The following is a 72,089-nucleotide window of genomic DNA, read 5'->3' as shown; positions in this document are numbered from 1 at the left end:
CTCACAGATGTTTGAAGCTGTAGATAACATTTTGCATGTTTGGTGCCATGACTAAAAAACAAGAGATCCTGGGTGTGAATCCCAGTGGTATCTATTCATAAACACCAGGCCAATCACTGCCAATATTTATGGAGCTCACTTAGTCCGGATCGCGGTCACCGAGGACCACTCCTGTCTCCCCAGATGACACTTTTTATTTTTAAGATAAACGCGAGATAAACAGCGTTTGTTTGAAACCGCTCCACAAATTTTCTCACATGCACGTATTCTCAAATATCACCACAACAAAACCATAAAGTTTGTTTCCACAGACATGACACTATTATGCAATAAACCAATAAATTAATGAACTAGCAGAATCCCAATAAAAACACACAGCAACCCGGCAAGCACAGCATGTCAATATCATACATTTTTACCAACAAAACCGCAAAAGCAAAAACGAGCAAATATATATATATATCCCTTGTTTTTACCTTATTCTGGAGCATGATATATATCCAAAATAACCCAGACTAGTTTATCTCAAGAGCTAGAGACTAGTAAACGTTACTGATTACGTAGTAAATGTTTGAAGAACGAGTGCCAGAAATAAGGCGATTTGATTGGTAAAATTGGTAAAGTCATTCATTGTATTTTCAGCCATTCAGAGCCCTTAAGGGGTGAGACTTCCTCTAGAAGCTTCAGGCTGCATTTTTAGCTGTCAATCATTGACTCAGAAGGGGTAATCAGTTTTTTATCAGTTTCTTATCAGTGGTCCTTTTTTTCACACCAGAAGGCAACTCTGAGGTTTTTTTTCATTGCATAACAGCAGATAAAGGCTCTCTAGCAGTGTCTTATGTTTTTTATAGCAAATGCAATGGTTTTTATTCTTATTATTTTCAATATTTTTATGATTTTTTAATATAGGCGTGAAATTTCATTCCAGGTCCAGTCTTCACAAAACATGATGTATAATTTTGATCAATTGATCAATTTGTCCCATATTTTTATCCAAGCTAGTAGCCACCTTGAAGAAGGTTTTAAAATCATTACCAAGCCCTTGACATGCATATAGTTGAAAAATCTGACCTCTGAAGACCAAAAAAAAAATGTTCGCCAGCTGTTTTTTTTCATTTTTTTTTTCTGCTGAGTGGACACATGAGTGGACACATTAAGAAATATAAGAAATTTGACAATTCACACTCAAAGCCAAGGGGGTTAGCTTCAATTTAAGACCTGAACCAGGCTCCTGCTATGTTCTGCTGCAGAGATATAACAAATGTTTAAGGGGGAGGAAATTCCAGGCGGACATTGGATAAATATGTCACTGATAGTAAAATTAAGGATGAAAGGATATGCATGTGTTACAGCTTTCTGCAGGTGTTTTATGTTTTAGCACAAGTGTTGGCTCTGTGGTGCAATGGAGGGCGTGTTGGACTTCTAGATGTTAATAAAATGAAGTCATTCAAAGGTTGTGGGTTGGAGTCCCCCCAGAGTCACATGTTATTTTGATTCAGCTTTTCGAAATCCTCTAGGGGTTGGTGTTGATCAAGTCAAATAGAGGACTTCTTATGAGTCGACAGTCGAAAATAAACCAGCGGCCACAAGGGAGAAATTAGCACTGGACCTGGTCGGTGATCACATTATTCTTATCCTGTAGTCCTTGCACTGGTTTCCTGTCAAGTTTCATGTCGACTTCAAAATCCTCATGCTCACCTATGAGCCTCTCCATGGCTTGGCACCTCAGTACCTGTCTGAGCTCTTATTGCCCTACTCCCCTAATCGCAACCTTGGCTCTTCTAATTCTGGTCTCCTATCTGTCCCCCAAGCCCGTCTACACTCTACGGGTGACAGGGCCTCCGGTTATTCCCCCAACCTCTGGATCTCTATCCCCAAGGATATCAGAGAGTCACCTTGTCTAAATTCCTTCAAATCCAGACTCAGAGCCTCCTTCTTTAGAAGAGCCTTTAATTAACTATTCTTTACCCCTTTGCTCCTACTGTATTTAGTACCACCATCTACTGTCTCCTTTAACTGTGTATTCTCATCCTGCTTATCTTGTGTATTTTTTCATTGTATTGTTGTCATTCTGCAAAGTGCTTTGAGAAGCCACCATTAAAGGCGTTATATAAAGTAAAGTTTATTATTATTATTAATAATGAACAGTGCATTTAACACTGAGCACACTTGGTCCTTCTTTGAGAAGGACTGCAGGGGTAGGGAACAACCTTTTCATGTGTGTTGTTGAAGACCATATCATGGCTTTGTTGCAGGAAATGTCTGAATGCCATCATCGGAGTAAGGAGAGGATCAGGGTTTTGGGGAAGTCTTTTTGATGCCTGAAACTCTGTGGTTCCTGGTTGTAATGGCTGGCACTCTACACCTAAACAACAGAGAACACCGTTGACATCGCTGAACTGCCTAGCGGACATTTTGTCGCCTTCTTCTGACCTGTATTTAAAGCGATTCTCTGATAACGAGGCACATTATATCTGTGGTACCTTTATAGAGGGTGAGCGCACTCATAAGGATCATAGATTCGATCACAAGCATCTTAAAATGAGCGTGTAGTGATTCATAGCCGTTTCAGGGACGCCAAATATGTAATCATAGTGGCTCTCTGAAGGCACCAGTTCTGTAGGGTTTGGGCATTTACTGAGACAATTTTTAATTGTAGCAGTAAATCACAAAGTTGATTCTTTTGGTGGCTTTAGAATCCAACCATGCGACATAACTCAAACAACGCACTCACACAGGTACTAATACACGAGGATACATTTATTAATACATAGAATATGCCTTAAACTAACAGATCTTATCGAGAGGGTTATCAGAATACAAAAGATATATATATTCAATCAGTTACGAAGTGTTACATATATCAAGAGGACATACGTTCAGTATATCATTCATTAAGACCGTTTCATAAATGAACTTGGTTATAACTTCTACATTAGATACTCGAAACAAGTACATAACTCTTAGGAATTAAATTTATATCAACTGGTTGGGATAACAATTGAATTCTCGAGCTGTAATGCATTGAAGTTGAATACTCATCCAATCTCTGGGGATTCAGATCTCCTGCGGGCACAAAGAAACAGTTGCAGGCTGTTGCTGTCCAATCCGCGCTCTCTGGCTCGGTGCCAGGCTGTGCTGTGCGGCTTGCGACGGTGCGCTGCTGATGCTCACTGACCGGCTAGTTAGTGTTGGCTTTAACTAGCAAAGTTTGTGCACAGGAGAAAAGATGACTGTGGGTCCCAGCAAGTCAGGAAGAGGACCAGTTCGTTTATGATGAAGAGCTAGTTCTGAATAGTGATTCAGCTGTCCACAGTTCCGACCTGTTCACGAGGCCTGCTGCTGGTTACTCTCTGGCAACCTCCACTCTAGACTCTTAGAACAAAGGAAAGTTCTGGCACTCGGACACACTGGCCGTTCCGTGGTTGTCCGGGCTGAGTCTCAGGATGGTCAGGAGGCGCGCTGCGAGAATGTCCTGCCCTTGGGAGCCTTCTTCTCCTGGGCCGTCCTGCCCTGGAATTCTCACAGAATCTTGTTGAATCTGAATCTGAATCTGAATCTCAATCTGAATCTATCAGGCTCTCTGTGTTGCCTGTTTTTACCTGGAGAAACTTCAGCTCATTGATTGGCTGAAAGTTCCATGGGCATCAGAGTCCCACGTGGGTTACTCGGCCCTACCAGTCCCTGATTGGTTGATCAAGGTGAGATATGAGTCACTTACTCCTGACACTTAGTAATGCAGTCCAGATGTCCAACTCGCACTCCCTAGACAGATAGGCGCCAATGGATGACCATTGATCATGAAAGCCAGGCTTAGCTAAGTGCATCCCCCTTTGGGAGCTGGTTTCTTATCACAAGAAAACATCTTAAATCAGCTTGCATGAATTCTTTCTCTGTGGCTGCACCACAGAGATGAACAGAGAAATGAGGCCTAATTTGGGAAAGCTCAGAAACACTTAATTCTGCCTTATTAATAAGCTTCACCGCTACATATCCCCCCTTTTTGAAGGTCACGAGGTCCTGAGGCGTTGTTGCCTTCAAAACAAAACAGAGTTAAGTGATGTCCCTTGTCATTAGAACATTAATCTTAAATGTCTACATTACTCCTCGAGAATTCATACCGGAACCAGCATTGGGAACAAACAGGATGAATAACATCTGGAGTATGTATAAACACGGTAGGAGACATTATCTAAGTCTAGGAATTACACATCAGGAAGCTCACTGTCAATATCTGATACCTCTGTGGTAGATATTTGGGGAGAAGTCACTTCCTTTCTTTTGACATGCTACCTTTGACTCATTCGTGCTACCCAGAGTACATCTTGATGTGAGAGTACAGCATTCAGAGTACACTGTCAGTCATGATCCAGCTTCCCGGCAGTAGTGTTACAATAACAACAGTTCCTGTTCCCAGCCCCCCGATAAACCACAACACCTGTGTTGGGTATCTGCTAGGGTGATTTGGAGGTTTGTTCCATTAAAGCAAACTAACTACCTGTACCTCTTCAGGGCTTACTGTTTCTTGGATTTCTATCCAATTCCTTAGTGTGGCACCTGAAGGCATCCATGACCTCAAGTTTGGTCTTATATTGTCTGGTTCCAGACCGTACAGTGTTAAGTTACCATGCTGTACTATGGCCTCCTCGGGAACTTACAGGAAAACTGTTTGATTAGGTAGCTGCATTGTGGTAGCTGTATCATGCCCGTCACAAGTCATAGTGTCAGTTAAATGTGGTGTGCTGACCAGCCATTTACTTCCCACCTGCTCTTCATGGGGTTCATTAACCTCCCTCTGCTCGTTAGTAGCTTTACACCCTTCATTGGTGAATCGTTTAGACACAGCCAATGGATAGCTTTGGTAGCCATACCCATCTCAAGATTTGGAACCGAATTCAATCTTGGATTGCCTTCTGGGTGAGCTATGAGCGATGGGGTTAATGTCACATACTCCTCTACTGAGAAGAGTGGAATCAAGTGGGTTGGGAATTGTGCCATGGCTAGACTGGCCACAGTGGCACTAAACTCCCTTAACAGGTCTTGTTTCAACATTCTGGCCTGTTGCACACAAGCATAAACCCACTGTATAACACCAACAATCATGTCCACTGTTTGGGGAATAAGATTTAACCCTGTTGCATAGGAAATTGCCTGTAGGGTATTCCCTAAGCTTTCCAACTTTTGCTGCTGTCGATACAGTCTGTCACTACCCTCTGGCATCTCTGACCCCTGCCTTCTTGGGGCAGTCAGGGTGAGAGTGCCAGTAGCACACAAACCTACCAGAAATAGCAAATGCACAACAGTGGTGGCAGCAATCAGTCCTCCCAAAAGTCTTTTCGGGTGGCTGATCCCAGTCATCTCCTTCTGAGTGACTGTTGCCTTTCTAAGCTGGCGCAGCGTGTACATGGTGTCTTTCTCAGTATGCCCTGTGGCATCTTGGGCACCAACATCCTGGAAATCTGTGGAGATCTGACGCAGCTGCTGATGCTGCTCCTCCTTTTCCAGGGCATTTGCTTTTTCGATTTGTTCATGCCTGTGCTCTAGGAACCCTGCAGGGGGCGGTGCAGCGGTGGAGCATGCCTGACCCTCGGCTGAGTGGTCATCTGGAGCACCTGAGTGATCTGGGATTGTTACCCTATTCTCACTGTTCAGGTTCACCCTGCACACCTCCTGATTGAGGAATCCCTCTATCGGCATGTTTACAATCGTTCGCTGGGGGTAGGTGTAGGACACCTGCTCGCTCCCCCCTTCCCTCGCTAGGGGTTCAGGGAGCTGCCCCAGCAGTGGGATAGCTAGTTCACTGTCTTTGAACTTACTATCACTCACCAGGCCCATGTCAGTGCAGGCGGGGATTCTGACATCCCTCTTTGCGATGTCCTGCACTGGCAGGCGGGTGACTTTACCATCCAGCTCCAGTCTGGCTGAACCACTGTTGGTCAGACTCAAACTGACAGACTGAGCTGGTGGCTGTAAGAAAACCGGCTCGGCTTTCATTCCCTGTCCCTTCTGGGGGACTGGGTGTGTTGGCAACCCTGCCGTTGAGGCAGGAACAATCAGGTGAGTCTCACTCACTACCTGGTAGTTGTGAGAAATAATGTTACCTGACTGCAGGTTCCCTGGGTCACAGCAGAGGGAATCGGCATCTGGGATCAGGTGTGTCCACAGCGCAGTAGTCTCAGCGTCCAGCTGGACCTCCTGTCTAACCTGTGAATGTTGCACTAGGGGCACCTGGCGGTGGCCCTGTGACAGCTGCTCAAGCAGATCCTCACTAATAGAGGACCTGTCAGGGCTAAGGGTGAGGGCTACATCACCAACCTGCTCTCCTGCCATCTGGATCCCTTCCACCACTGCAGGGTGGTGTTCCTGACCCCTCTTGGGTGCCAGGGTGCACAGGGAAAGCTCCTTTTCATCGCCAGGTGGGGAGATCTGCTCCTCTTTAGGGACGTAAAAGGTGTGTGCTTTACCTGGTGGATCAGGCGGCTGCTTGGAGCACCGCTCCTGTGGCAGGGAGGCTGTTGTGACCTCAGCCGGGACACGACTTCCCTGTATTTCCGGGGAACAAGGAAATATTTTTATTTCTTGTCCAGAGGGAACAGAAGGAATCTCCACATAGGCTTCTGTGTTCGGTGGGCACTGTGTGAGCACAGTCTGCCTCTTGGCCCCCCTTTCCTTCTGTACAGAAGGCTTAGGAGCCTTGACCTGTTTCCACACTTTGCCTTTCTGGCGATCCACCAAAGGTTCCTCTCTGAGTCGCATGCCCTTTTCTTTTTCAACCCTTTTGAGCTTGCCGTGTGACATCAAACACCGTTCAACCTCAGTGTCAATCAGTGTCTCACTGTGTAAGACATCTCCCATGGCAGCCTTGAGGTAAAAGCTTCCTGCTTTTCCTCTGTGTTTTACTGCCTGCTCTGTGACTTCAGGGGTGGAGTCAGCACTCACTTGGGAGTGGCTGAATTCATCCAGGCAGGAACCCTTCCGCTCAATCAGATAGACTGAGGGAGGGAGAGGGGGCGGGTCTCCGCCTCCTCCAGTGGAGAGTATCAGCTCATTCACGCTTCCGGCAGCCTTGGGGAGCGGTTGTCCCTGTCCTAATAAAGCTTGTTCAAGCCTGGCCAGGCGGGCGGCTACTGAATTCTTTTGTTCAGCCTTTTCTAGCCCTTTCCCTGCCCCGGTGTTCTCATGGCACTTAGGACGCTGGGTGCGGTCCTGTGTGCCTGCTTTGGAACGGGGCTTAGCCAGCTCAGGAGCCTGTGCTCCTTCGAGCAGGAGGGAGTTAACCCTGCTGGCTCTGACGGCGAACACAGTCGCTTTAACAGCTTTTTGCTCAGAGCGACTTTGGACATCATACTCCCAGGCTTTCTGCACGAATCTCTTAATATCAGTCATTTTCATGGTCTGTGCATCTGTATGCATTAAGATCATCTTTCTGACTGACGGGTGGAGATTCGCAATGAATAAACCCTTGAAATGTGTGTTCTCTTCGCAACCCTCATCATTTCGCCCTGCAAAATAAGTTCGTCTAAGTCTCTCGTAATATTTGCGAGGGGACTCTGCTCTCTCGTGCTTAATGTTAAGAGCGGCGGCTATCGCGGCAGTCGGGTCAATAAACGCACTGTATTCTTCGATAAGTGCTTGACACAGCTGCTCAAAATCATTACAGACTTCTTTCATCTGCCTAGCCATCCACTCATGTACAGCTCTGCTGGTAGTTTTTCTAACCAGAAACACTTTCTCCTGTTCTGTGGCGTTTGGCAGGTACTGCAGGTTATACCTGAGGTCCTGAATATAACTCTCGATATTATTCTCTGACACTGCGGGGTCAAATCTCTCTACGTCCTTCGCTAGCTCTCTCAGAGAATGGAGATTTATTCTCCTAGCTTCTCCGCTGACGGAGATATGGAAGAGATCGTGGTCAGACCTGTCGCTGCTAGAGAGAGTGCTTAATAGCGACTCGAATTCAGACCTTTTAGCAACCATCGTTAAACTTAAAGAGTATTACTTTTAAGTACGAAATCACAGTTTTACCACAGAAAACCACAAGATCAAGTATGCAATCAACCCGGTAGATTGCAAAAGATCACAAAACAATCAAGCACTGCTTAAAGAGCAAGGGGAACTTTTTTCCTTTCGGCTTTCAGCACACTGTATTGTCGTGTATGAAACCCGCGGCGTTTTATATTGAATTATTCCGCTTGGTTGACTCATTTCAGTCTTGCCACGCCCGTGCCAGGGACGCCAAATATGTAGTGATTCATAGCCGTTTCAGGGACGCCAAATATGTAATCATAGTGGCTCTCTGAAGGCACCAGTTCTGTAGGGTTTGGGCATTTACTGAGACAATTTTTAATTGTAGCAGTAAATCACAAAGTTGATTCTTTTGGTGGCTTTAGAATCCAACCATGCGACATAACTCAAACAACGCACTCACACAGGTACTAATACACGAGGATACATTTATTAATACATAGAATATGCCTTAAACTAACAGATCTTATCGAGAGGGTTATCAGAATACAAAAGATATATATATTCAATCAGTTACGAAGTGTTACATATATCAAGAGGACATACGTTCAGTATATCATTCATTAAGACCGTTTCATAAATGAACTTGGTTATAACTTCTACATTAGATACTCGAAACAAGTACATAACTCTTAGGAATTAAATTTATATCAACTGGTTGGGATAACAATTGAATTCTCGAGCTGTAATGCATTGAAGTTGAATACTCATCCAATCTCTGGGGATTCAGATCTCCTGCGGGCACAAAGAAACAGTTGCAGGCTGTTGCTGTCCAATCCGCGCTCTCTGGCTCGGTGCCAGGCTGTGCTGTGCGGCTTGCGACGGTGCGCTGCTGATGCTCACTGACCGGCTAGTTAGTGTTGGCTTTAACTAGCAAAGTTTGTGCACAGGAGAAAAGATGACTGTGGGTCCCAGCAAGTCAGGAAGAGGACCAGTTCGTTTATGATGAAGAGCTAGTTCTGAATAGTGATTCAGCTGTCCACAGTTCCGACCTGTTCACGAGGCCTGCTGCTGGTTACTCTCTGGCAACCTCCACTCTAGACTCTTAGAACAAAGGAAAGTTCTGGCACTCGGACACACTGGCCGTTCCGTGGTTGTCCGGGCTGAGTCTCAGGATGGTCAGGAGGCGCGCTGCGAGAATGTCCTGCCCTTGGGAGCCTTCTTCTCCTGGGCCGTCCTGCCCTGGAATTCTCACAGAATCTTGTTGAATCTGAATCTGAATCTGAATCTCAATCTGAATCTATCAGGCTCTCTGTGTTGCCTGTTTTTACCTGGAGAAACTTCAGCTCATTGATTGGCTGAAAGTTCCATGGGCATCAGAGTCCCACGTGGGTTACTCGGCCCTACCAGTCCCTGATTGGTTGATCAAGGTGAGATATGAGTCACTTACTCCTGACACTTAGTAATGCAGTCCAGATGTCCAACTCGCACTCCCTAGACAGATAGGCGCCAATGGATGACCATTGATCATGAAAGCCAGGCTTAGCTAAGTGCATCCCCCTTTGGGAGCTGGTTTCTTATCACAAGAAAACATCTTAAATCAGCTTGCATGAATTCTTTCTCTGTGGCTGCACCACAGAGATGAACAGAGAAATGAGGCCTAATTTGGGAAAGCTCAGAAACACTTAATTCTGCCTTATTAATAAGCTTCACCGCTACAAGCGTGAGAAAATGACATCACGCTATAAGGTTGAATGGCATAAGTTCTCCTTTTCCCTCCGCAGAAAATGTGTGTGTCATGTTATTTTTTTTGCCAGACAATGCCATGCCGTAAGAACAGTGTGGTTATTTAAATGTATTGGTCTGAAATTGGTTTAAATCAAAGGGATGTAACAACAAAAAATTAAGTGCTTCTTAACAGAGAGATAGTTGGAGATATTTGGCAGCAGTGGGATTCCAACTTACATCCCCAAAGAGCTCTTTAGAGTGCTCGGCTGTGTTAGCCTTGACTGCCTCATACCTCACACTGGCTCAGAGAAAACTGTGTGGCTTGCAAAGACTGGTAGGAGAGGAAAGGAATAAATACTTATTTTTTTATCTGCTAAAAGAAGGAAAGATATATTTGATAATTGTTTGTTTAGCAGTTGTTTTAATCAAATTATTGTAATGCAGTGGCAGGTACAATTAAGGTATAATATGTACATGAACTGAGTCTGAAGTCTGAGTCTGTGATGGCAGCTGACTATCACTGGAGGACAGTTCATCATGAGTGGGTAAGCCTGCATAATGAGGGAGAAGAGATCAGCCTCTCTGACGCAGTGTCCAGTGACACTAACTATCTGTCCTACTGTTCTCTGCTAAGGTTTAAGGTGAATGTAAGGTTTCTTTCTTGTAAAATATTTTCGAGCGCATTTTTGTTGCTGAAACTTTATCTTTCCGATATTAATTCCTATATTGTCACCTAATTCTATGCATTGTTTCATCAGACTAGAACATTTAGAGGAGCTCAATTGCATTAATGAATTGCATAGTGATAGTATTTCTTGTCGTTTAAATATTTCAGTCAAAAATATAGAGAAGGTGCTCCTGTTTTCACCATTATAAAAACTGTGTTTCACCAGTAATATTTACTCTCATAAAAGTATTATAATTGTATTGTTCTGTTCTGTGACAGTCTTGAGTGACACAAACCTTCTCCTTTACTGCACTACACTTCTTCAGAGGCCAGTTCAGCACACAAGGATCCTCAGTCAAACAAACACTGCAATAGCTTAATAAAAGACACCTCACCCTTTCTGTTAGTGTTGGTGCTACTATTCTATGCAAAGGAGGCACATTGACAATTAAAAGAGTCTTCATGAAGGTGTGCATGGCAAGCTCTCCACTGGCAATTGAGCGGGCTTTTGAAGAAACCAATCTCATTCAACAACCATACAAATTGCACAGCTTAAGGCACATGAAGCGAAATCCGTGAGCAGATAGACACAAAACAATGTCGCTTCACATTATTTGCAAAGCTGTTTTGCTTGTCTAACCACCTCTTCCTACTTTGCAGTGAGCACATATATTTCATTTTCTTCTCTTATATTTTCCTTGATATTTTACTATCCCTTTCCCCCATGTGGAGATGTATCCACATCCAAAACCCCATGTTTCACCCTGCATTTGTGCCAGTTTTACAACCTGTGTAAAAGCCTGCCTTGCACAGGTCTAATGGTACAATCAGTCAGTCTGTGTTACTTATATAGCTGTGCACAGTGGAGGCATGCTGAGGTTATAAGTTCAAGCCTCCCCTGGAGCCATTAAGTCTTCTGAATGTTTTCCACTCATAAAAAGTTCATTCGCCATAGCAGTTTCACTGTGACTTAGCAGGTATTATATTCTTAATAAGAATAATATTTTGTATGCGATAAATAACCGCACCAGAAAATATTGGAGAGAAATGGCTTGTCGCACTATTTGCAGCAGACACTCAGACACAGAAATGTCCTGTCATTAAAGAAAATTTATGAAGAAGAGGTGTGACATCATTGCAAAGGCGATATTTTCTGATGTCTGTCTTGGTTAATAATCATTTGCGTGGGAATTACTTCTGTCATTATTACTAATACTGATAAAAACAGAGAACTCACAGCTCTCTGGATGTTGGCCTGGACTCTAGAAAATGTTTTTATTTGCAAGCGGCTCTGGAACTCAACACCTGTTGATGGGTCACTTCTGTCAAACACATCAGTGGAACCCAAGCCCACCTACACACACATTCACACACACTGATAGATATACTGTACACCTACACTCTCACACACATTTACACTCACAGACACATCACACATTTATACACACAATCAGACACTTACACACTCACATATATACACTCACACATGCTATCATCATTAATACTCACGTAGATGCAGGCACTACACACACTAACAGACATACCAACACATACACTTACAAATATAAAACTACCCACTGACAGACACCACACACTCACAGACACACACCATACACACACATTCACAGGCATGCATTCACAGAAACAGACACTACGCATACTCACAGACACACACTTATAGACACCAAACACTCAGAGACCTCACACGCTCACACACTAACAGCCCACACACGCACAGACACCACACACTTCCAGACATGCACCCACACACGCACAGATACCACAAACACACTTATCCACAGATACACAATAACTAAAACAAATATAAATACTACTAATACTACAACAGTAACACTATCACTAAAACTGACACAAACTACTAATAATAACAGTAATGCTGTTACTAAAACTAACATTACTACTAGTGTTAATACTCTAACAGTAACACTAGAATTATTATTAATATTAACATGAATATGAACATTAAAACTAAAACAATCAGTAGTGCCACTGTGTTTAATACTCACATGAACACTAGCATTAAAACTACCAGTTGTAATCTCACTAATATTAACATGAAGACACTGATATTAGTATTAGTTGCTGCCTGTGACGTCACACCGCTCTCTGTGACAAATGCGAGACACTTAAATGCGTGCAGTGACGGAGCGCCTGTCGCCTTGGTTACCATTCTTATGATTTATGAACACTGGAAAAATGCATTTAAACTGTTACTTACGTACATTTATGAACTTGAAATATCATTTTCTAGCTCTAGGATACAGTTAACTAAATAATAATATGAATAATCATTGTTTAATTTCGGATTGAACATTATTAACCCTATCTATCTATGAATTGGCTTCAGTACTCTGCTCTCCTCCCCACTGATAGCTGATGTGTGGTGTGCCATCGCATCATCCAGGAGGGGCTGCACATTGGTGGTGGTGGAGGGGAGTCCCCATTACTGTAAAGCGCTTTGAGTGGAGTATCCAGAAAAGCACTATATAAGTGTAAGCAATTATTATTATTATTAACCCTAAACGCACTATGGTAATTGGTCAATACAGTCATTATCGTCCTGGCCAAATTTCCCATTGGCCCTTACCAATCATGGCCTCCTAATAATCCCCCCTCTATGAACTGGCTACATTACTCTGCTCTCCTCCCCACTGATAGCTGATGTGTGGTGAGTGTTCTAACGCACTATGGCTGCCATTGCATCATCCAGGTGGATGCTGCACATTGGTGGTGGTGGAGGGGAGTCCCCATTACCTGTAAAGCGCTTTGAGTGGACTGTCCAGAAAGTGCTATATAAGTGTAAGCAATTATTGTTATTATTATTATTATTATTATTATTATTATTATTAACTGTTTTTTATATATTTAAACAGGATCAAGAAAAGAATCAGTACTCACCAATCAGTGAAGTTAATCGATTTTTCTACGGTTCTAAAATTGAAATAATTGGTTGTCGATAGATAAGTGATCAATAACTCTTCTTTGTGCGCTCCGTGCGCCTCCGCGCTCTTTCTCTCTCTGATCCCAGCTCTCTGGCTGGAGTCTGTGACATCACAGCGCTTATTCTGACAGAACATAGCGCGTCTCTGCTGCTTTTGTGTGTCTTTTTCAGGAATGCCAGAGGTACTCGAAATGTTGCAAAAAGAAAAGCGTCTTTTTCGTTTTGTAAAAAAGTGAGTGCTGATTTTTATTTTATACAGGAAATGCATGCATGTTGAAACACTAAATTCTATAAATAATTGAGAAATAATAAAGCCAGGAAAACATATATGTAAAAATACAATTTGATCACATAATTTACTTCATTACCTCTGGTGGTTAAATGTTTTTTTTCTGTTGTGTTTTTTTCTCTTGTACCTGTTTCTGATCCTCTGGTTGTAGTTATATGTGTAAATTCTATATGTTTAATTAAAAAAAGAGCACGTCTCTGCTGGAGGAGACTCCTGTCCGGAGTCCGGAGGGCTTTTCATACAAATATAACATCTCCCACAAAAAAAAAAAACGGGCTGTGATTTATAACAGTTGGAGGAGGAGAGCGATAAACCGAGGAATGAAATTCATTAAACAGAAAAAAAAAGTTTACTTCACAGATTAATTGCGTTACAAAGCGTATCCATGTGGAGCAGTAGAGAACGAGCATGAGTCCCTGAAATAAGCGCTTTTAAGGGTTTTACATGAATCTTCAGAGTATAGAAGCCAGGAGGATCAAACTCATGTTCCTGGAGGTTAAAATGTGTATCCTGGTTTTATTTCCACCCAGCTCTCAGCTCTATAGGTAGTCTGATGATTTAAATTAACTGTATAACTGTTACAAGACTTCATCTAATTGTACATTTATAAGACTGTCTGTGAGACACTTGTGAGAGCAGCTGAATCCCAGGGCTGGTGTAGGATCACCAGAGCACTGCTCAGAGATACAGACTGGTCAACTGGTCACTATTGTAGTCACGGCCATCTGCCCATTGGCTACTAATAATCAATATACTGATCAGAGTGTCAATACTGGTGTTTATTACATAAATACTAATATAATTCCACACTCGCTTGTGTTATAAAACACTTAAAAAACATGTTTGGAGGCTGATATACAGTAAAGAAAGTTATACTGAAGGGCTGGAAGTCCTGGAAAAGGTTAATAGAAGCTTCTTGCTTCTGCCCTGGAACAGAGCCTACAGCTGCCAGATCAGTGACCCCTGAGCCCAGTTCACAGAGAGGAGAACCAGGAGCTCTTTTATGTCTCTAAGAGGACTGGGAGAAAGGAGAAAAGGGGGAGATGTGACTTGAGTCCAGGCTGTTCTGTCTGATATTGTTCATGTAGCAGCACTGATTGTCTGAATATCTTCTGGTTCTGGATTGTGAGGATAGAGAGCAGTACAGAGTTGAGCTTCTGTCTGAGTGTGAGTCTAAGCTGTGAATCTGACTGAGAAGAGAATAATGTTTTTTTTTATTCTGCCTCAGAATTTTTCTTCTTTGCCAAGTGGTGTTACATCCCCTTCAGATACTCTGCACAGACTGCCAGAGAGAAGAGGAGAGAGAGATGGACAGATAAGAGCACACGCAGCTAGAGAGACATACAGTATGTCTTGATTTACTTTGAAGCAAGTGTTCATTTCCCTTCTGGAACAAGTTGTTTCTGAACTTCAAGAAATTCAAACAACTTATGAAAGATAAAATACAAGTCTTGCTTATCAGGACAGAAGAAATACCGCAGGAAAATGCCAGTGATTTTTCTCCTTTTAACGAAAAGTGGAGAAAAACAACGGCAGTGCATTTCTGTCGGCTTGATTTAGCTTAATACAAGTATTCACTTCCTTTTCTGTAGATTACAGCCTGCGAAAGATGAAATAAAATTATTGGTTATTCATGGTCAGTGCAGGAGAAATACTGCTGGCTGGCAGGAAAATGTCAGTATTTTATTTTAACTACAAACGTGCGAATGGCAAAAAGCAAGGGGAGTGTGTTTCTGTGCAGTTGTTAAACAAAGGGTGGGTGGTTCAAACCCACTCAGGGATGTGCTTCAGATAGTTCTGCTGTAACCATAATCTCTGCTTAAACTTGATGGGATTTCTTTGCAAACCCTCTTGAAATTTGCATTTTACTCACGTGGAACTACAAGTAAACAATTAAGTACCTCAGTAAATGTCCAAGAGAACCATTTTCACGTGTGGAATTTTATCTTCAACTGGCTGTCAGGAGAATTATACACCTGTTGTATCCTTAGCAAAAATATTTTAAAATTAAAACACAGATTTGTTGGAGAACTTGACCATCATTATTAAATGAGCATTATACAAATGTGCGTTGATATTTTCTATATGTACCTTAATTGTAATAAATATAAACATAATTGGTTTGATGTGGATGTTCATTTGAAAGATTTGAGGAAACTATCAAGGATCTCAGAACAACCAAAGATACATTTGGGCATCTGCTATTGGTAAAGATTAACAAATACAGTCAGTGTGAAGCTTGCACACACACGAGAGAAAAAAAACAGTTCTAGTTTACTTCATTAAACTGACGGTGTGTATAGCAGAGGATGGTTTCGATCCATCAACCTCTGGGTTATGGGCCCAGCACGCTTCCGCTGCGCCACTCTGCTGACAGATATCACAGCGTGATTCAACACAACTGCTCTATCTTTGCTTTCTAAAAGTGCGCCCGAGATGAAAAGTCTAAACAGTAAACGCAGATGTCACTTTGAGCACTTGGTCTTTTATAGTTCAAATATCACACGCTGCACTACATGGGCGTGTCTTCAAGATCGTTGTGAACCAAAGCTTCTGCTTTCTGAGGCAACTGATTCTTTCGTCGTTAATTCTGAAATATTAAATGAGAATCAGTGAAACGAAAAACCAAACACATACACACTCGCGTCGTACCGTGAAAGAAAAATTATGGAAGCATTTGAGAAATAACAAGAGTAGTCTGAACAGCTCCAACCTATCAACTGTTCTACAGTGATCGCTCCCTCTACATCCACTTTATAACACTGAAAATGATGCAGGAAGCACAGCAAAGTTATAAAACCAGCGGGCCCACGGGTTCCAGTTCATGCGTAATTACGCATCGATGAAAAACCGGAGGTTTAAAAAAAGATAATTAGCTCACTGATAGTTTGATGTAAAGGCTGTGGAAATATCCGGAAGTCTTGGTCTTTAAAATGCTTTTGGTTTGAAGGCGTTCTGTGCTTCCATTGCGGAGATATGGACAAAAGAATATTCGTGCTTGGTCAAAGAAATGTCATAAAAACGAAAAAGTAAAGGCTGAGTAATCATCCACAATGTATTTTATACACAAAGCAAGTGTTTTTGTAACTCTAAGAGATTTCGTGAAAGCTCTACAGGCGTGCCAAAATCGTTTTCGAACTTCAAGCTAACTTTACCCCGGTCAGATTAGCTCGAAGTTCGAAAACGATTTTGGCACGCCTGTAGCACTTTCACGAAACCTCTTAGAGTTGCGAGAATGCTTGTTTTGTGTATAAAATACATTGTGGATGCTTTCTCAGCCTTTACTTTTTCGTTTTTATGACATTTTTTTGACCAAGCACGAATATTCTTTTGTCCATATCTTCGCAATGGAAGCACAGAACGCCGTCAAACCAAATGCATTTTAAAGACCACGACTTGTGGATATTTCCACACTCTTTACATCAAACTATCAGTGAGCTAATTATCTTTTTTTAAACCTCCGGTTTTTCATCGATGCGTAATTACGCACGAACTGGAACCCGGGGGACCGCTGTGTGCGCACGTTCACAACGCGAGAAATACTGTTCAATACGGCTTTGTGCGAAAAACCCGTATATGACCATAGGAAGCAGAACAGCGCAGTCTCCCATTACCCAGACTGTAAGCACGGGAATAAAGCTTTGTTTGATTTCTGAAACCCTTCCTTTACGCCCTGTTTTCATTCAGGTAAGTGTCAACTATATTGAAAATACTACTGACAGCAGGAAGATTAAAATATTCTTTACTCAGCAGCTTATTAAAAACAGCTCCCATGATGTTCAAACTGATTTTTTACACAGAACACTGACACAGCTTTGCATTCTGAATCTCTTTTTCTCATGCTTTTATTTAATATGGCACAATGCACTGGGATAGGGGTATTCTGTTCACAAACCAATAGCATTTAAACCACAGCACCCACAATGCTGCAAGTGTTTTGCACACTAAGCAGGTCCTCTGACTTTTCCCAGCTTTGTTTTGGGTTGTGGAACCTTTCTTTATATTTTTTAGGATTTTCTGAAGATAACACTACAGGTAATACACTGGGATAGGTGGGTCATCTTCATGGCTCAATAGCATTTCAAATACAGCACCCACACTGCTGTACCCAAGTGTTTTACACACCAGACAGGCCCCCGAACCTCGTACAACCTTGCTGTGGCTGTGGCCCCTTTCTTTAATTTTTTTATGATTTTTTGAAGATAACACTACAGGTAATACACTGGAATAGGTGGGTCGTCTTCATGGCTCAATAGCATTTCAAATACAGCACCCACACTGCTGAAACCAAGTGTTTTACACACCAGACAGGCCCCCTAACTTTATATAACCTTGCTGTGGCTGTGGCCCCTTTCTTTAATTTTTTATGAGTTTTTGAAGATAACACTACAGGTAATACACTGGGATAGGTGGGTCGTCTTCATGGCTCAATAGCATTTCAAATACAGCACCCACACTGCTGTACCCAAGTGTTTTACACACCAGACAGGCCCCCGAACCTGGTACAACCTTGCTGTGGCTGTGGCCCTTTTCTTTAATTTTTTATGATTTTTTGAAGATAACACTACAGGTAATACACTGGGACAGGTGGGTCATCTTCATGGCTCAATAGCATTTCAAATACAGCACCCACACTGCTGAAACCAAGTGTTTTACACACCAGACAGGCCCCCTAACGTTATATAACCTTGCTGTGGCTGTGGCCCCTTTCTTTAATTTTTTATGATTTTTTGAAGATAACACTACAGGTAATACACTGGGATAGGTGGGTCGTCTTCATGGCTCAATAGCATTTCAAATACAGCACCCACACTGCTGAAACCAAGTGTTTTACACACCAGACAGCCCCCAGAACCTTATACAACCTTTCTGTGGTTGTGGCCCCTTTCTTTATTTTTTTAATAAGAATTTTAGTTTTTCAATATGGCACCATTAGACAGGCGGTACATGGGGATTGGGGGGTGCTATTCATGAGTCAATAGCTCTTCAAGCACAACAGCCACAGTGCTGCAACCAGGTGTTTTACACCAGACATTTCCCCTAACCTTATACAACCTCGCTTTGAGTTGTGGAACATTTATTTATTTTTTTAATTGTTTTTTTGACTGTAATCAAGTGTTGTGCTCACTAGGCAGGCCTCCTGACCTTTCACAGTCATGCTTTGTTGTGTGCAACTTTAATTATCTTTTTAGGATTTTTTGAACATGGCAACTTCCACCGAGACGGGTGGGGGGTGTGGGGGTGCTCTTCAATAGCTTTTTCATCTATACACAGAAACGGATGTAACCAAGACACTCAGAACCTGTCACGCAGGGGCTGACTGCTGAGGATAGGGATCCAATGCGGTGCCCTTGGTAGGGTTGGCGCGAGACGCAGGCGTAGTCGGAGTAAACAGGCAGGGGCCCGAGTCCGGGAAGGCGTAGTACAGGCGTAGGCACAGAATCGACAGGCGAAGGCGTAGTCGAGGGACTGGCAGGGGTCAGAGTCCGGGAAGGCGTAGAAGTTGCGTCGGTAGGCAGAGGCGTAAATGAAGAGACAGGCTGGGGTCAGGATCCGAGAAAGCGTAAAAAATCGAGTGGCTAAAGCAGTTGTCGGAAAAGCGGGGTCGAGGTCCAGGGGAGAAGTCATAGTAAGGCAAAGGCGTAGTTAGTAGGTAAGCTCCGGGAGAGAATCTCAATCGTGAGCAATAACCGGGGGACAGATGAGGGTTTAAGTAGAGGACTGATTAACATGTGCACGTTTGGTATGGGGAGAGCTCGAGGGAATGCGGGAGCGCTTGCCTGCGTGAGGGAGATTCATGACAGAACCAACAGAATCAACCTGAACTCATAGAAAAACAAGAATGCCCCCGAGACACCTGAATCCCCCTCCTGGACCACTCTGGTATCAACACCCCCAAACCCATCCATACCAGCTTACAAGATTCAGAATCGGTGCAACCCTCCAACCTGGACCAAGAGCAGGATGGGACAAGAACCTGCACCACACTACGTGTGGAACAAGTAATAGGTTTATTCCACGCTGAAAAATGATCAAATGATTGATGAACCCAAGTGATTTGAAAGAAATGTTAAACAACTCAAAGCGAGGTTGTATAAGGTTAGGGGAGCTGTCTGGTGTGTAAAACACCTGGTTGCAGCACTGTGGCTGTTGTGCTTGAAGAGCTATTGACTCGTGAAGAGCACGATATACTATCCCCATGTACCGCCTGTCTAATGGTGCCATATTGAAAAACTCATAAAAAAATAAAGAAAGGGGCCACAGCCACAGCAAGGTTGTACCAGGTTCGGGGGCCTGTCTGGTGTGTAAAACACTTGGGTACAGCAGTGTGGCTGTTGTATTTGAAATGCTATTGAGCCATGAAGATGACCCACCTGTCCCAGTGTATTACATGTAGTGTTATCTTCAGAAAATCATAAAAAAATAAAGAAAGGGGCCACAGCCACAGCAAGGTTATATATAGTTAGGGGGCCTGTCTGGTGTGTAAAACACTTGGTTTCAGCAGTGTGGGTGCTGTATTTGAAATGCTATTGAGCCATGAAGACGACCCACCTGTCCCAGTGTATTACCTGTAGTGTTATCTTCAGAAACTCATTAAAAAATAAAGAAAGGGGCCACAGCCACAGCAAGGTTGTACGAGGTTCGGGGGCCTGTCTGGTGTGTAAAACACTTGGTTTCAGCAGAGTGGGTGCTGTATTTGAAATGCTATTGAGCCATGAAGACGACCCATCTGTCCCAGTGTATTACCTGTAGTGTAATCTTCAGAAAATCATAAAAAATTAAAGAAAGGGGCCACAGCCACAGCAAGGTTGTACGAGGTCCGGGGGCCTGTCTGGTGTGTAAAACACTTGGTTTCAGCAGAGTGGGTGCTGTATTTGAAATGCTATTGAGCCATGAAGACGACCCACCCGTCCCAGTGTATTACCTGTAGTGTTATCTTCAGAAACTCATTACAAAATAAAGAAAGGGGCCACAGCCACAGCAAGGTTGTACGAGGTTCGGGGGCCTGTCTGGTGTGTAAAACACTTGGTTTCAGCAGAGTGGGTGCTGTATTTGAAATGCTATTGAGCCATGAAGACGACCCACCCGTCCCAGTGTATTACCTGTAGTGTTATCTTCAGAAACTCATTACAAAATAAAGAAAGGGGCCACAGCCACAGTAAGGTTGTATGAGGTTCGGAGGCCTGTCTGGTGTGTAAAACACTTGGTTTCAGCAGTGTGGGTGCTGTATTTGAAATGCTATTGAGCCATGAAGATGACCCATCTGTCCCAGTGTATTACCTGTAGTGTAATCTTCAGAAAATCATAAAAAATTAAAGAAAGGGGCCACAGCCACAGCAAGGTTGTACGAGGTCCGGGGGCCTGTCTGGTGTGTAAAACACTTGGTTTCAGCAGAGTGGGTGCTGTATTTGAAATGCTATTGAGCCATGAAGACGACCCACCTGTCCCAGTGTATTACCTGTAGTGTTATCTTCAGAAAATCATTACAAAATAAAGAAAGGGGCCACAGCCACAGTAAGGTTGTATGAGGTTTGGGGGCCTGTCTGGTGTGTAAAACACTTGGTTTCAGCAGAGTGGGTGCTGTATTTGAAATGCTATTGAGCCATGAAGACGACCCACCTGTCCCAGTGTATTACCTGTAGTGTTATCTTCAGAAACTCATTACAAAATATAGAAAGGGGCCACAGCCACAGTAAGGTTGTATGAGGTTCGGGGGCCTGTCTGGTGTGTAAAACACTTGGTTTCAGCAGTGTGGGTGCTGTATTTGAAATGCTATTGAGCCATGAAGACAACCCACCCATCCCACCTGTAGTGTTATCTTCAGAAAATCATAAAAAAATAAAGGTTCCATAACCCAAAACAAAGCTGGGAATAGTCAGATGACCTGCTTAGTGAGCAAAACACTTACCTGCAGCATTGTGGGTGCTGTGGTTTAAATGCTATTGGTTTGTGAACAGAATACCCCTATCCCAGTGCATTGTGCCACATTAAATAAAAGCAAGAGAAAAAGAGATTCAGAACACAAAGCTGTGTCAGTGTTCTGTGTAAAAAATCGGTTTGAACATCATGGGAGCTGTTTTTAATAAGCTGCTGAGTAAAGAATATTTTAATCTTCCTGCTGTCAGTAGTATTTTCAATATAGTTGACCCTTACCTGAATGAAAACAGGACGTAAAGGAAGGGTTTCAGAAATCAAACAAAGCTTTATTCCCGTGCTTACAGTCTGGGTAATTGGAGACCGCGCTGTTCTGCTTCCTATGGTCATATACGGGTTTTTCGCATGAAGCCGTATTGAACAGTATTTCTTGCTTTGTGAACGTGTGCACACAGCGGTCCCCCGGGTTCCAGTTCGTGCGTAATTACGCATCGATGAAAAACCGGAGGTTTAAAAAAAGATAATTAGCTCACCGATAGATTGATGTAAAGGCTGTGGAAATATCCACAAGTCGTGGTCTTTAAAATGCTTTTGGTTTGAAGGCGTTCTGTGCTTCCATTACGGAGATATGGACAAAAGCATATTCGTGCTTGGTCAAAAAAATGTCATAAAAACGAAAAAGTAAAGGCTGAGAAATCATCCACAATGTATTTTATACACAAAGCAAGTGTTTTTGTAACTCTAAGAGATTTCGTGAAAGCGCTACAGGCGTGCCAAAATCGTTTTCCAACTTCAAGCTTACTTTACCCCGGTCCGCAGTGTCAGAGAATAATATCGAGAGTTATATTCAAGACCTCAGGTATACCCTGCAGTACCTGCCAAACGCCACAGAACAGGAGAAAGTGTTTCAGGTCAGGAAAACTACCAGCAGAGCTGTACATGAGTGGATGGCTAGGCAGATGAAAGAAGTCTGTAATGACTTTGAGCAGCTATGTCAAGCACTTATCTAAGAAAACAGTGCGTTTATTGACCCGACTGCCGCGATAGACGCCACACTTAACATTAAGCACGAGAGAGCAGAGTCCCCTCGCGAATATTACGAGAGACTTAGACGAACTTATTTTGCAGGGCGAACACACATTTCAAGGGTTTATTCATTGCAAATCTCCACCCGTCAGTCAGAAAGATGATCTTAATGCATACAGATGCACAGACCATGAAAATGACTGATATTAAGAGATTCGTGCAGAAACCCTGGGAGTATGATGTCCAAAGTCGCTCTGAGCAAAAAGCTGTTAAAGTGACTGTGTTTTCCGTCAGAGCCAGCATGGTTAATTCCCCCCTGCTTGAAGGAGCACAGGCACCTGAGCTGGCTAAGCCCCGTTCCAAAGCAGGCACACAGGACCGCACCCAGCGTCCTAAGTGCCATGAGAACACCGGGGGAGGGAAAGGGCTAGATAAAGCTGAACAAAAGGATTCAGTAGCCGCCCGCCTGGCCAGGCTTGAACAAGCTTTATTAGGACAGGGACAACCGCTCCCCAAGGCTGCCGGAAGCGTGAATGAGCTGATACTCTCCACTGGAGGAGGCGGAGACCCGCCCCCTCTCCCTCCCTCAGTCTATCTGATTGAGCGGAAGGGTTCCTGCCTGGTGAGGTCAGCCACTCCCAAGTGAGTGCTGACTCCACCCCTGAAGTCACAGAGCAGGCAGTAAAACACAGAGGAAAAGCAGGAAGCTTTTACCTCGAGGCTGCCATGGGAGATGTCTTACACAGTGAGACACTGATTGACACTGAGGTTGAGAGGTGTTTGATGTCACATGGCAAGCTCAAACGGGTAGAAAAAGAAAAGGGCATGCGACTCAGAGAGGAACCTTTGGTGGATCACCAGAAAGGCAAGGTGTGGAAACAGGTCAAGGCTCCTAAGCCTTCTGTACAGAAGGAAAGGGGGGGCCAAGAGGCAGACTGTGCTCACACAGTGCCCATCGAACACAGAAGCCCAGGTGGAGATTCCTTCTGTTCCCTCTGGACAAGAAATAAAAATATTTCCTTGTTCCCTGGATATACAGGGAAGTCGTGTCCCGGCCAAGGTCCCAACAGCCTCCATGCCACAGGAGCCGTGCTCCAAGCGGCCGCCTGATCCACCAGGTAAAGCACACACCTTTTACATCCCTAAAGAGGAGCAGATCTCCCCACCTGGCGATGAAAAGGAGCTTTCCCTGTGCACCCTGGCACCCAAGAGGGGTCAGGACCACCACCCTGCAGTGGTGGAAGGGATCCAGATGGCAAGAGAGCAGGTTGGTGATGTGGCCCTCACCCTTAGCCCTGAGAGGTCCTCTATTAGTGAGGATCTGCTTGAGCAGCTGTCACGGGGCCACCACCAGGTGCCCCTGGTGCAACATTCACAGGTTAGACAGGAGGTCCAGCTGGACGCTGAGACTACTGCGCTGTGTACACACCTGATCCCAGATGCCGATTCGCTCTGCTGTGACCCAGGGAACCTGCAGTCAGGTAACATTATTTCTCACAACTACCAGGTAGTGAGTGAGACTGACCTGATTGTTCCTGCCTCAACGGTAGGGTTGCCAACACACCCAGTCCCCCAGAAGGGACAAGGAATGAAAGCCGAGCTGGTTTTCTTAAAGCCACCAGCTCAGTCTGTCAGTCTGAGTCTGACCAACAGTGGTTCACCCAGACTGGAGCTGGATGGTCAAGTCACCCGCCTGCCAGTGCAGGACATCGCAAAGAGGGATGTCAGAATCCCTGCCTGCACTGACATGGGCCTGGTGAGTGATAGTGAGTTCAAAGACTGTGAACTAGCTATCCCAGTGCTGGGGCAGCTCCCTGAACCCCTAGCGAGGGAAGGGGGGAGTGAGCAGGTGTCCTACACCTACCCCCAGCGAACGGTTGTAAACATCCCGATAGAGGGATTCCTCAATCAGGAGGTGTGCAGGGTGGACCTGAACAGTGAGAATGGGATAACAATCCCAGATCACTCAGGTGCTCCAGATGACCTCTCAGACGAGGGTCAGGCATGCTCCACCGCTGCACCGCCCCCTGCAGGGTTCCTAGAGCACAGGCATGAAGAAATCGAAAAAGCAGATGCCCTGGAAAAGGAGGAGCAGCATCAGCAGCTGCGTTAGATCTCCCCAGATTTCCAGGATGTTGGTGCCCAAGATGCCACAGGGCATACTGAGAAAGACACCATGTACATGCTGCGCCAGCTTAGAAAGGCGACAGTCACTCAGAAGGAGATGAATGAGATTAGCCACCCGAGAAGACTTTTGGGAGGACTGATGCCTCCACTGTTGTGCATTTGCTATTTCTGGTAGGTTTGTTTGCTACTGGCACTCTCACCCTGACTGCCCCAAGAAGGCAGGTGTCAGAGATGCCATGAGGGTAGTGACAGACTGTATCAACAGCAGCAAAAGTTGGAAAGCTTAGGGAAAACCCTACAGGCAACTTCCTATGCAACAGGGTTAAACCTTATTCCCCAACCAGTGGACATGATTGTTGGTGTTATACAGTGGGTTTGTGCTTGTGTGCAACAGCCCAGAATGTTGACACAAGACCTGTTAAGGGAGTTTAGTGCCACTGTAGCCAGTCTAACCATGGCACAATTCCCAAACCCACTTGATTCCACTCTTTTAACCCCAGTTAACCCCATCGTTCATAGCTCACTCAGAAGGCAATCCAAGATTGAATTCGGTTCCAAATCTTGAGATGGGTATGGCTACCAAAGCTATCCATTGGCTGTGTCTAAACGATTCACCAATGAAGGGTGTAAAGCTACTAACGAGCAGAGGGAGGTTAATGAACCCCATGAAGAGCAGGTGGGAAGTAAATGGCTGGTCAGCACACCACATTTAACTGACACTATGACTTGTGACAGGTATGATACAGCTACCACAATGCAGCTACCTAACCAATAGTTTTCCTGTAAGTTCCCGAGGAGATCATAGTACAGCATGGTAACTTAACACTAACATAAGACCAAACTTGAGGTCATGGATGCCTTCAGGTGCCACACTATTGAATTGGATAGAAATCCAAGAAACAGTAACCCCTGAAGAGGTACAGGTAGTTAGTTTGCTTTAATGGAACAAACCTCCAAACCACCCTAGCAGATACCCAACACAGGTGTTGTGGTTTATCGGGGGCTGGGAACAGGAACAGTTGTTATTGTAACACTACTGCCAGGTAGCTGGATCATGACTGACAGTGTACTCTGAATGATGTACTCTCACATCAAGATGTACTCCGGGTAGCACAAATGAGTCAAAGGTAGCATGTCAAAAGAAAGGAAGTGACTTCTCCCCAAATATCTACTACAGAAGTATCAGATATTGACAGTGAGCTTCCTGATGTTTAATTCCTAGACTGAGATAATGTCTCCTACCGTGTTTATACATATCCAGATGTTATTCATCCTGTTTGTATCCAATGCTGGTTCCGGTATGAATTCTCGAGGAGTAATGTGGACATTTAAGGTTAAAGTTCTAATTGCAAGGGACATCACTTAACTCTGTTTTGTTTTGAAGGCAACAATGCCTCTGGACCTCGTGACCTTCAAAAAGGGGGGATATGTAGCGGCGAGGCTTATTAATAAGAAAGAATTAAGTGTTCTGAGCTTTCCCAAATTAGGCCTCATCTCTCTGTTCATCTCTGTGGTGCAGCCGCAGAGAAACTATTCATGCAGGCTGATTTAAGATGTTTTCTTTTGATAAGGACAGCTCCCAAAGGGGGATGCACTTAGCTAAGCCTGGCTATCATGATCAATGGTAATCCATTGGTGCCTATCTGTCTAGGGAGTGCGAGTTGGACATCTGGACTGCATTCCTAAGTGTCAGGAGTAAGTGACTCATATCTCACCTTGATCAACCAATCAGGGACTGGTAGGGCCGAGTAACCCACGTGGGACTCTGATGCCCATGGAACTTTCAGCCAATCAACGAGCCGAAATTCCTCCAGGTAAAAACAGGCAACACAGAGATTCAGTAAGATTCAGGAAGATTCTGGAGAGGATTCTGTGGACTGTTCTAAAGGGAATTCAAAGGAGAATTCCAGGGCAAGACAGACCAGGAGCAGAAGGCCCCCAAGGGCAGGACATTCTCGCAGAGCGCCTCTTGACCATCCTGAGACTCAGCCCGGACAACCACGGAACGGCCAGTGTGTCCGAGTGCCAGAACTTTCCTTTGTTCTAAGAGTCTAGAGCGGAGGTTGCCAGAGAGTAACCAGAGGATCCACCCGAGGTTAGCACCAGCAGCAGGCCTCGTGAACAGGTCGGAACTGTGGACAGCTGAATCACTATTCAGAACTAGCTCTTCATCAGGAATGAACCAGTCCTCTTCCTGACTTGCTGGGACCCACAGTCATCTTTTCTCCTGTTCACAAACTTTGCTAGTTAAAGCCAACAGTGAGCATCAGCAGCGCACCGTCGCAAGCCGCACAGCACAGCCTGGCACCGAGCCAAACAGCGCGGATTGGACAGCAACAGCCTGCAACTGTTTCCTTGTGTCTGCAGGAGATCTGAATCCCCAGAAATTGGATGAGTATTCAACTTCAATGCATTACAGCTCGAGAATTCAATTGTTATCCCAACCAGTTGATATCAATTGAATTCCTAAGAGTTATGTACTTGTTTTAAGTATCTAATGTAGAAGTTATAACCAAGTTCATTTATGAAACGATCTTAATGAATGATATACTGAACGTATGTCCTCTTGATATGTGTAACTCTTTGTAACTGACTGAATATATACCTTTTGTATTCTGATAACCCTCTCGATAAGATCTGTTAGTTTTATATGCATATTCTATGTATTAATAAATGTATCCTCGTGTATTAGTACCTGTGTGTGTGCGTTGTTTGAGTTATGTCGCATGGTTGGATTCTAAAGCCATCAAAAGAATCAACTTTGTGATTTACTGCTACAATTAATAATTGTCTCAGTAAATGCCCAAACCCTACAGAACTGGTGCCTTCAGAGAGCCACTATAGTTACATATTTGGCGTCCCTGAGCCGTTTTTTTCTTACACGCGTCTGAACGGAAAACACAAACGACCAACTCGGAATGACTTGCCTTTGACGCTTATCAAAACGTTCTTTGTGCATCGAACAGACCCACTCACCTCTTAGTGTGGCGGGATCTGCACAGTGCATGTTGCAGCGCTTCCTGCTTTCACTTCAGTGTGCTTCCTGATGTCGAGTCGTGTGCCGTGCGGAGGCTCTGAAAGCGAGAGCAATGAAAAGGTGAACGACGCTGTGAAAGAAAACAGAGAAGTGAAAGGCAGTCCTTTCTCTAAGGAGGTGAAAGAAAAGCTACTCCCCATCGGGGAATCAAACCCCGGTATCCCGCGTGACAGACTTGCCACTATACTAACGAGGAAGACATCGCACGCTCCGACCCCAGGCATCGTGTCCCGACCCAGCGTGCTGGAAGGCGACGCGTGCTGTGATTCCTTTACGAGCAGAAATGACAACCGAGGAGACGAGAGATCATTTCAGCATTTCGCGTCTGAACGGAAAACACAAACGACCAACTCGGAATGACTTGCCTTTGACGCTCTTCAAAGCCTTCTTTGTGGACGACGACTGCGCCGCCTAGCAGATACAAATGGGTTGTACAACTTTGAACTAGCAAATGGAAGAGGGCTAAGCCCCCTCTCTTTTAGCCCAGGTTCGATCCGTCTCCCAGAATCACCAGGGCGCACGCACACACACACACCCGTGCCGTTGAAGTGCTCTGCTTCATTTCTAAGGGCAACTCAACATTCACTCCTACCCCGAGTGCAGAAAAGACAGCGTCCGCAGCAACAACAGCTCAGGTCTCTGCACAGGAGCTAAGCTGCCCCCATCTCCTCTGCTCTGCGTCTCCTGCGGAGTGGAGTCCTGCCTGGAGCCGTGTTTGCAGGCGGCAGGTCCCCGCGCCCTGTCTGTGCGTCGTGTCCAAGAGCTCCTGGGAGGAAGAGAGAGCCCTCCCTCTCGGGGGCTTTTCCACGGTCTGTGTGAGGAGGGGCGGGTGTGTCCAGTAGCTTATCGAGCGGAAGCCTGGGGCAGCGGAGAGCTGTGATCGTGCAGACCTTGAGGTGTCACCTCTTTGTCTGCTATCCCGCCCCCCCTCCGCCCAAGCTCTGCTCCAAAGTAGCCCGGCAACCCCTCACACCTGCACATGTCACAACCTAAGGTGTGGTCATGAGACACCCATGGGGTGTCGTTCTGTTCTTGATAATTGTTTCCTGCCCGTCGCAGGCAGGAGTTCATGCGAGGAAGATGCGCTGGACAGAGCTCAGAGGGCGCACCTGGGTGGCTTTCCTTCTGAGTGACGTTCCTGCAACACTCTCCCGCTACTCTTGGTGCGCTCATGCCGCAACACAGGAAAGCTGGAGCAGGTGGCTGTGGGCTCTGCGCACCACCAAAATAGCTCAGTTGGGAGAGCGTTAGACTGAAGATCTAAAGGTCCCTGGTTTGATCCCGGGTTTCGGCATTTTGTTTCATCGCGCCCTTTGTTCCTCTCTCCAGCGCCCCCTGCCTAAAGTGACGCGTCCCTTTCTCAGCCCGGAACGCAAGCGAGACACCAGCAGCAGTCCCTGCAGGTTTCTGTAGTGTAGCGGCTATCACGTTCGCCTAACACGCGAAAGGTCCCTGGATCGAGACCGGGCGGAAACAGCCTCGTTTTGCATGCTCCTGTACTTCACAGAGGTCTTGAGCGACCGGTCATTTGTTCCCAATGTATTTCCAGTGCCTTCATGCACTCTTGTACCAAACGCACGTTCCTTCTGTACGCGGAGCCGATCATTTGCAATTGGGCTGTGCCGACAGACCAGGATGAGCTCTGTCGGCTCAAAAGCAGCGCAGGACCTGCAAGAACAACAGAAAGATTAGCATCCAGCGGGGGCCTCTTAGTGAGCCCAAGATCTCATCAATAATCGGCTCCAGCAACAGGGCTGGGCGCATTGTTCCATTCTCCGACCACTCTCGAAGTAAACAAGTCCCTCCTGGTCTCTGCTTGAAATGCACTTTCCTGCATTTGCTTTGGTGTAACTGGCTTCCCCTGCATGGGCGAATGTGAAGAAGATCCTTCATAAGTCATTGAAGAAAACCGAGAAGAGGTCGGAGTGGCCTCTGTCGTTCATCAACAATCCAGTCAGGCAGTACTCCTCTGCAAAGCGCTGTTCGTTCACATCGATTGGCTTTTTTTTGCCTTCATTCGTGCAAGTAGTAAAAGCAGACGCCCCTATTCTGCCGTGACCCAGATTGTTGCGGCCACAACACAAAGTACTGACCACTATACGATCACTGCGAGTTACCAAGTTACATGTGGCAGGGCGGAAAAGGCTGTGCTCTCTTTGTGTGACATAATTCGGAAAAGTCCTGACGTTGTATTTCAACTGAGCCCCAGTATACATCGACCCTTCGACACTCTGAGTGACAACTCTCTTGCGTGTTTTCTCATATTTATGTAGTTTGCTTGGTGGCGCAGTTGTAGTGCACAAAGAACGCTTTGAAAAGCGTCAAAAGCAAGTCATTCCAAGTTGGTCGTTTGTGTTTTCCGTTCAGACGCGAAATGCTGAAATGATCTCTCGGCTCCTCGGTTGTCATTTCTGCTACATAGAGGAATCACAGCACGCGTGTTAAAAGAAGACTGTGATATTTGGTGCGTCTTGGATTAGACGAGATTAAAGAGTGAGTAGTTTTGTTTTTATATTTCTGTGATGTTATGGGACCAATGAAGAATGTGGCATTCAGACTAATGTGGAGTATTTGTTTCCTTAGGGAAATTGCCACTACCGTATACTGGAGCATTAGGACCCATATGGACCGCAGGGTGAGCGCCCAGCGACAGAAACCAGACGGTACCGTGTGTCAGGCTCGGCTGCGAGCAGGACAATGACTTCACTTAAATGTTTAACTGATAAAACCCAAATGAACCAAACCTGTATAAATTAGTGGTGGAAAGTAGTCTTTTTATATAGCAAAAGGTCTCTGATCCTTTGATAAGAACGATGGGTATATAACCCATTGTCCTCAATATTAGAAATGAATCCTTGAGCACTGCTGTTGTACCAACGGTCCATAAAAGCCTAACATTACCCTTTCTTGCATAAATTGTAGAGCATGCCGTCACATTTCAGTTGCACCTCAGTAGCAGTTTGATCTATTATCACCCTACTCCCCACCTCATAACCTTCGCTCTTCTTATTCTGGTCTCCTAACTGTCCCCCAAGCCCGTCTACACTGTATGAGTGACAAGGCCTTCTCCTGTTATGCACCCAAGCTCTGGAACTCTCTCCCCAAGGATACCAGAGTCACCTTCCCTAAACTCCTTCAAATTCAGACTCAACACCTTCTTCTGTAGAAGAGCGTTTACTGAACTGGTTCCATTCTTTACCCCTCTGCTTCTACTTTCCTTAGTACCACTATCCATGGTCTCCTCTGTCTATTGGAACTGTTTTATCCTGTGTATTCTAATTGTAATTATGTCAAGTACTTTGAGAAGCCACCTTTGGAACCATTATATAAAATAGTTTATCCTAAATCCTTGAAGCTTTAATAGGGCAGTGCAGTAGGGCTAAAAATTAACAGTGTTAGTGGGCCAGCAGGATTTGTGCAAATTATAGGTAGTCACAAAGGGAGACTAGGATTCACTTGAAATTCATGACATGGGACACTGAAACAGGGGAGAGGCTTTGTGTAGTAAGCGTTCAGGCTCAATCTACACAGTCTGTGCTGCTGGTAGGGGTGGTTGTGAACACCTGTCTTCCCAGTCAAGTACTGGGATCTCCAGTCTCAATCCTAATACTTCTCATGACTGTCCAATACCACTGCTGTGAAACCAACACCCATAAGACAAGACCTCCAAGATTCTAACTGCACCATTATTCACTGATGTTTGTGCACCAGTATCGTTCCTCTGCTAAGGAAGGGAAGGCCTACTTTACACCAAGCCCCTGTTGACAATTCCTTCCTTGTGTTTATTTTAGACAGTTTGTGCAGCCTAGAATAGGACACCAGATCTCACTCTTACTGGGCACTACAGTAGCAACTCACACTCCATAAGCACTACCCCTCTCGGAAATGGGAGGAATTCCAGTATGTTGAACACCTCTGTCTCTCCCACAGTAAAAAAAAAAAGTCACACTGCCCTGCCCAAGGAATAATGCAGCCATCTTTGCCCAGTACAATGCTTTATTACTCCAGACATTTTCAGTCCTCATTGGCAGCAATACAAGAAGCATTCTTGAAAGGGGAACCCCCCCCCACAAATACTTCCATTGATTAATGGGTCTCACTTTCCTTGAATCTCTCCACCCCATTCAAACCTATAAACCATAAAGAAACAAGGGCAAGCAGAAGGGTCTTTCACAGCTTTATTGAGATGTTGCCATTACAAGGCAAGTGGAGGCAGGAGAGTCACAAGGGCCAGGCTGGAGCCTTCATTCAGGCACCTGGGGAGGAAGAAGGAGAACAATGCAGCTACACTGCAGGACACCCACCCCTACAGGAGCTCCTGCCAGACCCTACCTGTCCACTGGCCAACATCTCCAAAGTCCTCTGCTCCCTCCACATCCTCACTGGTGCTCTGAGGGTCTCCCTCCTCATCCTCAGTCCAGTCAGCTCCCACATCCAGAGGAGCTTCTACTGGTGCCACAGCCACCCGACTGCTGGTCACCAGGCTCCTGGTACCTGTGGACAAGCAGCACCCAGGAGTGAGGGATCCGCTATACCCAGAGTCCCACAGTGATGCTACTCATCTAAACAGTCCCTTTGTCCAGCATGGGATCATTCCTCAGTTGTCCAAGCATGGTTGTCTCTTGGGCAGAGATGCATCCACAAGGGATAGAGAACCAGACCCACCTTCATTCCGGCTGCCAGCACACCTGGACTCACAGCAGGCACAGACCTCATGGTCACCATACAGCTCCTCCCACCTGGAGGAGAGGAGGACAGGTGAGGCCTCCACCTGGCATGTCCCAGAGCACCCTCAGCAGGTTCCTTGCAGAAGTACCTCTTGGCCTCCCTGTTGTAGGTGCAGGACTTGGTCCCTGGTGTTGCTTTAGCAGGAGCCACAGCCATGACACAGTGCATGTACAGCTCAGTCACTTCATGCTGCAAGAGGGAAAGTCACAGCATTAAGGGATCAAGGCCAATAGAGGGACAGAGAAGGACCTTCTGCCATCAGTGAAGGCAAGCTGGCAGCTCTAGGCACTACAGCTGCCACAGTCTGGTTTACATCTAGATCATGGATGTGAAAGCAGACCATGGATCAGTAGAGCAGGAAGGCTGAGCGGCCTTTGAGAGCAGCACCTTCCTGGACAGCTTCTTTTGGAAGAGGAAGGCATCAATCGTGAAGCGGAGCACATCCTTCTGCTTGGAGGGGACAAACCTGGACAGGCAGCCATCTGCCTTGCTGTCCACCATGCACTTGGGGACAAGGACAAGGATGAACCTCTGCAGGCTCTCAGGGCTCCTGCCCACCTCCCCTCCCAGAAGGGGCCATACCCCAAGTTGTCGATCACAGGGAAACGGGGCTTGGAGTGCTGGTCCAGTTTCTCCGTTACGTAACACGAGTGGATGTACAGCCTCTGCTCCACTGTGGCAAAGTAGGCAGTGGCCTGGAAGTACATGGGCTGACCCAGGAAGTACTCATCCTTAGGAGAGAGCGAGAGAGAGAGAGCATTATACCTGCACACAGCACCCGCTGCAGGCAGGAGGAACCACTCGCTCAAGGAGCTTACAGTTGGTGGTGAGCAGCACAAAGCTGTGCTTGTTCGTCAGGTCCTTGAAGAAGGTCCTTCTCCTGGCCCACGTGGGGACATAGCCAACCTTGTAGGAGTAGTGGAACCTGCATGACAGAAGGGATGAAGGGCTTCTGGACACTTTCCCAGCGGCTTCTCAGCAGCAGCAGCAGAGCCCTGCCTACCTGTTGTAGGAGCACTTGACCGGCACAGAGAAGGGAATGAAGCGATCCACAGGTGCACTGGAGGAGGGCGGGGCATAGCAGAGAGTGTTGAGTACAACAGGCGGCCCAGGACAACCTGCAGGGTCACAGAGGAAGGGATATTCCTAGGAATGGCAACCCCGACACTAGCTCTACAGCTCACATCGATACACTGCCTGTAGATGAAGACCCGCTTACCGATCGCTCAGTGCCACACTCGTGAAGCCCGTAGATGAAGTAGAAGTAACTGCGTGTGGTTCGGCTGACGCTGCAGTTGCCCAAGGTCACCTCCGATGGCCGACAGCTGAAGCCGAACAGGAGCCGACTGACCCTCACATACATCCTGCTGGAGTCGCACCACACAGCCACTCCTCGGGTGCCCCCGACGGCCGGGCGAGGCGGTTGCCGACCTCGCTGGGGAGGAAACAGGACGCTCTTGATGTAGGCGGGTAAGGGGCGGCTACCTGCTTCTGGCTTCATCTTCTCCTTGTCGAAGTAGGGCGAGTGCGCGTCTCTGGACACGGGGAGGCGGCGAAAGTCGGGAGCCAAGGACTGCGAGTCATTCTCGCTTGCAGACAGGTCTTCGGAGGGCGCATCTGCCAGGCTCAAGTCCTCCGACTGGGCTGTGTCTTCGAGAGGCGGGAGGTCGGCCTGGAGCGCTAATTCCCCGAGAGTCCCAGCCAGCCGGCCCGGCAGAGATCAGTGCAGGGAGCCCGGCCCCTGCGCATAGGCACAGCACAAAGAGAAACGAGCGCATTGCCAAATTGACGTCCCGCTAAACTACTACAGGAGTAAGACAAGTAAACCACCAAACTGTGTGGAAGCAAGAGAGAGAGAGTGAACTCGGTGACTAGGTTTTTATACTGGCAGGACCTGCTACCACACACCTGGTCACACTACCGCTCAATCAACACAATCAATTACACACAGAGGCCCGGATTGTTCTCAGCGTCTAATTAGAACCAGTTCCAGTCTGAGGCGGGACTCCGTGAAGCCGCCTGAACACTTTCCCATGTGTATGTGACCTCAGCAGAGGAGTTCCACGCAATTTAGACAGCATTAAATCACCCACACGTGTAAAATTTGCTTAGGTTAATTTGTTGTTCAATTAGTTTCTAATTTACGAGGACAGTGTGTTAAACTCTCTGTCAGACAGAGTACTGAACATGCGACACATCCGTACACGCTTTCTTTTATCGAGGGGGCTGTTCTATCAACACGTACCGCAATGAAAATAATTTTACTAATTTTCACGTGTAATTGCATGTCATATTAAAATGTGTAATACAAGCATTTCTTTGCTTCCCAGTAAAGAAATACTGATCAGCTTTTGACATGATCTGATAATAATTTGTCTGATTTTCCAGAGATTGCTTTTGCTTCGCAGCACTGAGAACCAATGGAAGCCCGTTTCCGCCAGGGAGTAAAAAAAAACGCACTATGGTATCTCAGAATTGTGACTTAGAATCTCAGAATTCCGACCTAAAAACTCAGAATTTTGACTTTATATGTCACATTTGCGACTTCGAAATAGCCCATATTTCATTGTCCTTTTGTTATTGTAACGGATTCTTGTGCCCTCGCCGCTCCCACCCTGCTTCATGCCTCTCTGTATTGGCTCAAACCCAGGCCTTGCTAGCTGAGCTAAAGAAGAGTTTATTTTTTAAGTAAAAGAGGACATACAATGGAAATATGTAAAAAGTATAAGTTTCAGATTTTATAATTGTGAATTCCTCTGGACGTAAAGTGTCCATTTCTGTATCTTATTTCGTATTCTGTCTCCGTTTTTGTATTTCTGGTGTTTCAATATTTTTTTTTTTTAAAGTCCACCAGCCACTATTCCATCCGGGTACTATGGAAGCCTCACTGGCGGAAATGGGATTCCATAAAACATTAGTGTAATTAATTTGATTTTTATCAGGGCACTGTACAAGCCAAGTCATCAGGCCTATAGATCCTATGATCTTGTACGATTCATCAATATAGTGTAACGGAACGGCCGACATACAATTTGTAGTTCAGGTGGGTAGCTGCATCAGCATGCGTAGGCTGCAAATGAACAAGTAATAGGTTTATTCCATGCTGAAAAAAAAGAAGAAAGAAAACACGTTTTCAGCATGGAATAAACCTATTGTTCCTTTGCGACATACAATTTGTACGATCTGCTTGCAGTGATGACGGCACCGCCCTCCCCTGCGCATTTTTTTTTCTTATAAAATATACTTTATTCCGAAAAAAAAAACACATCTCAAAAAGAAAACATCTCACGCGATAACACTCCACAAATTCAAACAACGGCGGAACGGCGGTGATTGTCCGTTATCAGTCCATGCAAAGGTGGGCGGATTTGCGCTATTATGAGAGTCCCTCCAAACCCTACCACTTGCTGTAACCCATTAATCCCTGTACAGGGTCCATAGGCCTTTCCATAGGCTCCTTTGCCGTGGGGAAACCCCATTTAGCAACGTCGCGCTTCATCCTCCTCCTGAGGTCCGCCAGGATCCTCTCCTCCAGCTCCCTCGCTCCCCACTCGATGTTGTGCCGGATGAGATTGTTCCTCGCGTCCAACAGGCCTTTCTTTGTGAGGGACAGCAGCAGCCACATCAGGAACTGCGTCCCCCTGTCCAGTCCGGTAGGTGCCAGCCCCAGCAGAACGTACTGGTAACTGAGCACCGCACCCGTCCCCAGGAGTTGCATGGTGTTGAACATTCTGCCCCACACCGCCTTGGCGAAGGGGCAGCTCCAGAACACATGCTCCTGAGTCTCCTCGACGAAACACGTGTCCCGGGGGCAATGCGGGTTCCTGGTAAGCGAGTGTCTGTAGAGGACCTCTCTGGTAGCCAGTCTCTTGTGTACGGCCATCCAGTTGAGGTTCTTCAGTTCGTTGTCCAGTTCTTTCGGCTGCGTCCTTTCCCAGACTTGTCTGGGAACTCGCAGCATTTCCTCGGCGACCAGATGCCCCCTCACCTCTTTGTACAGAGCTCTGTGGTTGGTGCAGAGCTCTGGCTGTCTCGTGGCCTCGTACCTCCTGCTCCACTTGACAGCGTGGGTGTAGAACTTTGGTCGCCTCTCTGCCTTGGGCCCAGTGTTTGACCACTGGACCAAGTGCCTCATCGGGATGGAGAGCCACAGCTTGACAAAGTACTGGTACTTGTGGCCGATGGGCTCCCGCAGCGCCCGACAGAGGTTGCAGTAAAAAATGCAGTCGAGTTTCAGGGGGAAATGTGGGACATCTCGACCCCCTTCCTCGACCGGCTGACACATCCGGTTTCTCGTGATGTACTCGTACCTGCCGCCCCAGACGAAGCCGAAGATCATCCCTTGCAGCGCTCGTCCACCGCCAGGTAAACCAAAGCCGGCAGGACGTCTGCTTTCAATACCATCACTTTCCCCGTGTAGGACAGCGACCGCTTTTTCCACAGACCCAGCTTGGCGTTCACCCTGGCGATCCTCTCAGTCCAGTTGTTGGTCTCGTTGTCCTGGCTCTGGAAGGAAATCCCCAGTATTCTGAGGGGCTCCGTGCAGAGCTCGAGACCCTCCAGCGCCGTCGTCCTGTGCTTCCAGGGCCCGAAGAACTTCAGTTTGCTCTTTCGGCAGTTGAGCTTCGACCCCGAGGCTCTGGAGTATTGCTCCATGACCTGCAGGGCCCTCCTCAACCCCCTGTCCGACCTCAGGAACAGCGTCGTGTCGTCGGCGTACTGGGAGATCTTCAGGGTTTCCCCCGTGCTTCCCGGTATCTCCAGGCCGTCGATGATGGGGTCCCGTCTCACCGCCTCTGCTAAGGGCTCTGTGAAGAGAACATAGAGAAGGGGTGAAAGGGGGCAGCCCTGTCGTACTCCGGTTTCCTGGGGAATGAAATCCCCCAGGTTTCCGTTCACGTTCACTCTGCTGCCCATGTGAGAGTACAGAATCTGAATCCAGCGGCTGAAACTCTCTCCGAAACCGAAGCGTTCCAGCACCCTGAACAGATAGCCGTGGTTCACTCTGTCGAAGGCTTTCTCCTGGTCCAGGCTGACCACCATCATGGGCACGTTCCGGTCCTCGGCCCAGGCGATGGCGTCTCTGGTCAGCTGGAGGTTCCAGCTGACGGATCGCCCCTCCACCCCACACGTCTGGTCGCTGTGGATGATGTGGGGGAGGGCGGATCTCAGTCTGCCGGTCAGGAGCTTGGACAGGATCTTTACGTCCAAGCAGAGCATCGTGATCGGCCTCCAGTTTTTGAGGTCGGCGGCGTCTCCTCCCTTGAAGAGCAGGGAGATGACGCCCTCCCTCATGGTGTCTCCGAGTTTCCCCCGGCGGAAGATCTCCTGCGCCACTTCCACCAGATCTGCCGCCAGGGTGTCCCAGAAGCAGGTGTAGAATTCCTTGGGGAGTCCGTCCGGCCCCGGCACCTTGCCATTCTCCATGGAAAAGAGCGCCGCCTTCAGCTCCTTGGCCGTGATCGGACCCTCCAAGTCCTCCCTCACCTCCTCCGGTACTCGTGCCGTCAGCCCCTCCAGAAAAGCATCGCCTGCCTCCACCTCTGTCTGCTTTTCTGAAAAGAGCTCCGTGTAGAAAGGTGGCCGCCTCTACTTTGTCGCTCTCGTCCAGCACTTCCTCTCCATCTCCCCTCTTTTTCTGGGCTCCTCGGTCTGCGGAGCCTCTCCTTCAGGTCCCGTGGCCGGGCTGAATTGAAGGCTCCTCCCCCGTTAGCCGAGCTGTACTCCTCCTCGAGTTGTCTCTGGAGTCGTGCAGCTTCCTTCCTCTCCCTGGCCGCCTTCCTGTTACGAGTTCGGTAATAGGGACCGAACTAGTGAGTGAACCCACTTGCAGGAGCGAACAAAGCCAAGTCGTAAACCGAAAGTAAACCGTAATCGTAGGAACGAGCCGAGAGTCCAGGGGGAGCAAGATATCCGAAAGGGAACGTGTACTGAAGCCGAAGTGTGATCCGAAGTCGTAGTCCGTAGAGCAATCCGAGAATCCAGAGGTAGCCAGTTATCCAAGACAGAGCGAAAGTACCAATCCAAGCCGAGATCCGAAAAGCCGAAGTCCAAAGGGAAAAACCGTAAGCCGAAATCCAAGACAAACACAGAGTAGAAGAAGCGCAACCAGGAAGCTCGATAGGGAAAACCAATACTGAGCAACGAGGTAGGGAAGGACAGGTGTTTAAGTAGGATGAGACGGGGGTGTGGTGGTGAATGGGAAAACTGATAGGTGAACTGATGGATAGGGGCTACACCTACTTCTGCCTCTTCCGTTGCCGAGAGGCACGGATCGTAACACTTCCGTCGCCGAGAGGCACGGATCATAACACTTCCGTCTGCAGTACGTCTGCGCCAGGGTTCGGGTCCTGTCCTTCACCGACTCCCACCATTCCACCACGGAGCTGTAGCCGTCTCTCAGGTCTCCCCAGCTCGCGTAGTCTTTCTGGAACAGTGCCCTGAAGTCGTCTTCCTCCAGTATCTCCCGGTTCAGCTTCTAGTACCCACGACCGAATGCCGGCAGGCTGGTGTTAGCCACCACCGTCAAGCGCTTGTGGTCGGAATACCACACCGGGGACACCGTCGCCCGCTCCAGGGAGCAGGTCGTGTGCAGGAAGATGTAGTCCAGGCGGCTGCACACTCCCCGGGAGTTTTTCCAGGTCGTTCCGGCGTCATTAGGGCGGCACCGTCTGAAGCCGTCTACTAGGGAGAACTGCTTGAGTAACGACTCCAGCTCTGCCGAGCTAGCGTCGCTCCCCTTCTCCCGGTCGACGTTGAAGTCCCCGCCAAGCACCACCTGTCTGTTGGTGGTGCAGCAGCTGGCTGGGTCAGCAAACACTTCCTTCAGGATAGAGGGTTCCGTCGGAGCATAACAGGGATGCTGGCTGCCGGTGTTAAAGAAAGTGTTCTTTAGCTCAGCTGGCAAGACCTGGGTTCGAGCCACTGCAGTGAGGAACGAGCTAGGGTGGGAGCGGTGAGGGCACAAGCCCTAGAACCCGAATCCGTCACAATAACGAAATGACAGACAATTAAATATGGGCTATTTCGAAGTTGCAAATGTGAGATATAAAGTTGGAGTTCTGAGTTACCAAGTCGCAATTTTGAGTTACTTAGTCGGAATTCTGCGATACCATAGCGCGTTTTTTTTTAACTCCCTGGCAGAAACGGGCTTTCATACATTTCAATTAGTCTTATCAGTGTAGGACAAGTTAATGTAGAACCATTGCTATGTCTGTCTCTTGTTTGTATATAAATGAATGTCTTTGACAACTTAATGTTAGTTTTTAATTTAGTTTTACGATGTAGGTCATGCGTTAACATATGCATGAGCATACGAAATGTCTCACTCCTGATTCAGCTCATGCTCCATAGGAGTGAAGCGATTCCTCCTGCTTCTCGTACAATCATATCAGAACAGAAGCCCGTCTCATCCGGCTCTGATTCAAGAGCAGCTCACATCTTTAGCCCCTTTTTTTATTCGTGATCGTAATTTTCTTAAGTTATGATCAATATTGAACTTTTTCTAAATAAAACGACAATAATCAAACATACAAAGTATTAGGAGTTGACAGGGTGCCCCTTTGGAATAGTCGTCAGAAAATGTGAGAAAAGGAAAGTTACCTAAGCTCTCACACACAGCATTAGAGATTGGAATCTGATTGTTAAAAAAAAAACTACCTGTCTCCCCTTCATTTAACGGTGCTGCTGTTTTTATTTTACATATTGTTAGCATTTTAATGAATTGTTAAAAAGATCGATACACAAATCGCTAAATAAGAAAACGTTAAACCCCAACTGTAAGCAATTGACCATTCATATTCCTGAATTTTAAATCCCTGTGTTTATCTGTGTCCAAGTGCCTGGTGCAGCTATTTTGAAAGCGGAGTCTATGATTTATTGCGGAAGCGCATTGTTGCCACCCAGGAAAAAAATCTTAATTTATAAATACCAAATTATCTCCTAATTACGAGATAGCAACGATGTCATATGTGTGCATGAACAACATGTTACATTTGCAATGGCAGTACCTACAGGCTATCGAAAGGTTTGCTGGCACTGTGGGTTTAGTTTTCCTGACAATGTGCACGGACTGACTTTCTTCTCGCAATGAAAATGTTACCGTTTGTAGCTCATGTACACACAGATTTAACCATTAGCACACTCATATATATCCTGAATCAATAACGAATGTGACCTAGAATCCATTGTACCGCTTCAAACTGAAAGTCAGATATTTAGTTAAAAATTACATAACTCAGGATTTTTTTTCCTTGATGGCAGCGTTGGCTTCTGTTATTTAGATTCAACCACTGAAGAGGTTGGTTTTGTGTTTTTAGCTATTGAACATAACTGGTAAGTTTAAGTCAGTTCTTGTAACTCTTACCGCTCGAAAGCGCTGTATTAATACCGGCGCACCTCTCTCCACAGGAAAGTTATTGCTGTTCCCAAACCAATGTACTGCAGCTTGTGGCCACGTGTTCCTGCTGTCAGCATGTGATACCATGTTCTTCCACCGCTAGAAATATTACTGCTCTAGTACAGTAGTAAAAGAGGAAACAAATGCAAACACCGTTTAGAAAAAACACACACGTCTCGGGCCTTAACCATGACAAGGATGGGATTTGAACCTAGACGAGCAGAGCACAATGGATTAGCAATCCAAAAAGTGACTCCTGTTTAATTTTCTTTTCGCTTGCTCGATTTGTAGTACGCTCCTCAATCCTTACAACCGATAAACAAAACGGCTTCATGTGCCACAGCATTCTGCTGCAGGTACGATTTGCACCGTGTATTGGGCGAACCCGAATGAAATATTTCAAATATGTGAAGAATTTCATGAAACCTGAAAAAAGAAGATCACAGCCAATGTCAACAATTTAGAGCCTGTAGGTAGCTTCAACAGAACAAAACGATCTGAAGCCGCAATTCTTTCATAGAGTGTATTGTGACACTCTGCTGTTGCTATTACTGCTACATCTACTGCCGTTGCTTTAAACTCTACTCATCGGGCAAGTAAAGTTGTACAAGGAATAGACTACTTTGAGCCATCCAAATTCCATTATGTGAATTTAAGCTTTTTTTTTATTAATAATAGCATTAGTTATACAATGCGTGCTCAGAAACGTTACTTATTAGCTTATGAAGCAACAGTGTTTCGACAATTTGCGGTCTTCAAAAAGTAAACGCTGAAGTTTTTATACTTCCTTGTGAGCAGATCACCTTTGATTTAGAAAAGGAAAACGTACTCCCCTGTTGCTTTCATTGCAATATCTGAATCGAGACCCAAGCGCTAAGAAAGCTGAATAACGCAAAATACATATTTCCGATTTTAATTTAGATACACATTTTCTAATGCAGCTTTCATTACAAGACAGTCTATTTCTCGAAAGCGTGTTATGTAAAAAAGAGAAAAACGAAAATATATGGATGACAATATTTAAAAGATTAAGATTTTACTTTTGAGAAATTGTCATTTTATGTATCTAGACGCATTTCAACCGCTGGTTTTGGAACTTTGCTGTGCTTCCTGCATCATTTTCAGTGTTATAAAGTGGGTGTAGAGGGAGCGATCACTGTAGAACAGTTGATAGGTTGGAGCTGTTCAGACTACTCTTGTTATTTTTCAAATGCTTCCATAATTTTTCTTTCACGCTATGACGCGAGTGAGTACATGTGTTTGGTTTTCGTTTCACTGATTCTCATTGAAGATTTGGGAATTAACGACGAAAGAATCAGTTGCCACGGAAAGCAGAAGCTTTGGTTCACAACGATCTTGAAGACACGCCCATGTAGTGCAGCGTGTGATATTTGTACTATAAAAGACCAAGTGCTCAAAGTGACGTCTGCGTTTACCGTTTAGACTTTTCAACTCGGGCGCACTTTTAGAAAGCAAAGATAGAGCAGTTGTGTTGAATAACGCTGTGATATCTGTCAGCAGAGTGGCGCAGCGGAAGCGTGCTGGGCCCATAACCCAGAGGTCGATGGATCGAAACCATCCTCTGCTATACACACCGTCAGTTTAATGAAGTAAACTAGAACTGTTTTTTTTCTCTCGTGTGTGTGCAAGCTTCACACTGACTGTATTCGTTAATCTTTACCAATAGCAGATGCCCAAATGTATCTTTGGTTGTTCTGAGATCCTTGATAGTTTTCTCAAATCCTTCAAATGAACATCCATATCAAAGAAATTATGTTTATATTTATTACAATTAAGGTACATATACAAAATATCAACGCACATTTATATAATACTCATTTAATAATGATTGTCAAGTTCTCCAACAAATCTGTGTTCTAATTTTAAAATATTTTTGCTAAGGATACAACGGGTGTATAATTCTCCTGACAGCCAGTTGAAGATAAAATTCCACACGTGAAAATGGTTCTCTTGGACATTTACTGAGGTACTTAATTGTTTACTTGTAGTTCCACGTGAGTAAAATGCAAATTTCAAGAGGGTTTGCAAAGAAATCCCATCAAGTTTAAGCTGGTTACAGCGGAACTATCTGAAGCACGTCCCTGAGTGGGTTTGAATCACCCGCCCTTTGTTTAACAACTGCACAGAAACACACTCCCGTTGCTTTTTGCCATTCGCACGTTGGTAGTTAAAATAAGATACTGACATTTTCCTGCCAGCCAGCAGTATTTCTCCTGCACTGACCATGAATAACCAATAACTTTATTTCATCTTTCGCAGGCTGTAATCTACAGAAAAGGAAGTGAATACTTGTATTAAGCGAAATCAAGCCGACAGAAATGCACTGCCGTTGTTTTTCTCCACTTTTCGTTAAAAGGAGAAATTACTGGCATTTTCCTGCGGTATTTCTTCTGTCCTGATAAGCAAGACTATTTTATCTTTCATAAGTTGTTTGAATTTCTTGAAGTTCAGAAACAACTTGTTCCAGAAGGGAAATGAACACTTGCTTCAAAGTAAATCAAGACGTATGTCTCTCTCGCTGCGTGTGCTCTTATCTGTCCATCTCTCTCTCCTCTTCTCTCTGGCAGTCTGTGCAGAGTATCTGAAGGGGATGTAACACCACTTGACAAAGAAGAAAAATTCTGAGGCAGAATAATAAAAAAAAAAAACATTATTCTCTTCTCAGTCAGATTCACAGCTTAGACTCACACTCAGACAGAAGCTCAACTCCGTACTGCTCTCTATCCTCACAATCCAGAACCAGAAGATATTCAGACAATCAGTGCTGCTACATGGACAATATCAGACAGAACAGCCTGGACTCAAGTCACACTCCCCCTTTTCTCCTTTCTCCCAGTCCTCTTAGAGACATAAAAGAGCTCCTGGTTCTCCTCTCTGTGAACTGGGCTCAGGGGTCACTGATCTGGCAGCTGTGGGCTCTGTTCCAGGGCAGAAGCAAGAAGCTTCTATAAACCCTTTCCAGGACTTCCAGCCCTTCAGTGTTACTTTCTTTACTGTATATCAGCCTCCAAATATGTTTTTTAAGTGTTTTATAACACAAGTGAGTGTGGAATTATATTAGTATGTATGTAATAAACACCAGTATTGACACTCTGATCAGTATATTGATTATTAGTAGCCAATGGGCCGATGGTCGTGACTACAATAGTGACCAGTTGACCAGTCTGTATCTCTGAGCAGTGCTCTGGTGATTCTACACCAGCCCTGGGATTCAGCTGCTCTCACAAGTGTCTCACAGACAGTCTTATAAATGTACAATTAGATGAAGTCTTGTAACAGTTATACAGTTAATTTAAATCATCAGACTATCTATAGAGCTGAGAGCTGGGTGGAAATAAAACCAGGATACACATTTTAACCTCCAGGAACATGAGTCTGATCCTCCTGGCTTCAATACTCTGATGATTCGTGTAAAACCCTTAAAAGCGCTTATTTCAGGGACTCGTGTTCGTTCTCTACTGCTCCACATGGGTACGCTTTGTAACGCATTAATCTGTGAAGTAAACTTTTTTTTTCTGTTTAATGAATTTCATTCCTCGGTTTGTCGCTCTCCTCCTCCAACTGTTAGAAATCGCCTCTCTTCACAGCCCGTTTTTTTGGGGGGAAGATGTTATATTTGTATGAAAAGCCCTCCGGGCTCCGGACAGGAGTCTTATCCAGCTCTTTTTTTTTTATTAAACGTATAGAATTTACAAATATAACTACAACCAGAGGATCAGAAACAGGTACAAGAGAAAAAAACACAACAGAAAAAAAAAATTTAACCACCAGAGTCAATGAAGTAAATTATGTGATCAAATTGTATTTTTACATATATGTTTTCCTGGCTTTATTATTTCTGAATTATTTATAGAATTTAGTGTTTCAACATACATGCGTTTCCTGTATAAAATAAAAATCAGCACTCACTTTTTTACAAAACAAAAAAAACACTTTTCTTTTTGCAACATTTCGAGTACCTCTGGCATTTCTGAAAAAGACACACAAAAGCAGCAGAGACGCGCTCTGCTCTGTCAGAATAAGCGCTGTGATGTCACAGACACCAGCCAGAGTGCCGGGATCAAAGAGAGAAAGAGCGCGGGAGGAGCACGGAGTGCACGGAGAAGAGTTATTGATCACTTATCTATCAACAACCAATTATTTCAACTGAAGAACCGTAGAAAAAATCGATTAACTTCACCAATTGGTGAGTACTGATTATTTTCTTGATCCTGTTTAAATATCTAAAAAACAGTTAATTAATAATAATAATAATAATTGCTTACACTTATATAGCGCTTTTCTGGACACTCCACTCAAAGCGCTTTACAGGTAATGGGGACTCCCCTCCACCACCACCAATGTGCAGCATCCACCTGGATGAAACGACGGCAGCCATAGTGCGCCAGAACACTCACCACACATCAGCTATCAGCGGGGAGGAAAGCAGAGTAATGTAGCCTGTTCAAAGAGGGGGGATTATTAAGAGGCCATGATTGGTAAGGGCCAATGGGAAATTTGGCCAGGACGATAATGACTGTATCGACCAATTACCATAGTGTGTTTAGGGTTAATAATAATAATAATTGCTTACACTTATATAGCACTTTTCTGGATACTCCACTCAAAGCGCTTTACAGTAATGGGGACTCCCCTCCACCACCACCAATGTGCAGCATCCACCTGGATGATGCGATGGCAGCCATAGTGTGCCAGGGCGCTCACCACACATCAGCTATCTGTGGGGAGGAGAGCAGAGTATTGAAGCCAATTCATTGATAGATAGGGTTAATAATGTTCAATCTGAAATTAAACAATGATTATTCATATTATTATTTAGGTAACTGTATCCTAGAGCTAGAAAATGATATTTCAAGTTCATTAATGTATGTAAGTAACAGTTTAAATGCATTTTTCCATTGTTTATAAATCATAAGAATGGTAACCACGGCGACAGGCGCCCCGTCACTGCACGCGTCTAAGTGTCTCGCATTTGTCACAGAGAGGTGTGACGTCACGGGCAGCAACTAATACTAATATCAGTGTCTTCATGTTAATATTAGTGAGAGTACAACTGGTAGTTTTAATGCTAGTGTTCATGTGAGTATTAATGACAGTGGCACTACTGATTGTTTTAGTTTTAATGTTCATATTCATGTTAATATTAATTATAATTATAGTGTTACTCTTAGAGTATTAACACTAGTAGTAATGTTAGTTTTAGTAACAGCATTACTGTTATTATTAGTAGTTTGTGTCAGTGTTAGTGATAGTGTTACTGTTGTAGCATTAGTAGCATTTATATTTGTGTTAGTTATTGTGTATCTGTGGATAAGTGTGTTTGTGGTATCTGTGCGTGTGTCGGTGCATGTCTGGAAGTGTGTGGTGTCTGTGCGTGTGTGGGCTGTTAGTGTGTGAGCTTGTGAGGTCTCTGAGTGTTTGGTGTCTATAAGTGTGTGTCTGTGAGTATGCGTAGTGTCTGTTTCTGTGAATGCATGCCTGTGAATGTGTGTGTATGGTGTGTGTCTGTGAGTGTGTGGTGTCTGTCAGTGTGTAGTTTTATATTTGTAAGTGTATGTGATGGTATGTCTGTTAGTGTGTGTAGTGCCTGCGTCTATGTGAGTATTAATGATGATAGCATGTGTGAGTGTATATATGTGAGTGTGTAAGTGTCTGATTGTGTGTATAAATGTGTGATGTGTCTGTGAGTGTAAATGTGTGTGAGAGTGTAGGTGTACAGTATATCTATCAGTGTGTGTGAATGTGTGTGTAGGTGGGCTTGGGTTCCACTGATGTGTTTGACAGAAGTGACCCATCAACAGGTGTTGAGTTCCTGAGCCGCTTGCAAATAAAAACACTTTCTAGAGTCCAGGCCAACATCCAGAGAGCTGTGAGTTCTCTGTTTTTATCAGTATTAGTAATAATGACAGAAGTAATTCCCACGCAAATGATTATTAACCAAGACAGACATCAGAAAATATCGCCTTTGCAATGATGTCACACCTCTTCTTCATAAATTTTCTTTAATGACAGGACATTTCTGTGTCTGAGTGTCTGCTGAAAATAGTGCGACAAGCCAATTCTCTCCAATATTTTCTGGTGCGGTTATTTATCGCATACAAAATATTATTCTCATTAAGAATATTTTACCAGCAAAGTCACAGTGAAACTGCTACGGCGAATGAACTTTTTATGAGTGGAAAACATTCAGAAGACTTAATGGCTCCAGGGGAGGCTTGAACTAACCTCAGCATGCCTCCACTGTGCACAGCTATATAAGTAACACAGGCTGACTGATTGTACCATTAGACCTGTGCAAGGCAGGCGTTTACACAGATTGTAAAACTGGCACAAATGCAAGGTGAAACATGGGGTTTTGGATGTGGATACATCTCCACATGGGGGAAAGGGACAGTAAAATATCAAGGAAAATATAAGAGAAGAAAATGAAATATGTGCTCACTGCAAAGTAGGAAGAGGTGGTTAGACAAGCAAAACAGCTTTGCAAATAATGTGAAGCGACATTGTTTTGTGTCTATCTGCTCACGAATTTCGCTTCATGTGCCTTAAGCTGTGCAATTTGTATGGTTGTTGAATGAGATTGGTTTCTTCAAAAGCCCGCTCAATTGCCAGTGGAGAGCTTGCCATGCACACCTTCATGAAGACTCTCTTTAAGATGATTACACCTTTAATTGTCAAGGTGCCTCCTTTGCATAGAATAGTAGCACCAACACTAGGAGAAAGGATGAGAAGTGTCTTTTATCAAGCTATTGCAGTGTTTGTTTGACTGAGGATCCTTGTGTGCTGAACTGGCCTCTGGAGAAGTGTAGTGCAGTAAGAGAGAAGGTTTGTGTCACTCAAGACTGTCACAGAACAGAACAATACAATTACAATACTTTTATGAGAGTAAATATTACTGGTGAAACACAGTTTTTATAATGGTGAAAACAGGAGCACCTTCTCTACATTTTTGACTGAAATATTTAAACGATAAGAAATACTATCACTATGTAATTCATTAATGCAATTGAGCTCCTCTAAATGTTCTAGTCTGATGAAACAATGTATAGAATTAGGTGACAATATCGGAATTAATTCAAATGCACAAGATAAAGTTTCAGCAACAAAAATGCGCTCGAAAATATTTTACAAGAAAGAAACCTTACATTCACCTTAAACAACATTCACCCTCTACATTAGCACAGAACAGTAGGACAGATAGTGAGTGTCACTGGACACTGCGTCACAGAGGCCGATCTCTTCTCCCTCATTATGCAGGCTTACCCACTCATGATGAACTGTCCTCCAGCGATAGTCAGCTGCCATCATCGACTCAGATTTCAGACTCAGTTCATGTACATATTATACCTTAATTGTACCTGCCACTGCATTACAATAATTTGATCAAAACAACTGCTAAACAAGCAATTATCAAATATTTCTTTCCTTCTTTTAGCAGATAAAAAAGAAGTATTTATTCCTTTCCTCTCCTACCAGTCTTTGCAAGCCACCCAGTTTTCTCTGAGCCAGTGTGAGGTATGAGGCAGTCAAGGCTAACACAGCCGAGCACTCTAAAGAACTGGATTAAAGCTCCAGACTCTTTGGGGATGTAAGTTGGAATCCCACTGCTGCCAAATATCTCCAACTATCTGTGTTAAGAAGCACTTAATTTTTTGTTGTTACATCCCTGTGATTTAAACCAATTTCAGACCAATACATTTAAATAACCACACTGATCTTACGGCATGGCTTTGTCTGGCAAAAAAATAACATGACACCTCCTTTCAAACACACATTTTCTACGGAGGGAAAAGGAGAACTCATGCCATTCAACCTTATAGCGTGATGTCATTTTCTCATGCTCATTTTTAGATGCTTGTGATCGAATCTATGATCCTTATGAGTGTGCTCACCCTCCATAAAGGTACCACAGATATAATGTGCCACGTTTTCAGAGAATCGCATTTAATACAAGTCAGAAGAAGGCGACAAAATATCCACTAGGTAGTTCAGCGATGTCAACGGTGTTCTCTGTTGTTTAGGTGTAGAGTGCCAGCCGTTACAACCAGGAACCAGACAGTTTCAGGCATCAAAAAGACTTCGCCAAAACCCTGATCCTCTCCTTACTCCGATGATGGCATTCAGACATTTCCTGCAACAAAGCCATGATATGGTCTTCAACAACACACGTTGAAAGCTTGTTCCCTATCCCTGCAATCCTTCTCAAAGAAGGACCAAGTGTGCTCAGTGTTAAATGCACTGTTCATTATTAATAATAATAATAATAAACTTTACTTTATATAGCGCCTTTAAAGGCGGCTTCTCAAAGCACTTTGCAGAATGACAACAATACAATGAAAAAATACACAAGATAAGCAGGATGAGAATACACAGTTAGAGGTAGAATGTGGTACTAAATACAGTTGGAGCAAAGGGGTAAAGAATAGTTAATTAAAGGCTCTTCTAAAGAAGGAGGCTCTGAGTCTGGATTTGAAGGAATTTAGACAAGGTGACTCTCTGATATCCTTGGGGATAGACCCAACCCACAACCTTTAAATGACTTCATTCTATTAACATCTAGAAGTCCAACACGCCCTCCATTGCACCACAGAGCCAACACTTGTGCTAAAACATAAAACACCTGCAGAAAGCTGTAATACATGCATATCCTTTCATCCTTAAATTGAGCTCCATAAATATTGGCAGTGATTGGCCTGGTGTTTATGAATAGATACTACTGGGATTCACACCCAGTATCTCTTGTTTCTTAGTCAGGCACACTAACTAGCTAAGCCATGGCACCAAACATGCAAAATGTTATCTACAGCTTCAAACATCTGTGAGAAACAGGCAGCTTTGCAGTGTTACACCTACTGGCTCAAAAGGTTATCCTTTTCAAAGATGAAGATCGGGAGAGGGTTTCTTTGTCAATTCAATCAAACGTTTCAGAAATGCTGAAAGATTGGTGTGTCTCATGCGCAGCACAGGCTCTCGTTTGCTTACAAATAGAATTAATTTCTTACTCCAATCTACTCAACTTCAATTTTTGCTAATCATTTTGTTCAATTGCTTCCTACTGTATACTGCGCTGATTACTGCACTGTTCAATTTACCAGTTGATTTTCATTTCTTGTTTCGTAAGACAAAGAGGCTGTTCAAAACGTTACCTCACACTCCAGCTGCTCTTTTATTTCCAAAGGCGCAGAGAGAGATACTACAACAGGTAACACCCCATGAGAAATATCATGAGCATCTGTAAAACCTCTCTACCTGCAAACTCCCCACACCGACGTGGGTGAGGAGGGTTTTAAAGGGACATTTTGAAGTGTAGAAACATTTTCTCGTTCCGTAATTTTCTGTGCAGTTTGTTCCCCTTCAACTCTGCCCAACAACAGAGATAGTGTTTAATACGACAAGAGTAAAGGCACACTGCACATCTGCAAAAGATCACATCCCAGTTTAGTTACAGCAACATCAGAGATTGGAAGGTACAGTAGGTAGTTTCAGATCACGCTCAAGAAAAATGTGAGAATCCCAGCTAAATCCAGTACGATAGCTGCACTGATCTACAGTATACAGTTAGAACACTGTTTGTACGTTAAAAGAAGACACACCGCCCAGAGCATTTCTAAAACAGGAATTACACATTTCGGAATGCGTCCTACTTTATAAATTAAATAAAAGGTCCAAAGTCTGCTCCAAAGAAGAACTATATTCAGAGCTGCCAAAGAAGTTGAGATTTCACCAAGTGACAGGAAATATCTCATAAAACGAAGGTACAGTCGTTTCCATGTCGGGCAAGAGCTAAAGTCCAGTGTTCTTTGATCGAGTAATGTGAGGAAGGAATGTGCTGCAGAAGGTAGTGTGGCTGCGTTGTCTAAGGTGCTGGATTTTAGGCTCCAGTCTTTTTGGAGGCATGGGTTCAAATTCCGCTGCTGCCAGGTTCTTCTATGTTAAGACCTTGCTTCCGATGAGAATTTAATCAGTTAAGAATTTATTCGACAGTCTGTCGAGAGATTGCGATATCTTTCAAGATAGTTTTTGTCAGCTCAACAGGCAGAAAAAAGCTTTAATTTGTCATCTCAACAGAAATGCTCATTGACCCTTTCAGCTTCATGCGGGTAACAACAGCTGCCGAGATAACTTTTCAGTCATTGCGAATCGTAGTGTGCTGTCTATTCCATTTAATATTGCTTTTGGCTTGCATTCAGCTTTTGTCAGTGAAACTCGAATGCTCTGCTTTTTCACACCGAATTGTCAGCAAGAGTACAGTTTATGAAATCTTTGCACACAGCGCTCCATCAAAAATACTTTGTCCAAGTTTAGAAGAAATTGTGTGATTCTCTGCATGCGTTAAAACACATACCTCAAACAACAACACCATTCAATGGGAAATTGATTCTGCTTCTTGCTGTTGTTCCTGTGCTTGCGGTAGTTATAAAGTTGAACGCTCTTCCACCTTCTGCTATAGTATTCACTGGGTCGGCTTCATCAATTGGCTCACAAAGGTCAACTGTCATTCAGGTCGGGAAAAAATCAGCAGCAGTGTCGTTATTTTGTCAGTGGGTATGGCTGTCTTTTAAAACACATGAAAAATACGAGTTTGTGGATTTCTCCAAATAGCAACGGCAAGTTTTAAACCTGCGATAAACATTCTTCCAGTTGAATAGTTTTCCTTCAAGGAAAAGGCAGCACAACAGGGATAGTCAATATTTAAAGACTTCAGCATCTGTATTGGATTGCTTGTATGTAGATATCGCTCAGAATCCCTAATAGTATTCTCCCGAATTCAGTTGTGCAGTGCTTTAGCTGTTTCAGAGTTTCTTTTATTGACACTGCTGTATTAGAGAAGTGACATAATCACAAACGCAACCATTTGTGCTGGCTGTTTCACTATTAAGCTTTGTTAACTATCACATGATTTTAACTAATTTAACGTAATCTTCAGAAAGGCAAGAGAGCGCTGCGCACTGAGCTGAAAGCTGTGTGAGCTCCTAACTGGGTGTCCTGTGCTGTTACATGCGCTCTCATGTAGACTATCTACTGTATCTGCAGCCCAGTGACAATAACACCTTGAACTTGTTTCGCATTTGAAAGAAAATGCTAAAGAGCCTGAAAAGATTGAACATTTAAAATATCCATGGCACAATTTGAAAAATTTAAGGACAATACATCAACTGTTTTGGGCTACCCAAAAAGGTACTTAAAACCTGGACCCCCATATTGGAAATCTGATGTTTTACTGACTAAGATAAAGACACTACCTGCTAAGCGCTCTTCATAGTACATACAGATGCAGCCATTCAAAATGCGCGGGCGATACCGCATTATTTTGCGGTACGCTGTACGCAGTCTACCGCGAGTTACCCGTAAATACCGCGAGTTACCGTAAATTCTCCTATAATACAGCAAGCAAAATAATAGTATCCAGAATTTCCGCAAGGTGGAGCTAATAAAGCTCACTCTCATGTTTTGAGCTGTCGCCATCAAAGTTTTTAACGAAGATATTACTAATAGTATTAATAATGAATGACCTTGGACAAGCTGTAAGTGTAAACTCAAAGTATTGCCCTGGTCAACATTCTTTTTTTCATTGACCGTCTTTGTAAAAGTAACACCACAGCATTTCGCAATCACGCATTTGTTTCCAATCATGCAAAGTACAGTGATTCACCATGCCTTTCACATGCTCATAAAAGAGATTGATTTAGGAACATAAACATATTACCGTATGCAAACTGTACTGTATACAGTATGTATATGTATATTTAATGTCTTAACTGTGCCCGTTTAAGTATTGAATATTCATATCTAATTTTACCACTGAAGGGAAATCTTAGTAGCTGAGCATAAAAAGAATAGGAGCATACTGCAACGCGTGTGAAGGCCATAAACGATATTAATTTTGGAACATAAACATACAGCATATGGCTGGTCTCAGTACTTTAAAGAAAACATACACGAAACATGGTTTCATTATGACCAGAATCGGTCTTGAGATATTTTTAACTTGATTTACAGTATTTGAGAGGTATGTCTTAACACCGATACTACAGTGCTTAAGTACTGCTCACGTATATGTTTCTAGGTTTATATTATGCATTTCAGACGGTCAAATTACTTTTGAGCAACTAATAAGAAGCGCGAAACGGTATGCGTTTTAGTTTCGTTTTGTGCTGGGGCCCGTGGATTGATTAGAGATATCAGGTACATACAAGTAATTTTTTAAATGTTGTAGTTCGTCTTGAAAAAATGTTACGAGTACATCATCTATCAACAATTACACAGGTTCTGTTTCCATATTGCGGATTTTGGTTACGTAATATTATTTTCTAGATTTCACGTTGTGAATATATGATTTGGGCAAACAGAGCCGCAAAGAAGTACATTATAGGTTGTTGGTTTTTTTTTGCAGTTTTATCTAGAACAAGCGATGCTTAAACCTTTGTCTGATTCTTGTGAAACTATCCACACGACAGTTACAGTACCTAGGAGTTGACTTCAGTGATGTCACTGATGGGATGTTTCTAAAAATCCATCCTCTGTAAAACGTCTTCTCTAGTTGTCCTGCATATGTATTCGCTAATGAAGCTGTGTGTTCTGAGCCTGGATCTCTACATTTCTGTATGAACCAGCTTAGAGGGCTAAAGACAGCTTGTGTTTAAATTGAGTGTAAGGCAATTTATGCTTCTAAAGTCATGGTCAGCATTTATTATTGTACTGTGCTGTAAACTTGTTCTGTGCCAAGTCACATTATTTTATAGCGTTTTTATAGCGTTATCGAATCCGGAAGCGCTGTGTGTTAGTTTCCTGACTCCCATGTCACATGGTCTGTGATTGAAACCTGTAAAACTGGTTTAATTCGTCACAGCCAGCACTCCGGTTGTAAAGTAGAAGCAGGCGAGATTTCTAGCGAAAAACACCTCCCCTTCTTCAGGTGTGAGGGTCTTCTGCTCAGAATGAAACGCTAAAATGTAATGTAGGCTCTGAATGGGTTCAATTATGATTTGGGCTTGATTAAGGTCACTGCCTTTCATCTAAAACCCTACTTGAATCCTTCTAAACTAAAAATCAGTGTTAGTGAGTTCTAAATAAAGAGGTATCCAGGTAACAGTGAAACGGGCGGACAGTCTGGGGAGATCGCCAGTTTTCTATGTAAATAGTTCCGCACCCCTTGGTGTTTCTCTCGCTCTCTCTCGGGTCACCTGATCATTAGCTCGAAAGATTTGAGTGCTTTGTGTATATTCTAATGGTAGTGGGGGCAGGGTGTGTGGGAACAGGTTTGGTTGAAATTGCATTGGAGATCTATGTTCTTCACACCTGAAACATTTTCTCTGAAAGCATTTTCTTCGCAGTTTAACCGATCTTGTTACAGCAGGTTACAGTTTACTATTATTAACCATATTAATTTTAAGTGCTTAATGTAAAATCTTGTAAAAATATATTTTCATTGTTCAAATATACATTTAGTCTGACTATCATATAATAAGTTAAATACAAAACTAAAGAAAAAATAGGGTTAAATATAATTCAAAATATTTTGCTAACAATGTTAACTGTTTATAAATAATAAATTGTATTAACTAAAGAGTAGGATGGCACAGTTGTTAGTATGCTTTTTTTTGTTTCTTTTTCATAAATACAACAGTAGTACCTCATGTCTCAGTGGCTTTCAAAATTAAATTATGCATGCAAACCTGTGAATTAGAAAGATAACTAAGATATCCATCCATTTATAATGGTGGCAAAGTGGTTAGCATTGCTATCTTGCAGCACTGGGGTCCTAGGTTCAGTTCCTGCCATCCTGTGTGTGTGGGGTTTGCATGTTCTCTCTGGGTTACATGGTTTTTCTCCATATGTGTGATATGACTCCCTCTTGCACTCCAAAACATACTGGTAAGTCAATTGGTTTATGGGAAAACTGGCCCTGGTGTGTGTGTGTTTGTGTCTGCCTGTCCTGTGATGGCCTGGCGCTATGTCCAGGGTGTATTCTGCCTTGTGTCCGTCGCTTACTGGGATAGGCTCCAAATCCTCTGTACTGGATAAAGAGATTAGAAATGGATGGAAGTAAAGGCACTGTGTGGATGGAACTATACACAGTGTTAGAAACCCACTATGAAATGGCAGCATCTCACTGAGAATAAAATATCTTATAGTGCTGGCTTAAGGAAACAGCCTTTCCACCTCTCTTGCACATCAGTATCCATACCTAGTTATTTAAACAAATTGCCTCTAATTATAAACATCTTAATATGCTGGCTCTGTGGATCTGCATCAGCTATGTTTGCCCATTCCTTCAATTCATGTGCATCCAACACACAGTTCAACGCTAGCAACTACACAAAATCTAAAATACAATCCTCATTTCAGTATCTATGTAAACATACAGTCTGTTAACTTCATCATCTTCATCAAAAGTATGCCTAACCCCATTAGGAAGTGTTCTTGTTATCAGAGTATTCGTCAGCTATCCCAAAATTATCTTCTTCTTACCAACATCTCTAGTCTTTTATCCTGCAATAACTCAGCCAACACTTAAATCTCCAAAAGCTGCTTGTGTTAATTTCTTGAAATCACAAATATCATGTGTAAATACTGGCCATGTAATACTCTGCATTGTGGAATAATAGTTTATTTTAAAGGGAACTAGAGAAACTAAGAACTAGAGAAATCAAGAAAGGCTTTTTTTTCTAGAATTAATAAATGCACATCCTGTTCACTGGGGAAATTAAATCCACACTGAGCAATCTTCAATATGTTCAGAATATGACAGCGAGAATCCTATCAGGGATGCATTACACCTGTTTTCAAGTCCTTGCATTGGTTATCTATCAGGTTTCGAGTCAACTTCAAAATCCTCATCCTCATTCAGTACCTACAGTATATGGCTTATTATCTGTCTACTCCCCACCTTTGTCCATCTGACTCCGGTCTTCTAGCTGTCCTCAAGAACATCTACATTCTGTGGGTGACAGGGTCTTCTGTAGCTGCACCCCAGAGCTCTCAATTTGTATTCCCAGTGATATCAGTCACGTACCCTGAGAGCATTTAAATCTAACCTCAGAACGTTTCTTTTCAGAAGACTTAGTGTCTGTATCTGCTTCATTTTCTAATTTTGGTAGCAAATCTAACTGCTTGTCTTTCTTATATGTATTTTCTTTGTAGTCTGTGGTCCTTTTATCTGTTTTTATATCTACTGTATTGCTTTGAGATGCCACTTTTAAAGGTGATATATAAAATAAAGTTTTTTTTATTATTGTTATAGAGAAACATGATCAGTTTTCCCTGGTTCAGATAAAAAAATCTAAAGCATACTAGTTTGTCACTCCTCTCATTCCCTTTGCTAAATAACTTTTCATACTAATCTGATCAATCTAACTGCCTGTTTTCTGTGCTTTCTCTATCCTGCTAGATTTGCAATTATTCTGAAAATTTTCTTCTTGAAATAACTCATTTCTAAATACCTTTTTTCACTGGTAACATCTTGCAGCAACTCTGCGACAAAATATACACTTAGCACAGTTCATCCTGCTACCAACATTGAATAAAAAAAATCTTATGATTTCTATATTTATGTCTTTATTTAGTGGTTTCATTAGTGACAAAGGCTAAACTTTCTTGAAAAAATGTATTTTATGTGTTGCGGAAAAAACTGACTTGCTTTAACAAAGTATGTTTACAAATCCTTTCACCTGGCAATCTACCTGAATGCCCAACTATCTGAGAAGCCCTCCATGAAACCATGGTTGCTATTAATTCATTTAGGGTTCATTGACAGAATTGCTGTTTTTTATGCATGCTAATTTTCTGATCCCTCACTCTGCTTCATGTTTATAGATAAGACTTTATTGATCGCGAAGGGAAATTGATGTACATGTTCATGTACATGATGAACATGTTTGCATGTTCTTTTGTAATACACCTTTTTGTGATTTTTTTGTATATCTAAGCAAGTGTTCCTGCATCCCTCTTCTGCACTATAGGCATGGCTTTTTTTCTGTTTGCTCCATTTCTAAAATTTTTTGCTCATGTGCATTTTTGTATTTTTTTACACCTCTAGCACTTTAACGTCCTGAATTTTCATTTGCCTTAATTTGTAGAATGAATTTGAGTTTTAGCCTTAAAAATCTTAAGTTTTCACTATCTTTTGTTTCTTGTCCTATAACTGTTATTATTGATCACCGAATTATTGTACTTGACATGACTTCATTCAGCCTTTCCAGAACGTCTATGACAGGCAGAGAGAGTGCTGTTTCTGGTGCGATCTTTTGCAGCTGACATTTCACTGTTTTAAACGAACAAGACATTAGATTGCTCATAAATCACTTATCCTATATAAATACAGCGTAATTGCCCTCCGAAAATCCTCTTTTTCTTGTTCGTTTTAGAGACCTTGATCGAAACTGATTTTAGATGTCAGAAAGGATTTCTTTTCTCTATATTTCCTACATTGCTTTGTCGAGATTTTAACTTTATATTTAGGCTCAGATTTCAACTATAAATCGTACAGTAATTAATAGCAGTAAATACTGATGTTTTACTCCCTCTTACCACAAAAATATATATGTATTGTAGCTGGGATTAACTTTATTTCGTACGCGTAGCTACTACCATTCGGACACGAAGCGGTTAAAGATGGCGGCAAATCAGACACCCAGAGGGGGGGGGGGGGCATCTTCTCGCCTCCATAACTAAAATGCCAAATAGGAGTGGCTTAAGCGACATACACAGTCGTGTAACTGACAGTTTGAGGTAGCCTATCATGTAAATTTCGCTTTGTTGCTGATAGGTTAAGCTTTCGAAACTCTGCCCCAAAGTCATGTGACTGATTTTTCCCCCTGTTTCGTTGGTTAAACGCAATGATCACAAGCACCACCATGGTAACTGGGATGTGTAGTTTTTAATTCCGTTTGAATTATAACTGTACGTACTGTCTTCATATTTGGCCAGGGCTTTAAAGAGAAGGCGCGCCAAAAAATTTCGGTGCCGTCGTCTCCGCTTTAAAGGTACCCCCGTGCTGGAAGAATTTGACCTAGGAACGTTTGCCCAGCGTACTAATAGCTAGCAAGTGCTCCTAGTTAGTAAAGTTTTTTGTGTCCCTGCCTGTCACGCGGGAAACCGGGGTTTGATTACCGACGGGGAGACAGCTAGTTTTTTTATCATCAGATTCCAGTCTTTAATGCTGTGTGCGAGAGTTTACGTAACTTTCCTTTTCTAACATTTTCTGATGACTATTCCAAAGGAGCGCCCTGTCAACTCCTAATACTTTTCAAAAATCTGCCTGCATGTTTGATTAGTTTTGTTTTATTTAGAAAAAGTTCAATATTGATCATAACTAAAGAAAATTATGATCAGAAACAAAAAGAAAATGTTGAAGATGCAACTCAATCTTGAATCAGAGCTGGGTGACATGGGCTTCTGTTCTGATATGGTTGTACGAGAAACAGGAGGAATCTCTTCTCTCCTATGGAGCATGAGCTGAATCAGGAATGAGACATGTCATATATCAACGCATGACCTACATCGTAAAACTAAAACTAAATTAAAAACTAACATTAAGTTGCTAGAGACATTCATTTATATACAAACAAGAGACAGACAAAGCAATAATTCTACAATAACTTGTCCTGCACTGATCAGACTAATTGAAATGGTCTGATTCAGAGCCTGTGCAGCTCGTGCTAATACAACAACGCCAGTATTGAACCCTCAGCACCATACTGACTACTGAGCACAAGTTCAGCTGCTCTCCAGCTTTGTTACGCACGTTTTTTTTATTGCAAATGGAGCTGATCTCCAGACAGTACAGTGTTAATTAGTCAGCAGCCTCTACTAGTAATACATCGCCCCTGTCCAAAATCTCTAGGTAAAAAAAACACATTTTATACATTTGTCTGTTTAAAGATATAATCTCTTTAAAAAAGACAAAGGGTTTGTGTGTCAACTGTTTCGATTAATTTCGAACGCAAAGAAAAGTAGTTTTCTTCCAAGAAATCACACATTTGTCGCATCCTCCATACTATACTTCTCTCTTGTAGTAGTAAAGCATTTTGATTTAAACTGAACAATATATTAAATGTTTCATCTATACAGTTACGATTAACTTTGGCAGCCTTGAACGGATTGCGGAAATCAAATACACAGATGGATTCAGAGTGTGCTTTCCAACTTTTGTGTAACATTTTCCTTTGATAGGGCGGATTTGTTTTTAAAATCTGGATTAAATAAAAAGGAGTGACGTCAGTGTAAAACAGCTTTCCTTCATGGGGAACAACAGTTGTGTTCCATATTTCTAATTATTTTGGTTTCAAAATAGCAATTTAGTATGAAACATAAAAGCCAGCTAGATAAATCTGTTACACGTCATTTACAATGGTCTTTCAACTAATAGCCCGTGCAGGGATCAAACCCCAACAGTTGGTATGAGTTTCGTAAGGCTCTGCAACATGCAGATGAGAAACTAACCTCCGCTTCTTCATTATATACACAGTGAGCTATATATGCGGGCCTACTGCCCCCTACGGGCTCTGTATTTGATTGCGGTACAAGACCGGCCATGGAGAAATGAAGTGAAGAGGGTGTGTTCATTAAAAGGCTCATAGCGTCCCTGGGAAGTCTCAAACCACCACCCTTTTGGTTAACAACCGAGCCACAAAGACTCATGTACAGCTTAACACTTCTCGGTCTCAGTGAAAGTGTACACTCCGTAAACTTTCTGGAGAATCATTTGTCAATTTCCCTACGGGATTAATAAAGTATTATCTATCTATCTTAAAGGAAAATCGCCAACAGTGGCCGATATCTATTGGAGTTTTTTCATTCTATACTGCAATTTCTGAAGGTTACCCTGTGAAAATACGAGTTTTGATGAGAAGGGATGGACATATATGGTCAGCAGGCTTGGGGAATTGGACCTTATGGTGAAGGCTGCGGGCTCAGCATCAGCAGAACCTGATCAGTATCGGTTGACTCCGATATAGTTTGACAACTTAACTTCTGGATTTTGAGACATTTACCTTAGTGTCGGTATACTAAGATGTTTTGGTAACAAGGAAGGAGGGACAAAGCAAATTGGCAGAATGTGTGCTATTTTGTATACTACAAGTCCTCACATGCCAGAGGGTCAATATATAAAAAAAAATGTAACAGTAAAATCTCTTGTACTTCACAATTTAATAGTGTCTGTTACATTGTGTCTCACACCTCAGTGTCAGAATTGTGAGACGAGTTTGTAATCAGGAGGGAGGGCCATAGCAATTCAGCAGAAATTGCATTCACCTTTTCCCAATGCATTCTCACATGCCATTTTCTCACATGCCATGCTCAGAGGGTCATATTTTTAAAATGGTATCATAAAATGTCCTGAAGTTCAGGATTTTGACAGTCTGTTATATTGTGTCTCACACCTTGATGTCAGAAATATGAGACGATTTTAAAATCAGGAGGGAGGGCCCTAGCAATGTAACAAACATTGGATTTACCATTTGACAATGTATTCTCTCATGCCATGTTCAGAGGATCGTATTTAAAAAACGGTACAGTACAATGTCCTGAAGTTCAGGATTTTGATAGTCTTTTCCATTGTCTCTCACACACCTGTGTCAGAATTTTTAGACATTTTTATAACCAGGAGGTAGGTTCGATCACCCTCTGCTCATCCTCAGTTAACCATATAGTCTCATATGCCATGTTCTAAATGTCCCATTTAAAACTACTATATTAAAATTTCTTGAAAAAATGCAAGAGTTTGAGACTTTTTATGATCAGTAGGCAAGGTCGTGGAAAACATGCAGAAAGTGCCAGTGAATTTACGTTTTGCCTTTGTCTTATTAATTTGCAAGTTTTTTTTTTCGGATCCTGAAGACTGAGACTCAAAACATGTTTATTCTTCTTTCCAGGAGGAAGGATTATTCAGATGCAAACATTGTCCCAAAATCAATGTACTTTCCTATTGCTGTTGCTTCTTCAAATCCTTCATCTGAACGTTGATATTTAAATATTATATCATACAAATTGTGTTTTTCTTTTTAAGGCAAATTTTATGCTTCAAATTAAATAAATTGTATTTATTATGAATGTGCCTGAAATTTTTCAGTACTTTAGAGGGTTCTGCCATTTTAGATGTTATGCTGTTCCTGTCTGATTTATCAAATGTGTCATTTAAATCTCCCGTCATTTCTATATCAGTCTTGCAGTAAAGATTGCAATTCATCCCAAAATGCAATTCATCCAAAAAAAGTTTCCCACTGGTGATACATACAAGGAAATGAATGTAAATTTTCCCCCCAAATCAACAAATGAAAATCAAATACCTCCCTCATCTGCAGGTAGAGAGAATAATGTCGGAATAAATACAGGTTTAAAAGTCAGGAGCATTGGTAGTCCTATTTTAAAATGACAATAAAATGCTCACAATATATTAAAAAGCTCTGTAAAATAATAAAAAATTAAAACAAGGTAAAAAGAAATAATACACAGTTATAAAGCTCAGGAATTATCAATGGGAAGTTACAATGGGTTGATATGATTTAAAAAATAAAATATGTGAAAAAATCCACTTACAATATGCTAAAAATGGCAAGAATACTTAAAACAGGTTTTAAAATAAAAAAAAAACAAGTTAAAAATAAATACTAAATGGGTTTAAAATTCAGGAATGTAATTGGTCAGATCCAATTAAGTAGAATAATGAGAAATGGGCTCGAACCACTAACCTTTCAATTAACAGCTACCAGAGACTCACGTGCATCCCTTTTCTCCATTTGCAAGCTTTTGGTAAAAAAAAAGACTTTATTCTTGCCAGCCTGTGATATTTGTTTTGCACTGATAAGCAAGATCTGTGTTTCATCTTTCGCAAGCTGTATGAATTTCATGAAAAGCAAGTTGTTCTATAAAGAAAATGAAAACTTGCATTTAACAAAATCAAGCCACACGTGATCATCCATAGTGATACATTCTATAAGACAAGACGGGAAGAAAGGCACCACTGGGATTTGAACTCAAGATCTCCTGTTTCATAGGAAAACACATTAACCAAATCAGCCAAAGTGCTGTCAGAGTATTAACATCATGTCTGATGTCAGTGATTGCAGCTGACTATCGCTGGAGGAGAGTTCACTGTGAACAAGTCAGCCTGCATAATGAGGGGAAGAGACCAGCCTCTGTGATGCACTATAGAGTTACACTAACCTTCTGCCCTACTGTTCTCTGCTGCATTCTACCCTAGCAGATAAATATTGGTTTCCATGCGTGTAAGGTTTCTTTTTTTGGTCAAATATTTTCAAGCATATTTTTGCTGTTGAAAATAAGTTGTTTGTGGTTTTGAGTGTTGTGTTCCTCTTCCCTTAGTGTCACCCAAAGTGATACATTGTGCTTTGGCAATTCTTCAGGCCATAGTGTTTAGAGGAGCTCAGTTGAAGTAGTTTGCGTAGATAAAGTATTTATTTTCCTTTTAATCTTTAAAACCATATTACATTGTCAATACATTGTATCTTTCTTCCTACTAATTGTCATCATTTTTCTTATGGCTTGATCTCATGATCAGATATTTCAGAATCTTCCTTAAAAACTAGCAAAAGAAGTGAGACAGATTCATGCACACTAAAAAATATGAAAGGGTAGCAGGACACAGTAACCATCAAACATCTCGTAGATTATGAATGTGCCTAAAATATTTCAGTACTTTAGAGGGTTCTGCCATTTTAGATGTTGTACTGTGCCTGTCTGATTTATCAAATGTGTCATTTAAATCTCCCGTCATTTCTATATCAGTCTTGCAGTAAAGATTGCAATTCATCCCAAAATGCCAAGTTTCCCACTGATGATACGTACAAAGAAATTAATGTACATTTTCCCCTAAAACCAACCAATTTAAAATCAAATGCATCCCTCCTCATCTGCAGTTGGAGAGAAAAATGTCAGAATAAATACAGGTTTTAGAAGTCAGGAGCATTGATAGTCCTATTTTAAAATTATGCTAAAATGCTCAATATATTAAAAAAGTTCTATAAAATGCAAAAATAATTAAAACATATTAAAACAAGGTAAAAAGAAATGATGCACAGTTATAAAGATCAGGAATTATCAATTTGAAGTTACAATCCACTTACAATATGCCAAAAATGGGAAGGATATGTAAAACAGGTGTATACAATTTTTTAAAAATAAAACAAGTTAAAAATAAATACTAAATACTTTTAAAATTCAGGAATGTGATTGGTCAGATGCTTACGATGAGTGTTGTTGGTGTTTCGTGTGATTTAGCGAATTGAAAAAATATTCAATTTTAAAACGGCAGGAGCTCGTATGAAAAAAATAGTTCGTAAGTATCTTTGTTGTAACAGCTGCGCTAGAACTAGTGTATTCATATACATCAGAAAAGTACCTGAACTTGACTGGTTTATATTCAGTTATGTGCACTGGGAACAAAAGGGAGACTTGCATGGATTTTATTAGGTTTTAGGAATCAGAAAATGTATTTTTGCACGTTTATGCATACGAGCAGAAATAACTTCCTGCTTTCAGCGCTTTTATTGTTTCTGCTTGTAACTTCGAACAGAGAAACCCAGTACCGACTCACAGAAAAGCCCCGGAGTTTCTGTGTTTCTGGGATTTAAGAGGGATGTACTGTATGTAGACAGTAAAGGGAGTTTTTTTTTTCCCGCTGTAGAGTAGGAAGGCGATTTGATGAGTCTGGAGGGAGGAGACGCGCATTCCGCACGGGGAGCACAGAACAACGAGTTTCACCTGCAGCTCGCCGAGTCCTGTCCTATATAACCGCTGAGCCTGGGACACACTGAGTCTCTAACCAGTGTTGGAGATGTAAAGGGTTAAACCCAGAAGTCGAGAGTGGAGTTTTTGTATAAGTGTTTGATTAAGGGATTAGGGTTTCGGTTTAGGTTTAGGTTTAGTTTGCTTTTGACACATTTGTAACGGCTATGGCGGCCTGTAGAGTCGGCATGCGCCGTTACTTTTGCGCACATTTGGTGTATAAGGGTGGTGAGGGTTCAGCTCACTCGGGTGATATTTCACGGTTGGACTTTTCAAGGAAGGTATTACAGAAAGAGTTAAGGATTAGGGCATTAGATGTCAATTGCTTAATTACTTTGCAGAAGGGAATTGGTTTTGACATCAGCTTCAAATCGGCAAAGTTACTGGAAGAATTTTGGAAGAAGAAGAGAAAAAAGATGTGGGCCTGATTAGAATGTTTAAATGGCAGAAGCTGATGGATCTTTCCAATAGGACTATGATTGTTTGCATATTTAATGAGATGGTGATGAAGGAAGATATTGTGACATGGTTGTCTAAGTATTGTTTAGTGAAAGGTGAGCCTCAGAAAGTCTGGGATGATGATGGCATCTGGAACTGTGCATGGAGAGTACCTGTTTCATTGCATGGAGATAAAAATGGTTATGGTGGATTTAAACACATTCCTTCTCTGAATGGATTAGGTGAAAATAGAGGCCTTGTGTTCTACCAAGGGCAGCCAAAACTGTGCAGGAGGTGTGGGGAGCTGGGTCACTTTGTAGATGCCATTACAAAGGTGGTGTGTGGTAAGTGCAAGGAAATTGGACATGAATATACAAGAGTGAGGAAATGCAATCTCTGTGAGTGTGAAGGTCATGTGTTTAAAGGCTGTCCAATTTCCTTTGCAAATAGAACAAAAATGCAAAAACAGTTTGAAGAAGCATTTTAGGGCTGGAGCAGTGGTTATAGATCAGGAACTGGATGTGGTTGAGGTTGAAGAAAGTGGTGAAAAGGAGAGCGAGGGTTCAGAATGGAGTGAAGGGAGTGAGGATGGGGTAGAAGAGAATGATAATGATGCAGAAAGATAGACATCTCTCCAATATATGTAATCCTACTGACCAAGCTTTAGAACCGGTGACTCAAGGAGGGCAGATGGAGAACTGTCCTGTGGATAGTGGGGGTGGTGGAGGAGGAGAGAAAGAAAGCAAAGGGGGGAAAAAGAAAAAGGCCTGTATAGTAGGTAGAGGTATGTCAGCACCTTGTAGTGAAACCAGCGAGAGCACTGGTGGTGTATCTAGGTTTCATGAATGTCTAATTTAAACTCTTAAATATATATTGTTGCTCACATGATGGATATGTCCTAATTCAGGAACTGAGTATATTTATTGGGATGGGAACCAGTGGTTTTAGCTGGGGATTTGAATTGCCTTTTAGAAAGAGAAGGCAGAATGAAGGGCGAGAGATGGGTCCAATTTCATACTTCATCAATATTATTGCAAACATGTAAAGATTTTAAACTGAAAGATGGCTTCAAACTTCATAGTCAGGGGAGGGCAGATTTCACATGGTACAAGTCTAATGGGACCCAAGCCCAAGCCACGCATAGATTTTGTTTTGATACTTGATTTTACTTTCACGACCGCAGGCTTAACCCCTGACCATTGTTTCTCTGACCATTGTTTACTGTCATGTACACTTTTCTATTCCAACGGCTGTTACTGTGGGGAAGGGTGTGTGGAAGCTCGATATTTTGCTTCTGGAAGGTGAGGAAGTGATGCGCAGGTTCAGGGAAAGATATTAGGAATGGCAGTCTTTGTATGACCTGTTTGGCACAAGAGCACAGTGGCTGACCCTGTGCTCTGACCCCCAGCTTTTATCCCTGTCTGTGTGTCTCATGGAGTTAGAAAGGAGTTACAAACTTCCAAATCTGTAACATAATTTCAAGGGTGTATGATAGATCATTCACAAGATCACATGGCTGTTTATTATTGTAAGATTGTTGTTCCCTACTGTTCTTTTGACTCTTGAGCTTGCATTATACAGCCGTTGAGTGCATTTTGAATCTAAGAGATATCCAACTGATTCAACCTGTCTGATGAATGTTAAATGGGTTGTGACTTTTGGCAAAGTTTTTTGCAATATTATTTGTTTCATGAATACCATTCATCTCTATAACAACTTTCCTGTCCCCTGAACATATGTTTTAAATTGCTTGATCCCATTGGGTGCAACCTTTCCATTGCACTCATAATGTGTTTGCATTAGGAGTGTGTTAAATAAGCAGAAAAGAGCCCTTTTCTTCAACTGCTTCTGATCTTATACAGTGGTCAGAATCTGTCATCCAAAAGCTGATGAGTGAGGGGGAAAAAATTAGTACAGATGCACAATCCATAACAAAACATAAAAGAGCATAAGGGTTTTCATCACATGGACTTGTTTGACTGTTGAGGATTAATGTTTTGGTGGCAGATCAATTAAAGGACAATAACCAAAAACACTGGTTCTCACATGGAATGCATTCTCCTTCAATCTTTTTTACCAACAGGTGAGTGGAGTTGCCATGGGCACCAGAATGGGACCCAGCTATGCCAATATCTTTGTTGGCTGGGTAGAAGAATGCTTATTCGCTTCCTACACTGGCTATGTCCCTGACCTCTACAAGCGATATATTGATGACTGTGTCGGTGCCGCCATATGCTCCGACGATCAGCTTAAGTGCTTCCTGCACCATTTCACCAACTTCCACCCGTCCCTCAAATATACGGTTAACATATCTTCCACTACTCTTCCGTTTCTAGACATCAACTACCCCAGACTCTCCACTTCAGTTTATTACAAACCCATGGATTCACACAGCTATCTCTTGTATAACTATTTTCACCCCAAACATACTAAAAACTCTCTCCCTTTTTCACAGTTCCTTCGGCTACAATGACTATGCAGGGACGACATTGACTTTGAGAACCAACCCCTCAAAATGTACTCCCTTTTGATCAACGGAGGATACCCCAGCAATGTTATTGACGGGGCCCTTGCCCGAGCCAAAAACACCCCTCGGACCATCAACCGAATCAGGAACTCCTGCAGTAACAACCGCATTCCTTTGGTGCTTCCCTACCACCCTGACACACTTCCTATCCCCAGGACCACTAACCAGAACTTTTCCATCCTACACGATGATCCCTCCATTGGAGCCCTCTTTTCTGACCGCCCCATCATCTCATATCACCAATCACCTAATCTGCGCAACCTTCTTGTTCACAGCTCCCTTGACCGCCCTCCGCAACCATCCACACCAGGCACTTTCCCTTGCAACAGAGCTCACTGTATCACCTGCAAGTATACATCCAACACCACACTCATTCAAGGCCCCTCAGGACAATTCTGGATCACCCAGATGGCATCTTGTACCTCCAGCAACCTTATTTACTGTATCTCTTGTAGTAAATGCCCAGTTTCTCTCTACATTGGAGAAACATGAAGGAGACTTGGAGACCGCTTCAGAGAACATGTCAGGGCTGTGAAGATTAAAGATCTCTCCAAGCCCATTGTTTCTCATTTCACCTCTGATGGCCACGACCACTCTAATCTCTCCGTCTGTTTTCTCAAAAATGGTTTTCTGAACTCATACGTTAGAAAGAATACCGAAACCAAACTTATCCTGCAGCTAGGATCACACCTCCCCCTTCTCTAAACGACAGACTGATCTACTAAATTTTCTCCATTCATTGGTAGTTTCATTTCACACCTCTCAACACCTATTCTAACTTCACATCTCTTGATTGGCCTCTCTTTCTGTCCCCTGCTCCTGCCTCTCACCCCTCCTCCCTCCCAGCCTTTGTTCTTCCACTATATTACCTTTGCCTACTGCCTTGTCTCTCTCACACCTGAAGAAGGCTCCACGGCTGAAACGTTTTCTCTCTTCTTTTTTTCAGCATGGAATAAATCTATTACTTGTTCCTTAACAACCGGAAACACTATCTTCGGTCTTTCCAGAGCTGTAAGTAGTCATTCCAAGTTTATTAACTTGTCTCTGTTTTGTATGTACTCTTCAATAGCCACTGATGTTATTTACAACAGCTATTTTTAAAAATAAATTTGCATTTTTGGGGACTTTTTAAAGAATTGGCACATTAGGTGGAGCGGTGGCTCTGTGGCTAAGGATCTGCAACTGTGCCTGGAAGGTTGCTGGTTTACATCCCACGGTCGGCAGAGGAATCCTACTCCGTTGGGCTCCTGAACAAGGCCCTTAACCCCAACTGCTCCAGGGGTGCCGTATAAATGGCTAACCCTGCACTCTGACCCCCAGCTTCACTCCCTGTCTGTGTGTTCATGGAGAGCAAGCTGAGGTATGCAAAATAGGAATTCCTAATGCAAGAAATTGTATATGGTCAATACAGTGATCATATCTTATTGGCACATGGTAATCTCCAAGGAACACGTAATAGGTTTATTCCATGCTGAAAAAAGAAGAAAGAAAACACAATGTTTTGACCATGGAGCCTTCTTCAGTTATGATTTGATTTTTTACAATCATACCTACACAAACTTTGCAGTTTTTAAAAATCTTGCACACACAACCCAGATATGTTGACTTTTTTTAAATTTGGGGGTAAGTTTAAGAAACACGTAGTTCTTTTCTAGTTTTGTTTACGTGGTGACTATCAGGAATCCTCAGTGAAAAGGTATGCAGATCCTGTGCAGATGCAGGAGCAAGTAATTATTGAGACAGTCGAACAATCCAGAACGTCAGATGAGGTCCAAGGTCGAGAGGCAAAAGGGAGTTCAGTAACCAGTAAGCAAGATTCAGAGTAAACGCGAGGTAGAGCTCTCAAAGAGAAGACTCAATACTGAGTAGCAGGAAGCGGGTTTGGATGGTTAAAAAAGTGCTGCAGAGCGTGTACTGATGGATTAACACATGTTATTATTAACCCGCTGCTGGTACTGGTTAGTTCTTTTGTGAGTTGATCCCCGGTGGTTGTGACAGTGACAGAATGCCGTTTTGTGATTGATGCTATATCAAAATATAGGGCCCGTAAAATTAAGCACAGAAATAAAAACATTTAATGGACTTGTACATCTGTCGCACTCCTACACTATTAACATCCAGTGGGAGTTGAATTTCACTTATGTTTCCACTTCATTCAGCTGTGTTTTCTATTTTTCAGATTGTTGGCAATGGCACATGTTAAAGAAGGACAGAGGTGTAGGAGGCCAGACCTGTGGTCAAGGGTTGGTGGAGTAGGGAATGTGATCAAAGAATTTCTGAAGTTTTCTAAGATAGAAAAAAAAAATAGGTGGCATGACAATATGTGGTCAACACTGTCAAACAGAGTCCTTGGAGAGGATTGCTCCAGCAACAGGAAATGGTTATCAGTGATTTGGCATGAAGATAGATAAAAAGTAAGAACCCAAGTGCTTAGGGTGCAGAAGGGGGTGAGTATTGGTAGGGATTCCAAACCAGATGACAGTACACAATCTATAGTCAATATTTCAAGTCAATGTGAGGGATGTAGTTTGGAAGGCGACACAGAGCTCAGAAGTTCATCAGAAGATACAGACGACGCACAGGCAGCACAGACAGTGGTGACATGTTAGAGGGAGAAAAAAAATCTGTGTAGAATCAGAAAAAAAGCCTGAAGAGCACAGTGAATATTCCCAGGGGGCAAGCTTGTCTGGGACGTCACCTTAGGATAAAAGGGGATTAAGAAAGATTATGTCTGTGCCTAAAACTTTCAAAGTATGTCTAAAGGCTGAACAATGGAGAAAAATACCACCTCTTAAAGGTACATCTAAACTAAGATAACCATGGACCCATATCTTATATAGCAAGTTCAGGAAGATAAATCCTTGCTGTCAATAGCCTTCAAATACCAATACATCAGTAAAGAGAATTCTAATGATTAAAGCAGTCTGTACTTTCAGTTCCTACCTTCAGTACCTTCAGTTCAGTACCTTCAGTTCCTGTAATGTAAAATACATAATGACAACAAGACACAAACCAATGGGCAATGATGACATCACAATTGATGTTGTACGAGTAGGGCAATTACAACACAGTGAAAGGGAAACAAAATTTCGACAGGCACGCCAGCCTTATCGTTGAAAGATTGCCCGTGCCCTCACAAAAGGAATCAGCAATGTGTACTACAGGCAGCTGAGCAGAACTCCACTTGCTGAAATTGCAGCAGGCAATTTATCTAAGGCTCACAAGCAAGTATTAAACACTTCAGCATTTACTATTCGAATACCACACTTTGTCAAAACAATGCCGCTTCTTAAGCTAATAAGTAAGGGTTTTTGAGCACGCATTGTGTTGTTAATGCTTATATTAAAAAAAAAAAAACATAAATTCACATAATGGAATTTGGACTGAACAAAGTAGTCCAGCCCCTTTACAACATTACATACCCACTGATTAAAGCTTAAAACTACAGAAGCAGGAGTAACAATAATGGCAACAACATGTTTGGAGTTCGGCATTTCATTTATTCTGCGGAAACATCATATCGGAATGAACTGCCCGAGATAAAAGAGTAATTGCGGCTTCAGATCGTTTTTACAGAGCATTGCGTTGTTCTGTTCATGCTGACTACACGCTTTAAATTTGTCATTTACTGCAAGCGTTGCTTTTCCGGGTTTTTCTGAAATTCCTCGCATTTGAGCCAGCACTAAAATATTTCATTCCCGTCGCTGAATACATCGTGGAAACGGTATGTGCAACGGAATGCTGTCACATACAGTATGAAACCTTTTTGTTATTTGGTTCTGAAGTTTGAAAATGAAAATAAAACGGGGGTCACTTCATAGGCTTGAAAGAAGTCCAAGCAGCATAAAAACCCGCGAATTCTCAGAAACTGCATTGTGCTGCACCTTTTATAAATCAGCCTTAAACATTTGAATGCATACCTTACTGCTGCTAATCACATTCACGTGTTTACGAAGCTTTTTTCTGTCCGTTATGTTTTTGCTAAGTAGTTTCTCCGTTTTCCTCGTACTGTGATTGTCAGCGAGCACAACAAGACTGAAACAGTGTAAAGGCAGGTAAAAAAGACAGGGTAAAACGCCTGACTGTCGGGAGTGGGATTTGAACCCGTGCCTCTATTTGGAGAGTGAAACACAAACCTTAAAAGACATGAAGCTGTGAATTTGCTGTTTTAAACTGCTCGACTATCCTGAAGAAATAGGTGCTGATTGCACCAGTTGCATCGGATTTTCCATAACTTTAGGACGATTGATACGACTGGACGAACACAATTTGTGGCGCTTAGCATGACATGGAAAACAGTACCGGAGCATTCGGGTCCGGACTACCAGATTTAGAAACAGTCTTTACCCCCGCACTATCAAACTCTTAAACTCCCAGCCTCTCTCACTCTCACCCCACCTCTCACCTATGATCGGAACCTCACAGTTCCTTCTTTCTTACCAAAAACCCAAACACACATTGAAAATCTTCCTCTACCATACATGTCAAAAGCTCACTCCCCATCATTTCTATCCCTTTATTGCATTCTTTTGATGCTTGTTATTGCACAGAACCTGTTACCTTTCTGTTGTTTTGCACACTGCCTGTTGTTGTTTTTTGCACATCGGCTGTTGTCTCTGTCTTTCTTTTGTTATACAATTGTATTGTTGTGTTTTTTTTCTTTGTACTACTTATGTCCGAGAGCTAGCTAAATAGCATTTCGTTATACCATATACCTGTGTATGAGTATAATGACAATAAACTTGAACTTGAACTTGACATAGTCTTGCAGGCAGTATATTATTTTATCATTTACTCGTTTAAAAAAACATGGTCTTCTCGTTCCTAAGTCCGATTTTTAGTGCTTTCGAACGTTACTTCCAACCTGGACTGACAGCTCACCTGATCTGTTTGTGATCAGACCATGAAGTGGGGGGCTGTACCAAGTGCACGTTCCTTCCCAATGCTGAGGCGATCATTCGGAAGATGGGTGTGAAGAGAGACAAGCTTTGTCGACTAAAAAACAAGGCAGGATATGCAAGAATACTAATCACTGGCGACAGTTATGTTCTCTTACTATTGAGACTCTTACATTGCGAGTTTTTTGAATACTTTGAAACTAAAGGAAAGCGGTGACAAATGAAACAGGCACGGGAGGGGCTTGAACACACGATCTTCGGTTTACGAGACCGACGCCTTACCACTTGGCCACCACGCCTTCAAGTAAACATGGGAATAATGTTGTTCAAATTATTTTTTTCTGAATCTGGTTTACATCGCCTGGAGGCAGCAACAACAATAAAAGGGATACTTAACAAGGCGATACACTGTAGCAGTGTGACTCCAACAGATGCTCCTGAAGAGACTGGAGGTTTAAGCCAGCTCCTTAGAGCGCTTGGCCGCGTTACTATCACCAGCGGCTCTTCACCTCTTGTTGTTTGACCTAGTGGTTTTATAAAGCGTGGAAACGACCGCAACTTCGTTTTCTGAGATGCTTTCTCTCACGTGGTGAAATCTCGACCTCTTTGGCATCTCTGGCTATAGTTCTTCTGTAGAGCAGGCTTTCACACCTC

At 43.1% G+C, this 72,089-nt stretch overlaps 3 long non-coding RNA genes and 2 other non-coding genes across 5 annotated transcripts; 1 reads left to right on the top strand and 4 right to left on the bottom strand.

Moving 5' to 3' along the window:
* Positions 1-31,840: 31,840 nt before the first annotated feature.
* LOC148665669 (uncharacterized) lies at positions 31,841-32,167 on the bottom strand. Its single transcript, XR_015936896.1, has 2 exons — positions 32,009-32,167; positions 31,841-31,932 (listed from the first exon to the last, which is right to left on the bottom strand). It is a non-coding gene; the product is annotated as an uncharacterized LOC148665669 (long non-coding RNA).
* Positions 32,168-32,250: 83 nt separating this feature from the next.
* LOC148665668 (uncharacterized) lies at positions 32,251-32,903 on the bottom strand. Its single transcript, XR_015936900.1, has 3 exons — positions 32,792-32,903; positions 32,493-32,593; positions 32,251-32,415 (listed from the first exon to the last, which is right to left on the bottom strand). It is a non-coding gene; the product is annotated as an uncharacterized LOC148665668 (long non-coding RNA).
* A 91-nt stretch (positions 32,904-32,994) lies between these two features.
* LOC148665667 (uncharacterized) lies at positions 32,995-33,492 on the bottom strand. Its single transcript, XR_015936911.1, has 3 exons — positions 33,408-33,492; positions 33,223-33,329; positions 32,995-33,129 (listed from the first exon to the last, which is right to left on the bottom strand). It is a non-coding gene; the product is annotated as an uncharacterized LOC148665667 (long non-coding RNA).
* An 8,826-nt stretch (positions 33,493-42,318) lies between these two features.
* On the top strand, positions 42,319-42,390 carry trnam-cau (transfer RNA methionine (anticodon CAU)). Its single transcript has one exon. It is a non-coding gene; the product is annotated as a tRNA-Met (tRNA).
* Positions 42,391-71,662: 29,272 nt separating this feature from the next.
* Positions 71,663-71,734, bottom strand: trnat-cgu (transfer RNA threonine (anticodon CGU)). Its single transcript has one exon. It is a non-coding gene; the product is annotated as a tRNA-Thr (tRNA).
* Positions 71,735-72,089: the final 355 nt, after the last annotated feature.

This window comes from Lepisosteus platostomus, chromosome 5, assembly GCF_059453375.1.
Source record: "Lepisosteus platostomus isolate fLepPlt1 chromosome 5, fLepPlt1.hap1, whole genome shotgun sequence".
NCBI classification, from domain to species: Eukaryota; Metazoa; Chordata; class Actinopteri; order Semionotiformes; family Lepisosteidae; genus Lepisosteus; species Lepisosteus platostomus.
The sequence above is the reverse complement of the archived record's forward strand: the minus strand, read 5'-3'. Positions and strand labels throughout refer to the sequence as shown.